Source organism: Delphinus delphis, chromosome 2, assembly GCF_949987515.2.
Source record: "Delphinus delphis chromosome 2, mDelDel1.2, whole genome shotgun sequence".
Lineage (NCBI taxonomy): Eukaryota > Metazoa > Chordata > Mammalia > Artiodactyla > Delphinidae > Delphinus > Delphinus delphis.
Window position 1 is genome coordinate 156,326,831 of NC_082684.1, and position 72,089 is coordinate 156,398,919.

Genomic DNA, 72,089 nt, shown 5'->3' on the forward strand with positions numbered 1-72,089 from the left:
AATATTTAATATTTGCACAGGAGGAAGCAGAGTATCAAAGAGGTTAATTGATACCCAAAGCTACGCACTTAAAAAGAGGTAGAACTGAAACTGGAATTAAGAGCTTTAAGACACTGAGCATGCCTGGCTATCCAAGCCAACTTGGGCTCAACTATGCAGCCACAGGCACTATTGCTTGTGATGACAAATTTCCCCCTTTTGTCTTAATCAGAAAGCTTCCGAGCTGCATTCTGGCTGCTAAGTGAGTCACTCAGTGAATATCTGAGGTTTAATGCTTTAACATGGAGCACAGTGTTTTTAAAAGTCATTCCTGAAATAATGACTGCTGTATGCCAGTACAGTCAAGTTACGTGAGCATCTGAAAATCTAAACTCTGCTTAATTAGCCTGTGTTTCCCTAGTGTACAAGGAATGAGAAAGTTCTATTGTCTCTGAGTGAGTCGGCACTTTGAACAGTAGCAGTTGTTGGAATGAGAACATTAAGAATGAGGCACTCTTGGACTCGAAGACAGATGAGCCCATCAGAGCTCTGACTCTTCTATTCATAAATGAGAGAAATTGAAAAAGCTCATGTTGTTTATGTATATGTCTCCAGTAATATACAAATTAATTATTTTAGAAATTTTATCTCTATGGTTTTCCTCAAAAACCTATTCCATAAACATGTGCTGATTTCTTAGAATAGGACTTGAGATGCTACTCAGTGGTTTCAGAAAAGTATAGCTTCCTTTGCTTTGTTTGAGATGGAACAAAAGCAACATGGAGTTATGACGTTTAGAACTGCTCCTTCTGCCACGAATAACTATTAGGGTTAGTTTTTTTTTTTTTTTAGTTGGTAAAATTGATGAGATTTAGGGACCATATTAGGGAAGGAATGATTGCAAGGCATTAAAGTTAAGTGGAGAAACAGGGTTCTGAAATAATTCAATCTGAAATGAAGAGTCCTGCAATAATCCTCTCCCCTGATCCTTACTGAGGAGAGAAACAATTGTCTGTGTTTTTCTCTCTCCTCACCTGCCTCTCAAAATATAGCGGGTTTTCTCATCACAACTGTATTTCACAGGAAGGGTGTGAAGATAAGTGAGTACCATTTGTAAAACACTTTAAAGTCAGAGGTGCTATGCTCGATGATAGCGAGAAAGTAGAAGGAAAATAGGTGACAACTTGCTGAAAAATCTGTCATTGTCCATTTACGGATAACTTCAGGGTGGCTCGTGATAAAGTCTTCACCCAAAGGTAGCACAGATTTATTTGCACTAAGTAGCATGCTGAGTATAGCATAAAGCACACACCTTTTATATCCGTCTTTCAAAATGGCAACAGTTACAGAGGCGCATAAACCAGACTACATGCTGTGCTGACACACCTAAAACAACTGAGAAAAAATTACGCAAGGCAAAGTAAACTTCCTGCAATAAACACACACACACACACACACACACACACAACTAAAAACAAAACCATGAATATACCGATTATACTTTTCAACAAGTACTGCAAATTCAATATATCCCAAACTGGCTTTTGCTCTTTTTCTGAGGTTCATATCTTGAATAAAGGCTTCATTATCCACTCAGCATTCCAAGTTAGGATGGAGGACTAGGACATGACTGATAACTTTTTCTCACTGTCAGATTACCAGTCTTCATAAAAGACAACTGCCAGGGTCTTTTACAATTTCTTAACTGCAACTCTGGAATACTTCCTACCTGGCATCTTTGCCTTCAAACTTATCTCACCCCCCAACTGTATATCAAATTCCATCATCCTAATATTGTCATCAAATTCCATTTCCCCATGCATGTGTGCACGTACACACATACACACCATTGCTGATATTGCCACTCCTGCAGAAACCACTCTGTTGATGCTTTTCACCAGTATGTTCAAACCCAGGAATCCTAGCACTGCAACCCAACTTACTTGATCTTGTCATTTACCTCTCAAGCTTACCCCATACCCCTCTCCAAGTGCAGGCCAATTCCTGTGATAACAGAAATCTGCATTTCCCGAATACATCATCTTTTACTGGCATTATTATCTTTTCTTGTAGTTTTACAGGACTAGGATGAGTTTCCCCCTTTTGTTATGCATCTTTCTCTGTTATTTTGCTTATTGCCTTGTATTGCAGTTATTTATATACTTATTTATTGCTTACTTACTTATATATTTATTTGCCTGTCTTGCCACTCTGAACTCTTTAAGGGAAGGGTAGTTTATCTCATTTCTGTACCCCCAGAGTCTGTTATAGGACCTAACATATAATTCATTCTCAATAAACAGTTAAGAAAGGAAGGAAAGGAGGAAAGAATTTTAAGGAAAGGAATGGGGGAAATGAAGGGAGTGCGTGAAGGAAGACGTGAAGGAAGGATGGGAGATGTGTTTCTTTCCTGGCAATACAACTTGAAATTCAAAATACATTTTCACTAAGAAATACTAATATTATGGTAGCTTAACATGAAATTAGACCACAACGTTTAGTTCACAAAATTTTAAATGTAGTTCACAAAATATTTCTTATTTTAAAATAGTATTACTTACCAATGATATTTCAGTTATAATGTTTACATCAGTAACCATGTGAGAAACATCCTGAAAATTTTGATTTATAAAAGCATTATATACTCCATCAACCCTCTAAGCAAATATGTTCTGAGAATGAAACACCTGATTGACTAAAGGATATTTTGGAACATACCTCATTTGTGATTTGCATTCAGTAATGTAACCCACAAAAGCAGCTTTTCCTCATAAAAAAGAAACCATTCAACTATACAAGGTCCAAGATCTAGGTTCATCATGGGTTTGAAACTTAAGATAGGTAAGATGCTATAGGGAGTCTTGAGAAAAATTATGAGGATACTATATACAGAGATGTTTCATTTTCACTAGGGAAAATATTTCCTATTTATTACAACATTTACTCATACGTTTTGTTGTTAGACTTGAAAATAAACTTACCTAACATGATATAGTGATAAACCAATCACTTAGAGCTATCCTCTAAGGCTTTATGGGTTTATAAGATAGAATAAACTTCTCAACTCCAGAGCAGGTAAAACATAAAGGACAACATATGTGTATTGTTTGGATGACATTTAGTTTCCCTTATCACTGGTGATATTGGTGCCCTGATAGTAAATTATATCTAAAATATATAGAATATGGAATTAAAGAACCTTAATGTTGATGTTTATTCCCATTATCTGAACCTGATTTTCAGTAGCTAAGTCCTTTTTGGGTCCTGGAATAGCTTAACTTAGATAGTAATCTAGCATGCAAAATCTAGGATTTTTAAAAATTAATATTATTATATCTCTCACAATAGGAGATAGTGCTTGCAGCTCTCCCAGCTAGCTCCATAATTAATTCTGGATAAAGATTATATAAAAAAGAGAAAAAGTCCTCCCATGTGATAGGTCCCAGTTGTCCAGGTTTAGCTCCCTGCCATCACTTTTACTTCCAAGACATTGGGAACCTAGCTAGCTCACCACCACAATCTTTACATTTGCACAGAAGAAATATATAATGGGAGGAATCCTCAAATGTTTCTCCTGTGAAGGCTCAACATATGGTAACTATGGTCTCTTTCCCATGTCCATTATAAAAAGAGTAGGAAGTATAAAAATTATATACAAAATTTGCATACCAGTGTCAGAAAAAATGTAAGGAAAATAATCTTAAGACAATGGGTATCAAGTTCTGTGGTATATCACTTGGGAATCCTGGTGATTCACAGAGAATATTCCTTGATATTCCTTTGTCCAATTGTGATGGTCAAAGGAGCAGTGCAGTGGCCATGGCCTGAAAAGGCCTGCATGACCAGAGGCTTATTCCACCAGGCAACACATATAGACCAGCAAAGGTGGTAGCTGGGGGTGAGGAGAATTTAAGATAGTAGAGTGAGAAAAGAGATAAGTGTCAGGTTGTAAGCTCCAAGTGGTGAGGGCTATAGTTCATCTAACTCTTCCGTAAGTTGCCTAGGAAGGGAGACCAACCACAATGCTGGAGGAGCTGCTCTCAGATTGAGTGAACATACAGAGCAAATAGAATCAAATGCTGTAAGAGGTGAACTACAGTAGATGCTGTGGAGCCTCCAAGAGACCACCCATCTTTGGGACTGAGGCTCTCCTTCCACCAGCTACCAGGACTGTTGCCTGCTGACCTCTGTCAGCCTCCTTCCTCCCCAGGAACTCTCCTCTCACAGGCTCCACACCTTCTCTGAAAGCAGCCCACAGCTCAGGACTGGTTAATGTGGGGGCCCATAGTCCCAAGGCCCCCACCTCAATCAGAGACATCTCTAAAGGTATATCCCAGCTCAGGTGTCACCAGTGGGATGGTCTGAGGACCCTGCTGTGACTCCATGATGGGTATACTTCTCTCTCTGCCCATTCGATGTCATTACCCAACAAGCCTCTTGCAGACAAGTCTTCAACTAAGAGCCTATTTTATGGGGAACCTGACCTACAAAGGGACTAGCACATGCATGATGATGGAGGAAATACTATTCATATTCTTATTACTGACCAAAATAGGAAGGAAATATTAATGAACCTTTGACTACAAATTTTTGCCTTTTACAATGTGGTTCAACCTTCTCATCCTGCAGAAGAAAAACAAAAAACAAAAAACTGAGACCCAGAAATGAAAAATAAATTTTTAACTTCACCAAGTAAATTAGAGAAAAACTAACACCAAAAATCAGGGTTTTCTTTTTTGTTTTTCTGGGGTTTTTTGACATTTGATAAATTCTCTCAATACTGTTTCTCTGGAGTGAGCTTCTCCAATCTGACTCTGCATCAGAATCATAGACCAGAGTTTTTTAGTTTGGTTGTTGTTGTTGTTTTAAATAAAGATTTCCAGATCCACCCCAAACACACTGAGTCAGAATCTGTTATAGAAGCTTCCTGCAGAATCTATATTTTTAAAAGTTGAGCATTAAAATAATTCTGATGATCAGGTAAGTTTGGGAAATGTGATCTAGAGTCTATATCTAGGGAGTTGTATTTGTGTTCTAGGGATTCCTCAGCAAAGTACCACAAACTGAGTGACTTCAACAGCAGAAATGTATTGTCTCACACTTCTGGAAACTGGAGGTTTGAGATCAAGATGTCGGTAGGGTTGCTTCCTCCTGAGGGTTGTGAGGAAGAAGCTCTTCCATACCTTTGCTCTAGCTTCTGGGGGTTTGCAAGTATTCTCCCTAAATGTGTACCTGTGTCCAAATCTTCCTTTTTTATAAGCACGCCAATCATACTGGATTGGGGGCCCATCCTACTCCACTATGACCTCATCTAAACTAATCACAGCTGCAAATACCCTATTCCCAAACAAGGGCATATCTGGGTTTATATGAATTTGGGGAGACACAATTCAACCCATTACAGGAGTCTATAGCTATACAGGAGTACTATCCCTGTATGATTTGATCCAAAAAAAAAAAAAAAAAAGTAGGTAAGCTAAGGAAGAGCACCTTGGTGGAGGAAAGGATTTCCTGTTGTATATCTGGTCTCTGACTTCAAGGTCAGGAACATCAGTATAAGGTTATGAGTGGGAGAGCTATGATCCACCTTAGATAGATGACTTAATTCCACTATTTCACATCTTAGAGGGAACTCTTCACTCACTCTCATTACTACATCCATCCATCATTATTGCCACTTTATCTGAGAGGACCTCATCACTAATTCTGTTAAATCAGACCCCTAAAAGCAAAGATTTGGTCACTTTGATCATTAATATCCTGCTGACTACATGAACATTGTTTGATTTCCAATATTATTATTATTTTTTCTTTCAGCTTTCCACAACTAATTATTGATTGTCCAGTGGATAAAAATGAGCTATACTAATTAGTAGAGGAATATGATATAATAGCTACTCCTAATCTAATTTCAGTGATTTTAGTAACTAAACCAAAAGTTTAGGACCAATACATATTCATTCAGTTACAAAACTGATATGTGATTATTAAGGTCGCACACCATTGCTTTAAATAGCTCTTGGATTTTTTTTTTCTCCTAGTTTTCTAGACTTTTATTCTGAATGTCACCTAAGATATAAATTTTCATTGCCTCCTAGACATGACCTAATAAAGGAGGATGGTATCATTTTAGGAAGATGATTGATACACTGACATTTTCCAAGAGTGATGTTCTATAGAGATTTAAGACCTAAATAAACAAATCCTTACATGTAGTAGTATGTCTATAAGATTACTTTTTTCCAAAGAATTCCCAAAGAGTTAATCTTAATTAGTGGCATACTAGAAAGCTCAACACCATCGAAGACTTTTCTAAGATTTCTGTGGAAGGAAATTGTTGACTTATTTCATCAATCCTTGTAGGCAAGGAACCAAATTGTGTTTAAGTGTCCATCGACAGATGAATGGATAAAGAAGATGTGGCACATATATACAATGGAATACTACTCAGCCATAAAAAGAAACAAAATTGAGTTATTTGTAGTGAGGTGGATGGACCTAGAGACTGTCATACAGAGTGAAGTAAGTCAGAAAGAGAAAAACAAATACCGTATGCTAACACATATATATGGAATCTAAAAAAAAAATGGTTATGAAGAACCTAGGGGCAGGACGGGAATAAAGACGCAGACCTACCAGAGAATGGACTTGAGGACACGGGGACAGGGAAGGGTAAGCTGGGATGAAGTGAGAGAGTGGCATGGACATATATACACTACCAAATGTAAAATAGATAGCTAGTGGGAAGCAGCTGCATAGCACAGGGAGATCAGCTCGGTGCTTTGTGACCACCTAGAGGGGTGGGATAGGGAGGGTGGGAGGGAGATGCAAGAGCGAGGAGATATGGGGATATATGTACATGTATAGCTGATTCACTTTGTTATAAAGCAGAAACTAACACACCATTGTAAAGCAATTATACTCCAATAAAGATGTAAACAACAACAACAAAAAACAACAGGTTAAACTAAAGGAGAATTTTTTTAAAAACAAGTTTTGTTTGGTCTATTAATAGTCACTTCTGTACAGAAATTTTGCAGTCTTGTGCAGACAGAAGTCAGATTGACAAAGACTTCTTAAGAAATAACATTTTCAGCATTTTATTTCAACATTGTGATAAATCCCATTGTTGATGAAAGAAATAATGCCTTTTGGGACTTGTCTGTTTGGTCCTTAACTTGAATAGTTCAGGATGCCTGTACACTGTCAGTGCTAAAAGCTTGTTCTGTCATCTGATTCTGCAGAATTAGTTCACAGTGTGAGGAGAAAGTAGCTAAGTCTGACTAATTTCTTCTCAGAGCCAGAGATTACTCACTTCCTGGACCTCTTTTTAAGTGGAATTGCAAGGGTAGAGAGCTCTTTTTAAGTGGAATTGGAAGGGTAGAGAGAAAGACAACATTCAAAAGCCAATATTATAGCCATTAAGGTTCTAATTTTTATCACCATCCCCATCCTTAACACAATCCTACTTTTTCTATAGAACCCTCAGGGTAGGGAATCATGAGAAAAATAAGGTAATGAAACCACAGAATATTTTTCTATCATTCTCTACTTAGCAATACCACTTGCTTTGTGTGTGTATCAGAGCACATAACTTTGACATCATCATTCAGGTTTCGGGGGTATAGTGACAGTTTTTGTCATTGCATTGTATGCTCTTTGGGCTTCTGGTTCACATTTACAAATTTCTTCAGGGGTGTGAACCCCCTGGGGTGTCAGAGGAACTGATATTCCTGTTTATAGAATCTGTTGGCTTTTAAATGTTTTCACCTGATGCTTTGAAATCCTTCTAGAAGCCTTCCTTATCCTTTTAGCAAATCTGGCCACAGTTATTTGGTGCGGATTCAGGCAAGCTAGGCAAGAAACTGCAGTAGAAGACCATGAACTATTTACTCTTAGCAAATGCAGATATGGGAAAGAGCTAAGCAGTATTAAGGGAAAACTTCCAAAATCAAAGGATTGTATAAGCCTTTAAGCCCTAATCTGGTAGCCAGTGATATTGTGTGTGTAGAAGCTGACAGAGCAACTCTTTCTGCAGGAAATGTCACAGCTTCCTTTAAATTTATTCCAGTAATTATCTAACCATATTTTCCAAGCCAAGGATAGCCCTCAGATCCACAGAAATCTTGCTGCTTCACCAAGTTCATCTCCTCAGAGCTCTAAAAGCGTGCGATAGCAAACTCCGCTCTTTTGGCTAGCACACATTTGATTTGGCATTTAATCAGTAGCAGTAGAAGCTTCATGGGTCTGGTGTGGGGATCCCCCATCACCTAGAGAAGTGTACATTTCTATCAAAAAATAAGGACAAGAATGGAAAATAAATATCTTTAAATGAGGTTGTCACAAGCATTGCTGAAATGGAAGTTAAGGCCATCCTAAAAGGCACCAAATATAGAAACTGGATCAGAGGGGAAGGGGGCTTGTGGGGAGGGGATCAGTAAACAAAAAAAGTGAACAGACAGGAGGACCTACTCCAAATTTCCAGAACCTTCCCAGACTAGGTAGAAGTATTCTATTCCTTTGACAAATATGAGATGGATAAACTAATTAAAATGAAGTAAATAAAATGATATACAGTAAGATAAATGCTATACTTAAAAAATATGCAAAAGAACATTCTGTATAAATGCAAGTAACATAAATTTTTATTCTGTACTTCATAGATGTATATTTATCCTTAATTTATTTCTTGCATTGACTCTTTTTTCAGTTTATTCTATGGATCTAATGTACTCTCCATGCCCAGTGAGTTTTGAGCATCTAATTGGCATTCCTTGTTGATAAGTTGAACTGAGGATATAGTTTGGGAACAAAAACACAGCTTGTATCTTGAGCAACATCTCAGATCCAGTTAGTAAATATACGTTCTTCCAGACCGAGAGAAGAAATCCACAGGAAGCTGGGCTTACGGGTTATTTTGGGCAGGGTAGGGGGCAGTATTGTTTTTTTTCTTTTTTCCCAGCTTTATTGAGATATAACTGACATATAATGCTGTAGAAGTTTTAGGTGTAAAAGGTATTGATTTGGTACACTTATATATTGCAAAATGATCACCAACCTAACCTTAGCTAACACTTCCATTATGTCGGATAATTACCACTTTTTTGTGGTGAGAACAGTTAAGATCTACTTTCTTAGAAACTTCCAAGTATTTAGTAAACTGTTATTAACTGTAAGCATCATGCTGTACATGAGATCTATTAGATCAATTAGAATTATTCCTCTTATAACTGGGAGTTTGTACCCTCTTACCAATATCTCCCAATTCCCCCCAGACGCCCCAACTCAGGCACTTGTAATAGCCATTCTACTCTCTGTTTCTATGAGTTTGGCTTTTTTAGATTCATATATATGTGAGATCATGCACTATTTGTCTTCCCCGTCTGACGCATTTAACATATTAACATTATTAACATAAATGCCCCCAAGGTCCAACCATGTTATTGCAAGTGACAGAGTTTCCTGCTTGTTCATGGCTGAATAACATTCCATAGCATATATATACCACATCTTTTTTATCCATTTATCTGTTGATGGACACTTAGGTTGTTTCCATATCTTGGCTATTGTGAATAGTGCTAAATATCTTGCACCCCTAAATATCATAGGGGTGCAAATATCTTGTTGAGATCCTGTTTTCATTTCCTTTGGATACATTACCAGAAATGGAATTGCTGAATCATATGGTAGTCCTATTGTTAATTTTTTGAAGAATCTCCATAGCGTTTTTCATAGTGGCTGGAATACTTTACATTCCCATCAATATTGCACAAGGGTTCTCTTTTTTCCACATCCTCACCAACACTTGGTATCTCTTGTTTTTTTGATGACAGTCATTCTAACAAGTATGAGGTGATATTTCTTTGTGGTTTTGATTTGCATTTCCCTGACGTTAGTGATGTTGAACACCCTTCCATGTACCTGTTGCCCATTTTTATGTCTTCTTTGGAAAATGTCCATTTCATTTCTCTGCCCATTTTTAAATCAGATTTTTTTTGGCATTGAGTTGTATAAGTACTTTATATATTTTGGATATTAACTCCTACCAGATAGGCGGTTTGCAAATATTTTCTCCCATTTCATAGGCTGCTTTTTCATGTTGTTAATTATTTCTTCTGCTGTGCAAAATTGTTTTAATTTGATATAGCCTCACTTATAATTGTTTTCTTTTGTTGCTTGTTCTTTTGGTGCTATATCCAAAAAATTATTGCCAAGGCCAATGTCAAGAAGCGTTTTCCTATGTTGTCTTCTAGGAGCTTAACAGACTCAGGTCTTTTTTAAGTCTTTAATCCACTTCACATTGATTTTTGTGAGTGGTATAAGACTAAGTTGAAGATAAAAGCACTAAAAAAATCAATAAATATTGAAAAATAATACTGTGGATGGACATACCCTATTAATTATAAAAATGAATTGTTAAAATGCAAAAATTGAAATAATGAGTTATTCATGCAGACATAAACAAGTAACCAGCACAAAAAATGGAGAGCTCTTTGGGACTTCCCTGGTGGCGCAGTGGTTAGGAGTATGCCTGCCAATGCAAGGAACACGGGTTTGAGCCCTGGTCCGGGAAGATCCCACATGCTGCGGAGCAACTAAGCCTGTGTGCCACAACTACTGATCCTGCGCTCTAGGGCCCATGAGCCACAACTGCTGAGCCTGCATGCCACAACTACTGAAGCCTGCACGCCCAGAGCCTGTGTTCCGCAACAAGAGAAGCCACCACAATGAGAAGCCCATGCACCACAACGAAGAATTGCCCCCGCTCACCGCAACTAGAGAAAGCCTGCACACAGCAACGAAGACCCAACACAGCCAGAAATCAATCTATCAATCAATCAATCTTTAAACATTTTTTTTAAAAATGGAGAGCTCATAAACAGGCCTATGAAATGTTCTATTTTTATAATACACATAATATTAAGAATCACTCAGCAATTATAAACAATTCAATAAATGTTTTAGAAATATATATGGAGAGAGAGAGAGAGAGGAAATTTCCTGATGGATTAAAGAACTAGAAGAGTAATAGAATAAACTATAAAGTAGCATTTGATGATCTTCAGAAGCAAGTCATACAGTCCAAATAAAGGGAGAGATTGCCAGACATGACTATATAACGTGACTATATAACTCAAAAACTCATGCATTATACAATATAACATTAAAATGTTCAAAATTAAATAGCACATGTAAGAAATATTTGCAATATATAAAACATAAATGGTTAAGGTCTTTCAAGTTAAAAATCTCCAATATTAATCTCAATTTGATTGGCAAACCATGCCATAAAGATTTTTGAAAAGATTATAAAGGAGAAAGCAATGGTGGCATACAGTGAGTATATATAGGAAAGGATGATTACCCTCACTAATAATCAGTGGAAGATGATCTTTTTCACCATGAGATAGTCAATAACAGAGAAGTGTGTTTCACAAGCAGGAATACGGATATGCATTTTATTTGTTGGTGGTGAGAGAAGTTGTTGAAAGATTTTGGTAGGACTTGGCAGTATCTGTAATTTTATTAAGTGCATTACCTATGACTCACCAAAATGTTGGTGAGTGATATTCAAAAATGTTCACTGAAACATCGAAAATTGTTTGACAACTTAAATGTTCATCAGCAACAGAGAAGTTATATACCTCATGCTGCACCCATACCACAGCCATTAGAAAGGATGATGTAGCCCCGCCTACACTGTAGGGCCACATACACTGCAGTGCTGATAAAGAAAGAGCTGCAGGATCTATTAAAGGATGAGAAGGCAAAGGCTGGAAAGCGGTTTAATCAGCCTGCGTTATATACATACACATATACATGCATAGGCAGGGGAACAGGAAGACAGACACTAAATGATCGACAGTGCTTAACTCAGAGGTGGTAAGAGGAGTAAGAGTATAAGGGGAGAATATTCCTGAATTATGTAGTACTTGTGTGAATTGTTATAAAATGGGATCTAAAATTATCAATTGTATTTGGCAAACTGATCATTGGATTTGAGTTTGGGACACAGAAGCTTAATTGTAGTAGATTGAAGGATGACTAGGAAGCAAGTCACTGGAGAAAATGAATGGAAACATTCTTTCCAGAAGTTTATCTGTAAAGGGAATGATGAGCAAAACAGGACAGCAACTAGTAGATAATATGACTTTTGAAGCAAAGAATTACAGGTTTGATGTGTGTTTGTTTAGACTGTGTTTTAAAGTTGAAAATGTAAGTACTCAATAAGTACTATTACATGCTCTAGTTTAAACAAAGCAAAAGCTCTTTTTAATTATTAAAAAGAGTGAAAACAGAGCATAAAAAACTGAACAGCAGAAGATTTAGAAGGAGGGTGAGATATTTCTTATCCTGCTATACCCTACCCCCGGAACGACAGAATCATGCACAAAGTAACCCTGTTTAAAGCCTGACTTTTAAATGTCTCATTTTTCTGAAAAGCATTATCAATCTTTGCTTTTAACTCTGATGCTAGCTTAAATATCTCTATCTCAACTTCCTTTTCTCTGAGATTAAGCATTTTAAAAGCAGTGAATTCTCCATTAAAAAGTGGGAAGAATGGCACTGAATAAAGGATACAGTTTTCCTTTACTGCAGGAACAGTTCCCTGAGCCTTTTAGATGCGGAGGCTGAATGTTGTACTGTGTTTATAAAATTCTCCCTAGATCCCTGACTAGCCTCCTCTCCGTTCACAGATGTTTCTGGCTATTTGATGTGAGCTTTGAGAAGGAGAAAGATCATTTATAGAATAATTCGATTACTTCAAATTAAACTTACTTGGAAGAAGAGCAATTTAGTTCAGGCTGAAGTGTTTTTTTGTTGTTTTCTTCTTTTGTTTTGGTTTGTTCTTGTTGCTTGGAGATATAATCTTTACTTTTGAAGAATATCAACCAAAAGATAAGCCCACATTTGCAAATAAATGAATAAAATTAGAATCTGATGCTAAACATAGAGAGATGTCAATAAGCAAAGGGTTTACATTTTGAGTTGTGGATTTAATATGACTAGTGTGGGCATGGGTTTTCCCATCTAGTATGCGTTATGTATGACTTGGATAGTTGTTACGGGCATGCATTGTTCAGAGGCAATAACTGGTAACAGTGCAATGGACTGAGGATGATGACTTACAAGCTCTGACTTTCTATGTATTGAGTTTTCTTTTTGCCACATGAAGCTGCTCAGATATTAATCACAGATTTACAGATGAGGCACTATGCAGAATAGTGTGGCTGCATTTTTCCTCTTATTCTCTGCAGCATGTTTTACTAATCCATACAGGTTCAGCTTTTGCGATTTGCAGGCTGGGAAAGTCAGAGCTCCACTCTCAGAAGTGAAGATAGAAATGCTGATTTCTCGTCTCCCATTGGGAGAAGCCCTCTGGCCTCCAGGCAGTTCTTTAAAAATAGCTTCTGTCTGCCTCACACCATTATTATCACAGATACAATCCCCATCCTGACTTCCCGGGAATTAAATCAGTCTTCTGTGTTCAAAAGCAATTCATCTGTGCACGAGCTACTTTTATATAAGTCACTGTGGTCTATGTCCACTTGAGTTGTTGGTGGTTCCATGAAGACTTTACTCTGGGTTCCTACCTAATATATAGTATGGAAAAGGCGGGTAATCTAGAGTATCTTTGTCCCCGCACTATCTTATCTTTGCATCCCAGGCACATTGCCAGCTAACATAAAAGCCAGAAGAAAGGTGATTTCATTCACCTGTGAAATGTAAATATTTCATGGGGTCTTTGTATCAGTTGCTATGTTTAACAAGACCCATTATTTAACCAAGATGAGCAACATTTGAAAATGTGGGCTTTCTAGTAACAAGGAAGAAACCGTTAAATGAAAGTGGACATGTGTATAAAAGAAGCCCACACATTTTCTGAGATGCATAATATGGTAAATAAAATATTTATCACTTCTTCATATTATATTGTTTCTATGAACCTATAATTGTAAATTCTCCCCCAAAGCAGTATTGACTCTAGAATATAAATAGGAAATGAAGTTCACTTTTTTTTTTTTTTTTTTTTTTTGTGGTACACGGGCCTCTCACCGTTGTGGCCTCTCCCGCTGCGGAGCGCAGGCTCAACGGCCATGGCTCACCGGCCCAGCCGCTCCACAGTATATGGGATCTTCCCGGACTGGGGCACGAACCCGTGTCCCCTGCATCAGCAGGCGGACTCTCAACCACTGCGCCACCAGGGAAGCCCCAGAAGTTCACTTTTCTTTTTAACAAATTTATATAATAAAGCTGAAAATAAATTAAGATTATGTATAAAGACATAATCTATGATCTGACTGTTATAACTATGATTTCCTGGGTCACAATGCTTATTAGCTAATAAAATTACATCAGAAAGGTAACAAAAAAGAACTGTTTATATTTTTCCCCGATTTAAACAAACTATCAAGAGAACAAACTTTAGAGAACATTCAAGCAGCAAGGTTACATTATCTGTGTGCCCTGTGACTAACAGAATGACTTGGTTACAGGGACTTTTGTCTCTTATTATAACTAGCTAGATGTTTTCTAAGCTAGTAGTTTCACCCACCCCTATGGCTAAATGTCATTGCCAGTGGGGAGACACACCAATGTCATTAAGGAAAGTAAACGATGTCAGTGGAAGTCTTGAGTTGCTTTAGATTCCTGGAGTGCTATAGATCCTGATGGCACCATTACTTAAAACTTTCTTAGACTGTGTAGCACTCATGGCCATGATGAGAACTTCTACCACTGCCATTCACCAATTTATTTACTCATGATGTTATCTTAAATTGAGTGTCTGCAAGCCATGTCTGAGCTGTGTGAAAGTGAAGGAAAAGGACATTGCAAAAGGAAAGAGTAAGTAACAGTAGCATGCAGCAGACAAAAGAGAATCAGGTCATAAGGCACCAGTTATGTGCAGGGAAGAAGACATCTTTTCACTTCACCACACTGCCTCTCTGAGAACTTCAATAGCTCAGGATGGCATTCAAGCAAGAGGACCAGAATTCTAGATGTGCTCTTACTGCCTCAGTCTACCTTGGGCTTTAATGTTTCATTTTTGTGCTTTTATTTATTCCACTTTGATGATTATGTTTTGAGTTTGATTCTTCCTTCTTTGTTGTTGATTAATGTCTCAAATATATATTTTTTAATTCCTATGTTGTGCCACATGCTAAGCTCAAGAGTGAGACACAATCTTGCATCCAAGGAGTTTACAGTTTAGTAGGGGAGGCAGACATGAATCAAATACCTAGAAAAATGTATCATTACAAACATAGTGCTATAAAACACAGCACCATAAGTGCTATAAAAGAAAGTCACAATTAAACAAGATTATGTATCAGTGGTAAGCAGTTCTCGTAAAGCAAGCCACTTTTAGCTTGGGAGAGGAAGGAGGTACAAGAAGTGACTAGGAAATGAAGGCAGTGTAGGTCAGGGGAATGTCCTTTGCTGAGGGCCTGGGCTGGGAGGTGGTACCCTCCATTTAGGGAATAGAAAGGTCAGTGAAGCTAGAAGCCTCCTGGGAAAGGACAGGGCAGGAGATACAGCTAAAACATAAGGCAGGAGGTCAAGTTGGCCTTTTTTCTAGGAGTGATGAGGAGGCTAAGTATGAATGTATTTGTTATTCCTTAACTTTACCCTCTACCCCCATGAGTGGAAAGTCTATCACTTCCTCGATTTTACTCATCCTCTGCACCTGAACTTAATAAAGCCATTTCTACTTTCTTTCAGATTTTTAGTAAGTTTCAAGTCAATTTGCCTTTAGGTATATCACCCTTTTCTTATGGCTTACCAGCACTTTTGTTTTACTCATTTTTGCTACCACTTTTATTTTTTTTTAGTAGTTTAATCCTTAATCCCTTTTTAAAGTTTAATCTCATTAGTGTCACATTAATTTCTCCACGTATCACTCATGCTTTACAGTATTTGTTTGTGGCTTTTATAATCAGAATATATTCTTTTTAAATTATTGTTCTCTTTTTAAACACACTATTCCAGAGATCTAAACCATGAAATAAAACTTTTTTTCTTCACAACTCTGAAAAAATCTGGTTCCTTAGAAGCTTGGGCATCTTCTTTAGTAATATTATAATTCATCTGGAATTTCTCTTATTTCTTTTTTGAAAATGAATCAGATAAATATTTGGTTAGAACAATTATCTTTAAAATAAGCTCATTTGCAAAGAGCAGTCTGGAAGTCTCTTCCCAATTTTCAGAGAAGATTTAACTTAATAAATTAGAAATTTTCTTTGGTCACAGATTTCTGTCTGAATTTCTTTTATTCTTTTGGGCCTGTTCCTGCTCATTTGTTAGCAAGCAAGATACATACGTAAAACACAAAATATGGCTCTTCTTCCCAAGAATTTTTTTTTTTTTTTTTTAGTTGTCTTATAAGCATCCTTGTCTGTTTTTTGGTATCAGAGTAAGGCTGGTCTTATAGAAAGAGTCTTAGGAAGAAATTTCTCCTCAATGTTTTAGAAGTGTTTATGTAGACTTGCTACTATTTCCTCCTTGAATGTCTGGTAGAATTAAACATTGTAGCCATGTGTATCTGGAGTTTTCTTTGTGGAAGGTATTTAACTATGAATTCATATTATTTAATAGATACAGACCACACAGGTTGTCTCTTCCTAAGTGAGCTTTGGTACTTTGTGTCTTTCAAGCAATCTGACCATGTCATGTAAGTTGTTTGAACTTAGTGGCACAAAGTTGGACATAATATTTACTTATCTTTTCAATATTTGTAAAATCTGTAGTGCTGTCACTTGGGACTTCATGTCTTTTCTTTTTTCTTGATTAGTCTTACTGAAGCCTGGTCAATTACACTGACCTCAAAGAACCAGCTTCTGGTTTCACTGATTTCTCCTTTCAATTTTATTTATGCTTTTATGAATATTATTTCCCTTCCTCTATTTTTTAATTTGCTCCTCTTTCTTTCTAGTTTCTTAACTAGAAACTAGAATCTTGAATCATTAATTCAAGTCTATTCTTTTCTAATATGAGCAGTTTAGTGCTACAAATTTACTGCTTAACTGCAGTCCACACATTTTGATAAGTTGTACTTTATTTGATTCAGTTTGATCAACTTCCCTTTTTCCCAATTTCCCTCATTTCCCTTTTGATTTCTTCTGTCACCTAGGAATTATTTAGAAATATGGTACTTAGTTTCAAATATTTGAAGATTTTCCAGATACTTCTGTTAATGATTTTCAATTTAATTCTATTATAAGAGAAACTACTTTGTAAGATTTAAATTATTTTGAATTTGTTGTCATGTTATATGTCACAGAATATGTCTATTAAAAACATCTGGGTATACTTGGAAAAAACATATATTGTGCTGTTTTAAGAAGAGTGTTCAAAATGTTATTTAGGTCAAGTTGGCTGATAGTGTTGTTCAAATGTTCTATTTACCTACTGATTTTCTGTCTACTTGTTCTATTAATTCCTGAAGGAGAGATGTTGAAATCATCAACCACAATTGTAGATTTGTCTAGTTCTTCTTGCACTTCAAATAGTTTTTACTTTCTGTGTTCTGAGGCTTTGTTATTTGAGGTATATGTGTTCAGAACATGATCATCTCTGAAATTTACTTCATCTGATATCGATATACTGACTCCAAATTTCTTGTGATTATATGGTATATCCTTCTACATCTGTTCACTCCTAGAGAAAAGGCCAACTTGACCTCCTGCCTTATGTTTCTGTTCATAATAAAAGTAGGTTTCTTATAGCAGCAAATAATTGAATCTCAATTTTTATCCATCTGAAAATCTGTTGTAACCAAACGTCTACACTATTTACAAGCAATAAGGCTGCATTTAAACCTATCATCTTGCTCTTTGTTTTCTATTTGTCCCATCTGTTCTTTGTTTTCTTTCCCTTTTTTCCTTCTACTTTTGAACTGAGTATTTGTCATGATTCCATTTCATTTTCTTTCTTGACTTAATAGATAAAACATGTTGTTGCCTATTTTTAGTGGCTACTTTTGGAGTTACGGTATACATTTTTATCACAATTTGAGTAATATTACACCACTTCACACAAAAGAACCTTGCAAAAGCACATGTCCTTGTTCCCCTCCTGAGCTTTGTGATATTATCATAAAATTTACTTCTACATATTTTATAAGCCACATAGTATACTGTTATGTGTATTAAAAACTCAATAATTTTAAAGGAACTTTTAAGACAATATATATTTTTTTCATATTTACCCACATAGTTACCATTTCTTGTGCAATTCCCTTTTTGTGTAGATTTCCATCTGGTGTCAATTTCCTTCCACTCACAGGAATTCCTTTAACATTTCTTTTGATGCGGGTTTGCTGGTGCTAACTTCTTTTAGATTTTGTATGTCTGAAAAAAGATTCCTCTTTTGCCTTTGTTATTGAAGGATATTTTTGTTGAGTATAGAATATTAAGCTGGCAGGTTTTTTTTTTTTTCTTTCAGTTCTTTAAAAGATGTAGCTTCTGTGTCTCTGGTCATTTTTATGTTTTTCCCTCTGTGTATTATGTTTATTTTCTCTCTGGCTGCCTTTGAAACTTTCACTTTATCAACTGTGTCATGAGATGAATGTTTGTGTCTCCCCATAATCCATTATGTTGAATCCTTAACCCTCCAGTGTGATGACACTTGGAGGTGTCGCCTTTGTGAGGTGACTAGGTTTAGACGAAATCATGAGGTTGAGGCTCCCATAATGGGATTAGTGTCCTTAAAGAAGAAAAAGAGAGATCAGCGCTCTCACTCTCTCCACCATCTGAGGACACAGTGAGCCAGCAGCCTTCTGCGGGCCAGAAAGAGGGCCTCCCAAGAAGGCTCCTTGAACTTGGACTTCCAGACTCCAAAACTGGGAGGAATGTCTCTTGTTTAAACAACTTAGTCTGTGGTAGTTTATTACAGTACCCTGAGCAGACTAAGACAACTTGCTGTAAGCAACTGGATATGATGGTTCTTGGTCAGATTTCTTTATGCTCCTTGTGCCTCTGGTTCATTGAGCTTCTTGGAAATGTGGGTTTATAAGTTTACATCAAATTTAGAAAATTATTGGCCATTATTTATTCAAATGTTTTTTCCTATCCCTTCTCTTTTCTCTTTCAAAGACAGCAGTTACATGTTTAATCTTATTCTATTACTGAAGCAATTCACTTCTGACTTCTCTAAGTGATTCCCCTCGAATTAAAACATTTTCCATGCTGATTTATGGGAATGTGAACTATTCCTGGCCCTATGTGGACCCCAGTAATGATTCTCTTTTTCTGATGGTTCTTTTCTTGGCCTCCAAAAGTGTCTTCATATGTTTGAGTAGATTAGCACTCAGCTGAAGTCTGGAAGGGTAAGCTCTTCAGATCTCTGGAGCACTCTATTTCTCTCTCTCTCTTTCTCTCCCTCTCTCTCTCTCTGCATCTCTCTCCTCTCTGTTATTCTACCCTATAACTCTAGCTCCCTATGCCTCTCCAGACTGTCCACTTTATTTGCTCAATCCAGGCAACTGTCAGGCTCTGCATATAGCCTAGGACCTCTCTCTGGGCAGAAAATTAGGGCAATCATTGGTCTCAAAGGCTCACCTTGTTTATTTCCCCTTTAGAGATCACAGTGCGTAAACAATGTGTAGTTTAATCAGGAATAAATTGAAAGGCAGATGCAATTATTTGTATAATGTTTCTCAAAAAGAATTATGAGTTCCAGGTGCTTCATCCTTCAAATAATCTTGAGAACTATTGGGACATATTATCACCCTGAATGGCTGCACATTCTGAACTATTCCATACTCTTCTAAGTGATGCTTTATTTAAGTTTTACTCTGTCTGAAGCAAGGTTAACATATATAATTTAATTCAGCAAATGTATATTGAACAACTATTTAGCTGCTAAGTGCTAGCAGTACAGAGTTTAATAAATCCAGTCCATATTACTGAAGAGCTGATATTCAAGAAGTAGAGACAGTTACAGAAGCAGATAATTTCAGTGCAACATATTTTCTCCTATTAGGTAAACAAACAGTGTTATAGGACCACAGAAGTGAAGCTGTATCTAACTTATATTCTAAGTGATAAGCAGAAACGTCTGATTCTGAAGAGGATGCACAGTACTCGAGACTAAACATCTTGATGAGAATACAGGATTACCTAAAACATTACACCATAAAACACCATGGTATTACGACAGGTAGGTAGTGTCAGAGTGTACAGGTCAAGTTAAGAGGTAGCATTAGATTTGCTGGGGAGATCAGTAAGGGCTTGGCAATTCTGCTATACTGTAGCAGAAAACACCCTAAAGTTTTAGCATACATGGTTAAGAAATTGACCCTTTGAGAAAAATTCTCAAGTTCATAGTAATTTATAGATTGGAACTAGTTGAACAAAACTGTAGAGTTAAGTTGGTTATCTGGAGTGCACAGAGTAAATGCTATTAATCTTTTTGATTGTGGATAACAAGAAATTGTTTTAATTGAGTCTCATTTTCAACAGGAAGCACTGACTAGCAAAATGGTTATGTAATGAGACATTGGGGACTTTTTTGTTTGTTGGATTTTTTTTTTTTAAGCTAAAGGAGGCGAACGTAGGAAAAAATAAAAATCTGACATATATACAACTACGTAGGCACAGCTTTTATTCTTCAAAGCTTATACAATATCGATATGCAGAAACAGAAAACACTTAAGGACTTCTGAATGGGAATAAAATACAAGCAAATGCTATTGTCCTAATTTTGTCTCAAACCTAAAAAATAAAAGCATATATACTGCCAATTATTGAGTCAAATACAATAAAATATGAGTTAGAAAGGTTAAAATCTGTGATTAATAAAAATTATAAGTAGATAAGTCACATAGAAAACTTCTAGAAAAAATGCAGTATTCTCAAGGACATAAAGGAAATATACAAAACTAGTAAAAATAATTTTAATGAGAAGCTCATAGTCATTAGATTGGTGACCAGAAATATGCACTATTATTATTCCTGGCCTTTTATTTGTACAGATTTTTGCGACATCAAGTCTTGGTTTGTAAATACAAGATATATTTGAAAAAGCAAATCTATCTCACTAAGAGTGATGCATAACAAATCAACACAAGTATATGTTTTGCTTTACATATACTTGATATAATCAGATATAAAAACATCAATTGTTTTCTCTGAATACATCTGTACCAAAAAAATTGTGGAAAATACAATAGATGTATTCAAAATAGTAAAGGAGCTTAATCTTTTTGAAAAACAAGAAATCTATATTTTAGAGAAGTATAACAATACATTAATGTCACGTGAGAAAATTAATTTATTATGGAAAATCATCAGAAGGAAGCAGATAACAGTTTTATTCAAATGACTAGGAAGTCTGACAGAACCAGAACAAAATAAAGACCTTAGGAAGATTAGGGAAGAATATCCTGGGACTCAAGTTTATAAAGATAGTCTAGGGAGCTAAGGCTGGGGCCATTTGCATGCTTCAGGTTGAAGGTTGATTTTCTTACTTTTTTACTTTTTTTGCTTTATTGGCATGAATGTGGCTCCTATTCTCATTGGTTTATGCAGAGATGATTTGTATCAGTCCAAAAAATTGTTCAGAATGGATGATGGGCTTCAGGAAAGAGATAACACTGCACACTCCAACTTTATCCTGATAACATTTTATAAATTATCTTTTCATATTCTGCATTATCAATATTCACTATTTAAAGTAATTATGAAGTAACGTCTGTCAAAAAGTAAAAACTAACACTCTAAATGATGATTAATGCTGATCAGTTTTCCTTTATTGAGTTCGTAGGAGGGAAACATGTCATTACTCATGAGTAATGGTGCTTTTATTTATGTCTCTACTTGTTACTGATCTGGAAGAAAATATTAAAAAGGTATAGTGAGCTATACTTTATCCTAAAATCCTTAACTAAAGAATCTGATTATGTACTCCCCTTTGATAGCACACAAAATAGAATATTTTAGAAAATAAATTGGGAGATCAAGAACTGAGCAACTCCAGCAAGAGTTCAACCTTTGATGAGTAGTTATTTGAAATGGAAGCAGATGATAGGAGATACATGTTACTGAAGTATTTATGACTATCCTAAACATGAGGACTTCCTGTACATAGAAAATCAATACCAGCAGTGCCTAAGATAAGCCTATATCTAAGTAAACAGGCACATGAGGAACCAGAATTCTGTTCTACATAGTACATGGCTGCAGCCCAGGGAACTTGAAAGATGTGAAAGATTCCTTTACTTTGAGCAGCCGTCATGTTTCTCTCCAAATTAAAAATGCCTGAGGTGCACATGACCTATGTCATGTAACATCTTACAAAACGCATAAAGGAAAACAGCCTGCGGTATAGGAAAACTACCAGTTTCTTTGTAATTGGTTGTTGCGTTCAGCCACTGGTAATTTCTTGCACTGCTTTTTTCAAAATGTTCTTCCATTTATGGAATTCAGTGTTCCTACAAAGCTGAGCCACAGTCATGCATTAATGCTTGATCTGTTCTCTACAGTACACCAACAGGGTCTCTGCTCTGGGACCAGAACATCCCTATGGTGTATAATAACAGAGCAGGCCATTCATGTGTGGAACTGAGGGAGACTGACGAAGGCAAATACAATTGGGTTTAAAATGAAAATGCTCACGTTGTGCTTTTGAGGATTTAATTGCTGCTAAGATGATGCTATCAACTGTATTTTTAGGTACTATCCTCTAGCATGGCACAAGATATATGAGTTTTAATATCAGTAATACCTTGAAGTAATGACCATCTCCTTTGCCCTCGCCCAAGGTGTTCACGGAATTCTAAAGCACATTTTTGCAGTTAGCCTCACAGTGACCCTACAAGAGAGAGAGCTATGGGCACCCAGAAAAAGGCCATAAAACACAGGGAGATGCAGGTTATGAAGAGCTGGTATTATTTTTCTTTACTTTCAGAAGCTTCAAGAGTGAAATTTGGCTCAGTAAGATGGACAGTTACTATCATAAAATTTGTTAGGATTGGAACACAAGCATATCCATGGATTAAATCTTTATTAAAATATCTTCCTTTGATAAATGAACAAAAATAATTTTAAATGCCAAATGAGTATGCTTAGAGCATTGTGGAAGATAACACAGAAATGTTTCAACTTTTCTTCTCCTCTCAAAAAGAGAGATAAAATGAAAAAAATGAATTTCAAAATGTACTTTTGGAAATTCAACTGATTAGGATGATTTTTCCTCCACACTCTCCTTCACGGTCACACTAGACTGAGGCTAACATGTGGCCATTTACTTTCAGATAGTGCCAGCATTACATGCAGAATCATCTGTAAACCAGGCCCATATTATTTCTTCCTCAGTCACTTGATCATGGAAAATTCCCTGGGGGGTATAAGGTGCAGACTGAGAGGAGGGAACGTAGCACAAGAAGGGGCTCTGAGCATCTGAGCCACTTGCTAATGAAACTTAGTTATCCTTTCAGTACCTGACTGCGTACATACTACTTCCGTTTGATGATGTGGTGCTGATGTACATAATCAAATTGACAATGATGGGTTAGATTGCTCATAATATGTCCTTTGTATGATTTGCCTAAGTTCTCTTTTTTCCCTGCCAGATCTCTCATCTTGTTGATTTTGAGCTCTCTTTAATTAGAAGTCGTGAAGACTATGGAATCTAATTTATTTTGTGTTAACAGAGAGCAAATATGAAGGCATGTCAATCCTTTCCCCTCTGCCCCCAAACACACAAAACCCTCCAATGTAAAACTCAAGGAAGACCTTACTGTGGAGTGCTACCAAACCAAGTAAAATTTCAAACTCTTCCCAGAAGGATAATTTGATTTTTTTTTGGTAACCATAATTCAGTTTTAATCTGGAGGTAAACACTTTGGTTACATGCTGAGGGATGGAGACAAAGGGTTGATGAGGTTGAACTGTCCTGCCATTCATTTAGAGTATACTGATTAATAACACTGATTTCCAGCACACTCCTCTTTCCTCATGTTTGCTTTTTATACCTGAGATCTCCAGATTCATAGCCTCTCCACGGTTCCACCTCTTAGGAGAATGCCTCAAGCTTTTCCTGTGTCTGTTCTGAGTTGTGGTTTCATTTCTATGGTGTCTATCTCTTTGCATTTTTCGTCACTACAATCTAATGTGCCTCTGTTTTCCAGAAATTTTTCAGGATAGCTGTTTCTTCTTTCTTATCCATCTTTTAACTATATCCTCATATAGACACTGTCTCTGCCATGCTGGTGGGGTTGGTTACAATGACAAAGGAATGCAGACACAGTGAGCTCTCAGTCACCCTTCTTAAACCAGATGTGTACCGTCCTTTTTGTAACATGGAGCTGAAAAGCAACGTAAAGTCTTCTTATGCCACTTGTAAATTATGTATTCAGAGTTATCTTGACATGTCAGAACTGAAGTACTTGAACGAGTTACTAGGTCAAGAATCCTCAAGTCCCTTCACACATAACAGAAGTATGTGAAATCCAGGATGAGGCCTTTGTTGCTCCTTCAAACATATTTTAATTCCTCATCTTTTCTGATACCTCCCTTTTTAGATTCATGCACTATATTGAAATACTAAATTATTTTCCTTTACAGATGAATGTAGTTTATAAATATGTATATATTTCATTTCCACATTCCTGTCAAATGTAATCTGCTTATTTTCAAGCCTGATGCTATGAATCCACTTGCTCTGGCAGAAACTGTCACCCACACCTATACCATCTACAACTTATGAAATTTCATATATCCCTTTAAACTCACGTATTTTCCATCCTTTGAGAAAACTCTGAGAAACTGGAGATGTATAACCAAGCATAAGAAATTATATACACTTTTAGACTTGAGAGGAAAGAAAATGTCAGTTTTGACTACAGAGTCAGTGATAAGTATTAAGAATGTACTTGACTCATAGTTCATTTATGCCATGGGAGCTAAGTAAAAATCCAATCGTCTGTGCGAAACTTGAACATTTATTCATAGTTATTGTTTTAAAGAAAATTGGACATTTTTATGCCATTATTGCCTGGATTCCCTCCCATCCTTCCAACCCAACTTCCTCATTTATTCTACATTCCCAGATAACTATCAAAGTTTTCTTTTAAGCATCAATATAAACATTGACCGGGCTTCCCTGGTGGTGCCAGTGGTTGAGAATCTGCCTGCTAATGCAGGGGACACGGGTTCGAGCCCTGGTCTGGGAGGATCCCACATGCCGCGGAGCAACTAGGCCCGTGAGCCACAGCTACTGAGCCTGCGCGTCTGGAGCCTGTGCTCCGCAACAAGAGAGGCCGTGATAGTGAGAGGCCTACACACTGTGATGAAGAGTGGCCCCCGCTTGCCACAACTAGAGATAGCTCTCTCACAGAAACGAAGACGCAACACAGCAAAAATAAATAAATTAATTAATAAACTCCTACCCCCAACATCTTCTTAAAAAAAAAAAAAAATGACCAAAAATTTTCAGACAGCTCTACCAAGCTGTGATTCTGTGACACCATCACACCACACCCCTAAGTTCATTTTAATTCTAAACATTGTTTCTTGCTGCAGTATTTACACTCAGTCATTAAAGCAGAAGGCATCCTTCTTTATGCGTGACATGACTTTGCAGAAATGTGAAGAACTGCTACCCTTTCATGTGGGGATTGCAGGACCGTGCATTCTTTATATCTTCACTGAGTCATTGGATATGAGATTGTAAAAGAACAAACAAGTTATGTTGCCAGGCAGTTAGTTAGTCTATCAGAATAAATAACGATCACAATTTTAACCTTTCCTCAGATGCCACCTTTTGCCCGAATGGTGCATGACTTAAGCACTGGCCTGGGTGCAGGGTAAAGAAGGACTAACCTCTGAATCATTCTTTCTCCTTCACTGGGTTACAGTCTACATTAACATCTCAGAACAATTCTTGCCTCTGTTTTCACAATCCCTTCCCTGAGTCCCTTTGTTTAGGTATAACAAAGTAGGAAATTTGATAATTGGTCTTAAAACAGGAATATTGTGAAGTCAAAATTTAACAATCATATTTCTATCTTTAGTTCAGAACCTACTAGTGTCAGTCTCAGGAGTGAACAGAGGAAACTGAGTCAAGGTTAGGGAGTGATAAGAAATTTTCCTTTTGCTCAATATGTATTTTCCTTTTATCTGGAAATTCTATGTCTTTAACTTTAAATAATAAAATAATTATAACTATGTGAAAATATTTATATACCAAGATGTTTACTACAGAGTTCTGTACAATAAAGTATTTAATAATTATATGTGAGACATAGAATATATATATGATATTGAAAAGTGTACCTATTCACAAGAAAAAAATTCTTTTCCACAATATTAATTACTAAAGTAGAACAAAAAGCAGATTGTACACATTATGATCCCATTTATTATAAAATTATACACATACATGCACATCCACACATAAACATGCACACATGCACATATAGGAACAAGCATATATATATATGTGTATAACCAGCAAGGATATGCTACAAATCATTAGGTTGGTTACCATTGCATGGATTAAACCACGGGGTGATTATTCTTTCCTTTTTCATATCTGCAATTAAACTACTACTGATAATAATCTTTTTAAAATTTCATCTTTTGATATTTTATGTAGATTCTAATGACATACAAAACCTAACGTGCTTAGTGTCGTGATGTCTTTCTGATGGTACAACATTTTATAAGTTTATCTTTTATTCAGAATATGGCATAAAATATATTTGCTCTACTTGAGAAAATGTGTAGTAGTCACCAAGGTTGTTCATAAATATTCTATGCCCATGGTAGGTTTACAGTACCCTGCTCATTTGTAGTTGGGTGTGGATATATAATTTGCTTTGGCCGATGGAACAGGACTTCTAAAGTGCAGAAATAAGGCAATCTTTTTAGATTTATAGCTTTTCTTTCCCTTGCTAGGGAAACTTATAACGTTTCAAATAGTAGAGTTTCCATCAGCCTGAGTTTTTTAAAAAGTGGTAGCAAAGAGCCCGCTGCTGATTTTCAAAATTTAAACCTGTACTTTTAGAAGCTGCTAATAAATTTGGGGATTGATTATAAGAGCTCATACTGTCTAACACATCATGTCTTACAGAATCTATCCTGGAGACTAATATGCTAAGGAGACCAATATGTTAAGCAATGTATTTAAGAATAAGGAAGACTTTAAAAATCTACAAAATTCTATAAGAAATATAATAATAGCAGTAGATAATATTAGTATACTTACAATATTCAGGCATCATACTAAACCATTTATTTATATGTAGTAACTCATTTTATCTATACCACAATTCTTATAATCTCAATTTTGTCTTTGAGGAAATTTAGACACCCAGATATTAAGGAATTTGACCAGGGTATATACCTAGTAAGTATAAGTCAAGTATAAGAACAAATAAAAATATAAAATGTGATAAAATTAACAGGAACAAATGAAACAATTTAGTTAATACCAACTGTGCAATGTGCTTAAATAGATGTTTTCTATACTATCTAATTTAATCCCAACACATTTCTGAAGTAGGGGTAATAATCACACTTTTCAATGAAGAAACTAAGGTATAGAGAAGTCAACTAACTTGCCAAGATCCTACAACTGATCAAGGGTAGGTCAAAGAAAGATTAAAGTTCAAGTCCTTCTCTAAAGCCCATGTACTTTGCACAATACTACGCTAAGTTTTGAACAAACACTTAACGTTACATTACCTTTGGTAGGAAGAAAAATAGGCTTTATAACAAACATGATGGTATCAATAAGAATGGAAGGGATATTTTTCTAACGATCTGCACCTAAAATCAGTTCACCTAAATTCACTGAACACAGTGTAATATTTAGGTGCTAACATTTGTTCAGTCATTAGGGACAGAAAATAAGACAATATATCAACCATTTAAAATAGCAATTTTATATTGCTTTAATATTTTCTTTTTATCACCAATTATTACAAAACTTGTATCCACTCATATTCAGCTTTGCCAAAGTCATGATATAGTTAATTAATTGTTACTAGTAGTATCCTTCTTTCTAGAACTGGGAATGTAATATTTTGGGTATCCTATTATCAAGATTTATTTCTGTGCAGAAAAGATCATTCTGTTTTATTTTATTTAAAAATTACTATATAATTTATTTAAGTTGTACATGCAAAAACTTCTTTAAAGTTTTTATTTCTGGCTACAAATCTTGCTGTTATATTTACACATTAGCAAATTCCAACACTTTTAAGAGGCCATTGATTAAATTTGCTCCCATTTAGAAGCTTAATTAATTATATGCCATTAACAATTAAATCTCATTTATAAATTTAATATATTCACTTTCATTTTAAAGTACTTCAATAGTCTGAGTGATAAAAGTACCCAAGTACTTAGGTCATTCTTTTAGTTCTATGAAATTAAACTTATAAGTATGGAGAACCAGTGATTAAATGTTCAACCATGTATTTCAACTTAATAAGATTTTCACTTAAATTCACAAATCCAGATCAATTATTTTCTAGCAACTTTAAATTGGAATCACAAGGCTCCCCTTAACTCTAGCAAGCTGAAGTGTCTTAAATAATACAAGTAAATAAAATATCAAATAAGCACTTAGTTTTACATTTAAATATGCATTAACAACATGGATTTAGTTCTAAATATTGCTATACTGAATTATAACTCTTCCTGAGGTCCAGGGATCTAAATCTCCAGGAGGGCAATTTCTTCCCACTTAATAGGGGTTACTTAATAAGCAGAATTTTTATGAGCACTAGGACTGAGGTGGCTTCCTTTAACTTAGTAGGGCAAATTAAGCCACTGTTGCAGTCTACTGCAGGAACTTCATAACTCACGAAAAAGGTTACTCTTGAGGATTCTGAAACACATAGTCCAGGTCCCTGGTCTGGTCACATACATTCACAAACTATTCAGGCTATTACTGTATTTCATCTTGTTGGAACTTCCTTGGCAATCAAAATATTTATTTAATGATATCTGAACTTGGTGTAACCCTGCATCTTTTCCATATTCTTCATGACTGATACGCTAACACATCTCCTACAGATATTAAGTGACACCTCAACAGATTCTGAAAAAACCCCAAAGCTATGTGGATCTCAACTTTAATGGTTTTGTTTCTAGGCAAATTTTCTAGCTCTAGCAATTTAGTACTTAGATACAGTGTCAAGAGAGAGTCTAACGGCTTTCACCTAAGATGTAGGAAGTTGTAAAGACTATCACATCCAAACTAAAAACAAGGATAAGCCAGATAATTTAGACGTTATGGAAAAAACCCAAACGAACTTTTTGGTCAACCCAATATTTGAAGTCAAACGGTGATTAATTAAAGATGTGTATCATAAATCATACAAAGGACAATGAATGGATTTGGGGGGTAACAGAACTCTTCTCCGTCTTGATTGGAGTGATGATTTTACATTTGTAAAATTGATATAATGGTATATACTAAAGAGAGTATATTTTACTGTATGTAAATAATATCTCAATAAACCTAAAAACAGTAAAATTGGGAGGGAGACTCCTGATTCTTACTCTTACAAAAATATTGTGGGGTTCAATATTACTTGAAGGCACAGAACTACCTTGATAAGATTTAAGGTCCTTATCTATGAAAGCTTTCAGAGAATAGAACCTACAACCTGTAATTCTGAGGCCAATATCCCAAGGTCCTTATCAGATAAGCTTAAAATGAAGAGGTAGTTGATGAGGGTGGGGGAGGGCTTGGAGGAGTTGGGGAACCATACAGGACACAGGCCAAATGTGATTTTTAAGCTCAGGAAAAAAAATGTTTATTTACATAACTTTAATAACTTTATGGGCCTGCAGAGGCACGATGATATTATCCTTTTCGTTTTTCCATACTGTTTCTCCCAGCTCAGTTTGAGACACTGCCAGAAGCCTACTCTCAAAGAAGCTTACAGGAATATGGAAAATGTGAAAGGCATGGGGGTGAGTAAAATAAAAGAAGTTAATGAAAAGAGATGGTTCTTAATTGTACTTTGACTTCTCTCACAAGCAACATGTCTTATTGGAGAGCTGCTGTAGGGACTCTGGTGTCTAATTTCCTGACATTTCTGAGAATCAAATCTAACGGGTATGGTTCAATTAACATAGTTTAGTAAGGATGTTGGTTTTTTTGTCTCCTCTGACGTGTAAGAGAGGCCAATCTAATACGAAAGTCAAAGCAGGTCTTTTGTTAAAACAAATATTCTAAGCTGATCTTCCTGTCTAGGGAACAAATCCCAGTACAGATCACTACTCAGACTTCCTTCTGCTTTCTTTGGTCGGGTTTCTGGGCTCGCCTTGGCTAGGGCCTGAGCTGGTCTAAGGGGAGGGATGACTTTTTTTTTTGGACTATTGTTTCCCTAGTACCTAACAGTGTCTGGCACAAAATATACATTGACTGTATTTTCATAAATGAGTGAATGAATAAACAGAAGTATGGCCCAAAGCTCCTCCCAATCAGCGTATGTGAACTTAATATTAGAGATGGGTGCAAAGGATGTGGTCATCTTCACCACATCCCTCATGTTTGACTGTAAGGCTTTGGTGGACTCAGTGAAACACCTGCAGAAGGCAGGTGGCAGTTCTAAATGGTTTACTAGAACTCAGTCCACAATCAGCCCCCTGTGGATGTCTCTAGTTGCTAACAATGACATGGTAACTACCACAAATTGTTTTGAATAACATGCTTATCCCTGCACGAAAGTGTCTACACATTTCTTGAATCTCTCCGAGGGACAGAGGGACGGAGATCTTGGCTTTTGAAATAGCCAGACCTAAATTCCAATCCTTCTGTACCTTTCCAACCCAATCCTCTCTGTTCCTTAGTTTGACTCACCTATAAAATGGACCTGATAAAATCTACAACGTGATTAAAAAGATAAGAGATAAAGGATTTAGAGTACTTAGAATCTAGCTAATTTAGAATTGACACATGCCATATACATCTTAATCTTTCAAGCAGTTAGTTCAGGGTTTGGGCTCCAAATATACCCCTTGAGTGTAAAGAGTAAACCTATGGGTCTCCTTTAATGCTTTGTACTCTGAAGCTGAGAATTGTCATGAACTGATGATTCTATTCGGGTATAGAAAAATATGTAATAACTCTGGCCAACATTCTTTGCTCCCTCTGTAGGCAATCAGCTTGTCACTGTAAGCCTAGGATCTTAAGGGCCATATAATTATTGTATTTCTTTTCAGTCTTTTCAGTGAAAGTAATCTCAAGAGTTTAAAACCTTAATGACTCTTGAGGTGTTTCTTTTGTCATAGTTTTCTCTTTCTTGTCTTCAACACGTAACCAGGAGAAGAAAGGATGAATTCTTAAATGTCCTTTCATTATGTGTTCATCATGCTTATTCTATCTATACCAGTCCCCAACCTTTTTTGGCACCAGGGACCGGTTTCATGGAAGACAATTTTTCCACAGATGTGGGAGAGTGATGATTCAGGCGGTAATGCAAGCGATCGGGAACGATGGGGAGCGGCAGATGAAGTTTCGCTTGCTTGCCCGCTGCTCACCTCCTGCTGTGAAGCCCGGTCCCTAACAGGCCACAGACGGGTACCAGTCTGCAGCCCAAGGGTTGGGGACCCCTGATCTACACAACATATGTATGGGTGACATTTTAATACATATTTTTTCAAAAGCAGCTAAACATAAATAATATTTAATCTGATTTTTTCTTTACTTGTTTGGGATAAGAATCAACTTCTCTAATAAAACTTTGTAATTTGTTTATAATTTAAGAGTAATCCCATAATTTTTGTACTTTTTTTTGATAACATATGATGGAGATAGCAGATAGTATGAAAGATGATGGAAAATGATTTCTGCCGTCCCTTGAACACTTTGCTGTTAGTCTGAGTCAATGAAGTGTATTCCAGCATGTCTTGAGTTGATAGTCCCATCTGGTTTCAAGTCAATTAATTTAAATCCAGATCAGCCTCACAATATAGATGATGATCTAGACAAATTGTCCAACAGAACTTCTTGTGATGATGGAAAGATTCTATATCTGTGCTCTCCAATATGGTACCCCTCAGCCACACATGACTACAGACCACTTGAAATGTGGCTAGTGTAGCTGAGAAACTGATTTTTTAAAATTTCAATTAATTAAAATTTAAACAGTGATGAGTGGCTACTTGTTTCGTATTAGACAGCACAGTACTAGATTAACCTTTATTTCAATATTTATTTTCAATCTCATATGAAACCAAATGAGCATCCCAAGAGATGTCTTCCACTGATCTTTACTATTCACTCAAGTACAGAAAACTGGAGAAAGGAAAACAATTAAGATAACAGGGCAGGGATTTCCCTGGCGGTCCAGTGGTTAAGACCCTGCACTTCCACTGCAGGGGAACGGGTTCGATCCCTGGTTGGGGAACTAAGATCCCGCATGCTGTGTGGCAAAAAAAAAAAAAAAAGATAACAATGCAATTCCTTTGATACTACTGAGAAAAGAAACCCACTGTTAGTAAAACATACATGGAATGAACATTTATTCTTTACCCACTTTGTGTCTGGTACTGTGCAAAAAACTATGGAAACAAACATTAATATAAGGCATAAGCCCTGCCTAAGAACCATACAGACAAGTGAAGAAACAGGCAAATAAACAACTATAATGCAGAGTAATAAGTACAGTAGCAAAACCACATGCTCATGACTATGGGAATGTAGAAATGAAATTAGAAATTAACTTTGCCGAAAATTGGTATAAAAAAAGTATTAGGTGGGAAAAGCTTACAAGAAGAACATTTAGGATAGCATAAAATGCCTATGTTTTAATCCATAGCTGGATATCATGCTCTAAATTTTTCAATGAGCTTTGGCCATTCAACAACTACATGTACACTTTGTGAATGAAGGAAGTTAGTACGATTTGGGGTAAAATTTTTCAATTTAGGTTTATGTATTAGTGTTACTTGTACCCACCAGTAAGAAAATGTTTTATCATAGAAAACAAACTTACCGTTACCAAAGGGAAAAGGAGGAGGGGGAGGGATAAATTAGGAGTTTGGGATTAACATACAAAAATGACTCTACATAAAATAAATAAACAACAAGGTCCTACTGTACAGCACAGGGAACTATGTTCAATATCCTGTAATAAACCATAATTGGAAAGAACGTAAAAAAGAATGTATATATATGTATAACTGAATCACTTTGCTGTACAGCAGAAATTAACACAACATTGTAAACCAACTATCCTTCAATAAAAAAAGAAAATGTCTTAACAAATACACAAGGAATATTTTTAAACAATTTGGAAAGATAAGCATTTAAATACACACAATTTTAACAAACTGAAGAAATCTGCAACCATGCAAATACATGTATATATATTTTACATATTGAGGTACACTATACATACCATAAACTCCTACCATTGCCAGGCTACAATGCAATGTTTCTTAGTAAATGTATAAGATTGAGAAACCATTACCATACCCACATTTAGAACTTTTCAATGAGCACAAACATTTCCCTTGAGCCTCTGTATAGTCCATCCCTACCCCCACTACCCCAAACTAGACAATCACTAATCTGGCCTTTATAAATTTGGAGCATTTGGTCTCTTTTGGGAGCATTTTATATAATGGAACTTTAGAACTGTTTTGGAACTATACCTTCCTACCTTACTAATAACTCTGCTTTAGTTGATTCAGAAAATTTTGAAATTGCTAACATCCTTATGAGGCCATTGGAGAAATGCAGTGACTTGAGGAAAGAATCTTATATTGGGCTCAGAGTTGCTGCATCTTGCCCTTCCTGCTTGGGGGCGGGCAGTAAACTCAACTTTAAAGCTTGTCTTTTATAACTGTGAGTGATAACTAATTGCTGCAGATAGAAGGCTCCTATTCGGTGCCTGCTACCCTGAGTCTCAAAGAAATGCCTATGTATTTGAGATGCAGTCCTCCTCTTCTCTGTTGGAAGACTTAGCAATCGCATGATGCTAGATTAGTAAGTTGAACCAGGAGAAAAAGGTGGGAAACAGTAGTTTCCCAGAGGCTGTGCAGTTTCCTCAGAATGTACTTACTTTATGCTAGAGAACACTTTCTTTGATAGAGTCTTTTTAAAAGCATTGATTACTCACACTCCCATACACGCACACACAGACATAAAAGTCAACTGCCACTTATGTAAGAATAGGGGCTTGAAGTTCACTTGGGATTAATTTTTCTTCTTTTCTTCCCTTCACTGCTAAATAAAAGCATGTGAGATATGTCAAACAAGTGTGTCCTACTGTGAGTTTCTTTGCATTCTTTTTAAAAATCTTTTTGGGAATGAGGAGAAAGTCATGAATAGTGATTTGTGATTTACCTCCATTCTGATTAACGTGGATTTAAGCTGCAGTTTCTGCCATTATGAATTAGATGTCACAGTTCATTAGACTAGAGCCAATTCAGTCCATTCCAAGTTTATATTCATGTTTCCGATATTAAATCCTTTCCTCAGGATTTATTAACTTGGCATCAAGATGCCCCAAGTGTATCTTTTTTCAATTAAAGAAGAAAATATCAGAGCATAACTTTTTCAGTTACATTAATGTTCAAGAGACAGGTGTGAGCTAGAGAAGCAAAATGATCTTAGTCTAATTCTAATGATTTTAGAAATAAGTTGAACTATAAAATATTAATATATAAATAGAAATGTAAGATGTTAAGATGTTATATAAAAATATAATTTGCAGACATAAGCCAGCTTTTGCTTGGGCCTATGAATGTAGGACATGGAGACTAATTTTCTGCCCCCTCCAAACAGTTGCTAATTTTATGGGGCTGTCACATATACCCAAATTAAAATGTAAATATAAGTCCTAAAAATAATTTTAAAATATTTGATAATATGGTTAGATGATTAAAATTGCATATTTTTTCATGTACTTTAAAATTTTTATGGATAGGATGAAAACTTTCAACATTTTAATATGGCTGGCTCATATGAGGTGCTTAATATAGGTTAGTTGAATAAATTAGAAATTGTTAAGGATATAACAAAATTCAGACCTATAATTTGAAGCTATTTCTTAAAATTATGTAATTATTCTTCACATATTACAATTTATTATACTAAATTATCACAATAGATAATACATTACTAACTTAAAATGTGTCTTTCAGACAAAATAGGAATTTGGGTGAATATATAGGAATGTAAAATATTTAATGACCTGGAATAAAAAATAAAAATGAAATCATCTGATTTGGAGACATAATTAGTATATCCATAGAGATACTATTTAGGAAGAACTGATAATTGACTGATTCCTATAACTGTGCTCTTCTTTTAAAGAAAACTCCCCCAAAGAGTTTTTCTATATTTACTTTCTTCAACATTTCATCTCATTTTCTCTCTTAAACTCTTTTCAACCAGACGACTTTCACCTCAAACACTTTTATCTAGCTCACCAAAGCCCTCACTCCTGGTAAATCCAATAGGCAATTCTCAATCCCCACCTTATTCGTATGGTATTTCTTAAAATTGATCACTCCCTTGTACCTGAAACACTTTATTCAGTTGGTTTCTGGACCAACATTCTTCTCTTTCTTCTAGTTTTGTGGTGGTTTCTTTCATAAGAACTTCATGCCGGTTTGTCCATCTATTTCTGATTTTTCCATACCTGCGATACACATCGTGGTCTACCCGATGGCTTCATTCTAAAACCCACCTCTGCCGTATTTTATATCATTATCCAGGTAACTTATCAAGTTCCATTGACTCAAATGTAATCCACGTTAATGTTGTGTATTATTATGGGTTGAATTTTATCCCTGTCAAGTTTATATTTTGAAATATATCATTTCAGGTCAAATTTATATTTGTTTCCTAGGGCTGCCATATGCTGGCTGGCATAGACCACAGAAAGATCTTGTCTTACAATTCTGGAGGCCAGAATGTGACTTTATCTGGAAATAATTTTTGCACCCCCCCCCCCCCAAATCAGTTGCTAATGTTATGGAGATACATATTGTTGTTGTTGTTGTTTGCGGTACGCGGGCCTCTCACTGTTGTGGCCTCTCCTGTTGTGGAGCACAGGCTCCGGATGTGCAGGCTCAGCAGCCATGGCTTACGGACCTAGCCGCTCCGTGGCATGTGGGATCTTCCCGGACCGGGACACGAACCCGTGTCCCCTGCATCGGCAAGCGGACTCTCAACCACTGCGCCACCAGGGAAGCCCGAGATACATATTGTTTTTAAATGAGTTGCTTTAAGTTTGTAGGGTCATTACAGATATACTTAAGTTACAAGGGGATCATACTGGAGTAGGCTGAGCCCTTATTCCAAATACTGGTGTCCTTATAAAAAGAGAAAATTTAGGCACAAACATGAACACAGGGAGAAAACCAGGTGAAGGTGAAAGCAAGGATTCGGGGGTTGTTTCTGTAAGTCAAGGGAGGCCAAAGATTTCCAGCAAACCACCAGAAGCTAGGGGGAGGCATGAAACAGATTCTTTCCCACAACCCTCAGAAGGAACCAATCCTGTCCAAACTTTGATTTTGAACTTCTGTCTTCCAAAACTAGGAGACAATATATTTCTGTTGTTTAAGCCCCTCAGCTGTAGGACAGTTGACCCTTGAACAACACAGGTGTAAGGGGTGCCAACCCTCTCAGTAGAAAATTCACATGCTGCTATCTCTGCCTCAAAAATACAGGAATTGATAAATGACCCACCCAAGGGGTGGAAGCTAAAACAGTTTGAATAGAATCAGGACTCAAACCCCAGTTGTTTTGATTTCACATATCATATTGTGATCTCTTAAGTGAACACAAACTTTTCCCTACACTTAATTTAAATGAAAATATGGGTATTTTATTTATCGAAAAACATTTGTGTATAAGTAGACTCATGCAGTTCAAACCTGTGTTGCTCAAGGGTCAACTGTCCTACATCATGGCTGCCCTAGAAAACAAACATAGATATTTGATCTGAAATTATATACTAAGATTTCATATCTCCAGCTCCATTATTCCCCTGAAATGTATATGCAGTTATCTTCTTAGATTTCTCACTGGCATCTAAAACTGATCTCTTGATTCCTCCATCCCTACCCCAATCTTGACCCTCCCCAGTCATTCACACCTTAGAAAATGATACTCAACAGTTATGGTAAAAAACCTTGGAGTCATGCTTTCCGTCAGTACTCACAGGCAAAGACGTTAGAAGCCTTGCTGGCCGGAACTTCAAAAGACCTGCTCACCTCACCCGTTTCTCACTGTTGCACCGCTGCCATCACCTCAGTGCCACTCAGCACCATGCTCATCCACATGCCATTTCGTCCATCTGTTACCAAAGCAAAAAGCAAGTAAAACACTCTCTTAAATGTCATACTTGTTTCCACTGTTTACCCCCTATGATTAATTTCCCACACAACAATTGGAGTTTTCTTTTAAAAATTAAAATGAGATTTTTTTTTTTCTTTCTCTGTACAAAACCCATAAATGGTTTCCCCTTAAACTCTATGGCACAGATTATAACACACTAAAGCAGTGGTTCTCAACTTGGAGGAGGGGGCAATTTTGATCCCGCCCACCTCCCTCCTAGGGGTATTTCACATCTGGAGACATCTCTGGTTGTCACAAATTGAGGATGGGGTGCTAAGGGCATCTAGTGTGTAGGGGCCAGGGATGTAGCTAAACATCCTACAATGCACAGGACAGCCCAAAATGTCCATTGTGTTGAAATTGGGAAATTCTGAGCTACAGAATCTGACTCTTCTCCTACTCACAGCCTATCACTCTGTCCATGGTCGCCCACACTAGCCATGTTTCATTCACTGAATACTCACATTTTCAAACACGCCAAACATATTGCTGCCATAGTGTTTTGCATTCACTGTTTCTTCTGCTACAAGGCTCTTGTCCTAGATTTCACACAGCTCACCCTCTCACTTCATTCCGTTTTCAGTTAAAAGTCACCTCTCCAGAAAGGCCTTCTGTGATGTCCCATCTAAAACAGCACCTCCCCAATAGTCTATTAATTACCCTCCTTTAGTTTTATGCCTATCATTATCTGATATTTTCTTTTTATTTGAGTGTTTAATTAATTTATCTGCACTATCACCACCACTACTACCCCAGCTAAAATGTAAGTTCCATAATTAATAGCAAGAATTTTAAAATTTTGCCTACCACTCTACCCTTAGCACATAGAACACTCAGAAAAACAAAACAAAAAGCAAATAACAACAACTTTTGTGAAATAAATAAATGAATTTGTTGGTCTGGCTAATATTCCATGGCTAGAATTCAATAGGGAACTGGTGTTTGGAATAGGAGAGCCTTATTTTCAATATGTAAACCCCCACAGAAGTCGAACGGGAGAACCAGAGCTTTGTGTGCAACTGACAAGACCTCCCACCCTCCTTTTCCCTAAAAAACACAGCCTCAGACAACTATACAGCAAGAGGCCATTCGAACTAATCTCAGCACAGTCACTCCAAGAAGCCACAGTCTTTCAGAACGTCTCTCATCACTGTACATTCAAAAACTCTATTCAACCTATGTTGAAAATCTCGGTTTGTTACAGCAGGCAGGTAGCACCTTGCCTCCCTGGGAGCAGGTCCAACCCTTCTGCGGACCTCATCCTCCGAAGCTTCTGATACTCTTCCACTGCACCTTCTGGACTTCATGGCCAGTGACTAGCAAAATGCAACCTGTCCTATCCTCTTTTCTGAAATCCATTCACTTTCTCCAGTACTTTGCTTGTCTAGAGTACTTTCTCACCGTGAATATTTTATTTTTGCAATACCCCTCTTACCTCAGACCTGGAGGGGACTGGATGTCCTCCTTCCTCCATTTTGCCTCTTATCCTGCCTTCCTCCTCCCAATAAATCCAGCTTTGAATTTTATGTCATCTAATATTATACACTGTGCCATCTTGTTGCAATGGTCTTCCAGGCTTTAGGGAATTTCCTCTCCTTTAAAGAACTTAGCTCCTAGTGCACTGTCACTCTCTTGAAAATTATTCCTTTCATAATTCTTTTTTTGTTGAGGTATAGTTGCTGTACAATATTATATAAATTACAGGCATGCAATATAGTGATTCACAATTTTTAAAGGTTATACTCCATTTATAGTTATTATAAAATACTGGTCATATTCCCTGTGATGTACAATATATCCTTGTAGCTTATTTTATACATAGTATTTAGTAGTTCTCACTCTCCTATCCTTATCTTGCCCCTTTCCTCTCCCCACTGGTAACCACTAGTTTGTTCTCTGAGTCTGCTTCTTTTTTGTTATATTCATTAGTTTGTCGTATTTTTTAGATTCCATATAAGTGAAATCATACAGTATTTGTCTTTCTCTAACTTATTTCACTTAGCATAATGCCCTCCAAGTCAATCCATGATGTTGCAAAATTTCATTCTTTTTGTGGCTGAGTGATATTCCATTGTGTGTATATGTATGTATGTATGTATGCATGTATGTATATGTGTGTGTGTGTGTGTGTACACCACATCTTTATCCATTCATCTGTTAATGGATAGTTAGGCTGCTTCCATATCTCGGCTATTGTAAATTACCTTTCATAATTTTTGATACTTTCTTAATATAGATTTTCCTTTCAATAACCAAGTCCTTTAGCTCCTTAACTTACTTTCCCTCAATATAATATCATTCTCTATCCCAGCTAGGGCACTCACTGCTGAGGTCTCATGTAAACCCTATAATTGTGAAAATATGCAATTTTTTTGTAACCTCAATTTCAAGCATTCTACTCTCTGAACATCTAGTTTTGTCTTCACTCCAACTAAATACTTCCAGCAATTGGCAAACAAACTTGGAGTTCATCTTGTTTTTTTTTTAACAATACCTTATAGTTACACTCAGGATCCAACCACTATTCACCACCTTCTACTATAATCCGCTGCTCACTTTTTAAATAGTTTTTATAAATACCACTGAAAATAAAATCATCATTTAATATGAATGGGTAATCCAATTTTTAATATTAATGAGGGAAGAATACTTCCCATGCCATTCTTTTAACAAGAAATAATGGATATGTCCTTTTATATGATGCATATATAAAAGATATAGGAATAGGAACACATAAGGTGAATCTATGGAGTAGGTCCATGAGTCCATAATGAAATAAGTCTTGTTGGATAAACAGAGTATGCTGAGGTCAGTGCCAGAAGCTAAAAGGAGAAATATTTGTTGTGTTCAGAATTTGGGTTAGCTTTGAATGTAAGGGAAAGTGATAGGACTCATTTCTAAAGCAGGGGATCATTTATGAAGTTTACTTTTATTGTGTAACAGGACCTGACAGAGTTGTTGTCAGAGTTTGTTCATTTTATTTTAGTGTACTGAAAAACATTTCTTTATGGTTAACAGAAACCTGCTGACAGTCACAATCCTACATGACAAAGTTTTTCATTAACTAATGGATATAAATGACCACATGATACAAATAATCTTCTGAGAGTTTTGCTGGGGGACAACTAGTTATTTGCAAAAAAAAAAAAAATGCACATTATTGATTTCTCCTGGTCAATAGAGTAAAAGAAATGGTGACCTTTTCTTCATTTAACTGCTGAAAATTATTGGTTGTACACTAAAAGGAACTGACTGGGAGTGTGGCTCTATATTAATCTTACTTATAGTCTCTATTTTAGAGTTTCAAAGCAATCATTAAAGGGTCAAAATATTTGAAAATCACTGGTAATTTTAAAATCAGATGAGATGCTTGGTATACCTTTCATTGCGTCTATAAATTAATACTGGTGATTAATCTATATCTTTGGTCTTCTTTGTGTTGATGGAACATATCACAATGATGAGGTATTAAAATGTAAGAATCTAATTAATACAATGACTTTACCTTCTGTGTCTATGTAATCACTTTTTCTAATTATTTTTAAATGCACAGCTCAACAAATTAGAAATAGAATCCCAGAAACCCCTTTCATACTTCTTCTCAATTACTTAATGTTCCCTGCCATTTAAAGATGACCACCATGTGAATCACTTCTTAAATCTGCTTTATAGTCTTCACCATGTCAACTTTCAGGCCAAAATACTATACCCTAGTTTTGCATGTTTAAAACAGAAATTGAATTACACAGAATGTAATCTATAATACAGCTTGATATTACATTTATGGAAATCATTGTTCCATTCCTTTTAATCACCGTGTACTATTCTGGTATATGATTATAACATAATTTAATTGTCTTTTTTACTGATGATACACATTTGGATTTGTGGCAACCAAGAGTGGCTAGATTATGACAAGGTGACAAAATTCCCCAAATCTCAATGGTCTAAATCAAGGATTATTTCTCACTCATGCTTCATGTCCACTACAGATTGACTGGTGACTCACAACCTGAATTGTCATCCTTATTCCAAGATACAGTCTAACAGAGCAGCTACTATCTAGACTGCTGCCTAATGCAGTGGTGGAGACGTACGGGGTGGAAATTGGCAAAGCTCATACTAGCTCTTAAAGCTTCTGCACGGAGATGACACAGTCACTTCTAATGTCATTTCACTGACCAAAAAATGTTACATAGTCTTGTGTAACTTCCAAGGGCAAGGAAAATGAAATCTTCCAGAGAAGAGTTGAATTGGATATTGGAGAAGAGTAATACAGTCTATGAGATGCTGTCCTTGACTTCTGCAAATACTTGTTTTATTCAACCTCACATAATCAGAACACACTAACACTCACCTTAATGGAGATAATCCAAAGGTTGCAAACAGTCCCTACTTTGAACTCAAAGGTCAGGATCTCTATATAATGTCAGCTAATTCCTATGTCAGGCCTGGATGTGGTTCTGCTTGACACAGAGAACTAAAAAGAAGTGTGTCCATTGAATAGCAGCAAAATTCACTTTTTTTTTCAAGTGCACATGGAAAATACTCCAGGATAGATCATATGATAGGTCACAAAGTAAGTCTTAACATATTTAAGAAGACAAATCATATCAAGTATTTCTTCCAACCACCATGGTATAAACTAGAAATGAATAACAGGAGGAAAATTGGAAAATTCACAAATATGTGGAAATTAAACAACACACTCCTGAACAACCAACAGGTCAAAGAAGAAATCAAAAGGGAAATTAAAAAAAAGTCTTGAAACAAATGAAAAATGAAAACACAACATACAGAAACCTATGTGATGCAGCAAGAGCAGTTCTAAGAGGGAAGTGGACAGCAAAAAATGCCTACATTATAAAAAGAAAGGTCTCAAACAAACAACCTAACTTTGCACCTCAGGGAACTAACTAAGAACAAACTAAGCCCTAAGTTAGTATATGGAGGAAAAATAACAAAGATCAGAGCAGAAATAAACAAAATGGAGACCAGAAAACAATAGAAAAGATTAAAAAAACAAAAGCTAAGAGCCATTTTTTGGCAAAGAAATGAAGTTGACAAACATTTATAGCTATACTGAAGGAAAAAAAGACACAAATAAAACGAAAAATGAAAATGAGACATTATACCTGGTACCACAGAAATACAAAGGATCATAAGAGATTACTATGAACAATTTAATGCCAGTAAATAGGAAAAACTAGAAAAGAGGAATTCCTAGAAACATAATAAACCTAGCAAGACTGTCACATGAAGAAATAGAAAATCTGAACAGATAAGTAATGAAAAAGGAGACTGAACCATTAAAAAAAAAAATCTCCCAAGAAACAAAAGTCCAGGACCAGAGGGTTTCCCTGGTGAATTCTACCAAACATTTAAAGAAAGATTAATGCCAACCCTTCCCAAACTAGACACCTGGTTTACAGCATACACACACACAAAAATATCAATGGAGGGGAACACCCTCAAGCTTATTTTATGAGGTCAGCATTACCCTGATACCAAAGCTAGGTAAAAACACTACTAGAGAATAAAACTACAGACGAATATCTTTGATGGATGTAGATGCAAAAATTATCAACAAAATCTTAGCAAACTGAATTCAACAGCACATTAAAAGAATAATACACCATATCAAGTGGGATTTAACCCTGGGATGCAAGGATAGCTCAATATACAAGTCAATGAGTGTGATAAACCATATTAATAGAAAAGAAAAAAAATCATATGATTATCTCAGTATGTGCAGAGGTATTGTTAAATAAGAATCATTTAACAAAATACAACATCCTTTGTAGAGGAGAAGAAAGAGGAAGAGGGAGAAGGAAAGAGAGGGGAAGGAGGGGAGGGGAGGGGAGGGGGAAGAGGAGGAGGAAGAGGAGGAGGACTAACTCCATTTACCACCACCCTGTTCCTCACATTCTGACTTTATACTTTTGAAGTCCTATATTTTAAATACCAAAATAAATTAGTAGTATTTTCATTCATATTAAGATATATGCACATATTTACCATTTTTGTTGCTCTCTGTTCTTTCCTGCATTTCCTGAAATGCCATGTAGGTCCATTTATTCTATACTTAGAAACTCTTTTGCACTACCTTTACTGCATGTCTATTGGCTACGAGTTCTCTAATTTTTGTCTTAAAATGTCTATTTCACCTTCATTCTTACAGAAATCAGTACTGAGAATTGTAAGTAATTTGTTTTATGTTTATTATTATGCCTTTCATTACCTCTGCACAAAAGTCAACTGTTAACACAAATTGTTACTCATTTGAAAGTAATACATCTTTTTCTGGCTGCTTTTAAGGTATTTTCCTTGGCTTAATTTTGGGAAATTTTACAATGATATGCTTAGTTGAAAAGTTTGATCTTCCTTCTTCCCCTTCTCTCTCCATCCTTCTACCCTTCTTTCCTTCCTTCCTTTTGTAAACTTCCTGATGATTATAGGAGATCTTAAATTCATAACATAGTGTCTTCTATCAGTTTTGGAAAGTTGATAGTCTTTATCTTGGTAAATATTATTTTTATCCCATTTTTTCCTCATCTTTTTCTAGTTATTTTTAAAGTTTTTACTTTTCCTCTGAAAAAATCTGTCATGTCTTTTATCCTTTTGACCATTATAAGGATAACAATTTTAACTCTAAGACTATAATTTCATTATCTAGAACTCAGAAAGATCTATTTCTATTTTGTATTGTTTTTGCTATTTTTTTCGTATTGTTTTCTTGGATGCCTGGTTACATTATATAAAAAAAAAAGTGTCACATATTATAGAACTGTACTTAGCAATAACTTGAAAACTAGGATGATTTTTATCCTACCCCAGAGAGTAAATAAATTGGGAACCTTCAGGTAGTTGGGAGCTAAAGAAATATAGGTAACTTCCTATAATGAAATGAAATGAAATGAAATGAAAATGAATGATCCACAGCAAAGCTAAACCTACTCCAATGTGTTACATTTTAAAATGTAAATTGTAATCAGTGATGCAGGTTCTTAAAACCTCCTGAGAGAGTTAGTGGTAGAGATTATCTGATAATTCACCCTCATCCCCAACAGAAGTAGGATTAATGACTACAAATCCTAGTTCTTCACTCTGGTTCTAGTTTCTGTTGCTCTTAAAAACATGGTTCTTTAAACAAAACATAACAAAGCAAAAAAACATTCACTGTGGGAGTCCAGCAGGGATGCCTCTACAAGATTGCATCCTCCCTGCCAGAAAGATATTTGCTGTTTCATTGGTTCCATGTGAGGTTCATTTAACACTGTGTAGCAAATCTCTTTATATCCAGAAAAAAGACATGCACAGCCTTAGGCATGTTCTTTCAATAGAAAGGTTTATAATAGTTTAGGATTTGCAAGTTAATGGAGTAAAACTTCTCCCCCAATACCCTTAGCTGAGAACCAAGTCTACATCGAAATGGTTTTCTTAAGGGGTTCTTCATATGTTAACAAGCTTCATTACTTCTGAAATTTGATTTTGGAAACTCAGAGAAGGAAACAAAAGACCACAAGCTACACTTAGGACTCCACTACTCAGAAAAATAAGGAGCAATGTCTGACTGAGGAATGTACTTGTGACCAAAGACCAATTCATTCATGAGTGTCTATTTCAGAGAATTATAAGCACTTCAGGACCCAGGAGAGCAACAGTCATTTCTATTTTGTCCCTTTGGTGTCTTCAGCAGCTGGCACATAGCAGATTCTCAACAAATTTCAGTGACTGGCAGAAATGCCTTATTACTGTCTTCTATCCATCAGGCAGAAGAGTAGTCTTCCCAACTCAGGCAGAAGGGTGTCCATCTGATTTTTAAAGGCCTCCAGGAAAGGCACGTCATCGCCACCCTCAGAACGCTTTTTCATATCTCCCGGAGTCCAACTGGGCCCCTGAATGCAGTCTGTTCACCAGCTGCTACTGCTTCCCACTGATCTGGCCAGAAATACACTGGCTATTTTCCATTTCAGCAAGCTCACTCCTTAATCACTTCTACAACAGCAAAGGAGATGTTAGAAATATCCTAAGCTCTGTTGCAATATTTAAATGTATCTAATCCGGAAGCATTGAAAAGGTTAAAAAAACAAACTATCCATAAAATGACCCTTAAATAAATTGCACCTGATGTATTTGGACAAATCTTTTCACAATGAATATAAGGAGATGAAAACAAGATTCTCATTTAATTTCTACCAGGACATCAGGTTTCACACTAGGATGAGCTTATTTCTGGCTTCAGATTTACTTACCATGATTATGTTCCTCAACATTTTCTTTATTCTATTAAGGCAAAAGAAGTTTGTGGCTTGCATTTTAGGATTGAATATAGTTATTAAGTTGATCTAGGTTCCTAAAACTATGGTTTTGCTGTGGAAAATATGAGATCCTCTGTCTATGAAATTCTGAAAGACAACTCCAGGGATTTTCAGATAAATGAATAATGCATATCACATCTCAAAGGGAGAAGGAGTGTTAAAACTCTGGGTTACAGATTTTCACATTTGTGAAATTTTAGTTTTTACTGCTAATGTAACTTCTTTTTTTTTTTTTTTAACCCAAAAGGTGGTGAGAGATGAGAAAGTTTTACTGAGGAACAATATGATTCATTTTAAGAACATCTTTTTCAGCTTATTTTCCTTTTATTGCTATATAGGCTCTATGAGCATAGGGTCTTTATTTTGTTCACTGATGTATCTAAAACTCCTAGGACAATGCTGGGCACACAGGCAGCACTTAATGTATATAGAATTCTGATTGTGTTTGTCCATTTATTTCTCAAAAAAAGTGGTTAATTGATACAGAAGATGGTAACCAGCCTCAGGAAGCTAGGTTATTTCCCTAAAATAAGGATCTGAGGCATATATCTAAGTTTAGTTCCATATAGATCACAAACCTTAAAATGTTCTTAAACGTCATTCTACCAGTAGCATAAGGACTTTTTGCATGTGGGGATGCTGCTAAGCCCCATCGAGCATTGTGCTTTCAAAGGCAATGGGCCTTTGAATCGGTGGTTCATCCATCAATGAATGCCCTCTTGTCTTAGATAATAAACTCTTAATGGGAAAACATTATGTCCTTATAACTGGTATGTTGAGTGCATAACCTGTGGAATATGATGAACAAAATTTTATTACCTACTTCTCCCACTACTCCTTTTACATAGACTGTGGCAACAACTTCTTTTGTCTTGGAATGCACAAGTGGCCAAAATCCTTAGTTTTTCTGTTTACTATTAAATAGATATCATATGGTAATTTTGTGTCACAAAATATAACTTGATCTACTAAGTAGAATAAGATCAATCAAGGCATTAACAAACACTTCAATCTTCATTCAAAGTTAAGACTTCTTCCTCTCCTTTCCTAGTACCACCTTTCAATCCAGACAAGAGAGACCCCTGCCCTGTATCCCATGCTTTACTTTTCACAAAAAATGCTAACTAAAACATTTATTAAAGAAAACACGAGTGCCTCTGTCGCTTGGAGTCTGGCACTCAGGGCTGGCAAAGCAGGATCCGTAACCCTCAACACCCACTCTTCTGATTAGTATCATCCAGGCCACAGTGAAACTCTTACTCAAATCTCTTGTCCCATGTTCTTCAAACAAAAGAACACTGTCTCTGAACGCCAAGAAGATTTAAGGGCTGTGCCATTGCTGATGTCAAAGACAGACAGTGGGTGGGACTGCTGGAATGTTTAAGCAGTAGAAATGCTTGAATAAATAAACCAATCATATAGATTAGGATCATCCTGCTAAAGGCATTTCATAGACAAGGGCTCCCCTACTAGCAAATACTACTAGTATTAGTTTGTTGACCACAAGTCTGTTATTATCATGTTTACTGGAGATTTTATTTGGGTGACCTGCCTTCTCTACCTCTCAGCTCACCCCAGCTCTGAAAATGGGAGAGAAATAAATTGGTTAACCACCTAACCCTTTCCTTAGCAGTAAGAGGAAAAAAAATCAATTTGTCAAATCCTTCTCAAGAAATCATTAGCACAACAGAGTTTTATATAATGAGGTCTTACTTTCTCATAGTGCTAAATGTGCATTTTCTTGCCTTTGTGTTCCAATTGATGGTCCTGGAAGTATTCATGAATTAAAGTGGCGTTTGCAATGGTTAGTTATATATGGTGACTGAGAAATATTCTGCAATTATAAATAGTTTAGAATAATATAAAATAGAAAGATGGATATATATAGATACAGGAATTAATTATAAATATAGATGCATTATCTTTCACAGTATTATACATACCTAGATATTACTTTCAGAGAAAACTGATAATTTATATGCTATATTACATTATTTAAAATATTTTAATATTACATTAAATTACATTAAATTATATCATAATAATTTATTACATTAGATCTATCTCAATACTTGACCTTGGCATGTATTATAATTTCATTCTTATATAAATACTGCTTTAATAAGTTTATTGCCTTAAGTTGCTACAATCAGCCAGGTCAGGTTGCCCTGAATGGAAGTAATAATTCAAAAATAAAATCTATCTACAATAGCTCAAGACAGGTTGTCTAACTTGGCATTATTATCAATAGATAACTGTGTGTGAAAAACATTAAATATGATAAAATAGTGATTTTACTGAAATAATGCAATAAAAATACATTATATGGAAAAATGTGTACTTTGTAGATCATTATTTTTTAATTACTCACCCTAACATTGCCAGCCTAGCATCTGCACACCCAGTCACAACACTGGCAGTCAATTATATGGCCTTTGATACTTGCCAACTCCCAGGAAAATAAAATCATGAATTTAAAACAAATTTGTTTTATACTGTCATTATAAGGGGTTTGTCAGTGTAAGACAAGAGAACATATTTTGCCTCACAGTTGACTTGGTCTATAACTTTGAATACTTTGACCTGGAGCATATGGGCCTGCATCTGTACTCTTGCCTTGGTTCCACAAATGTTGGGGGTGTCCTCCCTCTCCAGGTGGAGGTGGTACTTGGTGGCTGCCTACCTTTGAGAAGGGGCATCTTGGGCTTTGGCTCCTTTTCTGAGACAGCCCCCTCACCAATGACAGAAATGCTCTATCAGCCTGTGTTTGGGGTCCAGGCAGGAAGAGAATGAGAGAAGGTGGTTTTTACTTGACCTAGTGGCTTCCTGTTCTCAGGGCCTGACGTATTTTTCTCTCCTGGGATGCTCTGACCTCTAATTCTCACACAGGAGCCAGACGGGCTAGTCTGCACTCACACTTTCCAGAGATTCCTCCACACAGGGTCCTGCTGTTGAAATCCCTTTACTTTACAGACAGGGTTCTTAAGTGGCCTCTGCCTACACTATGGTCTGTTCTTTGCTCTGACTTATTCTGGAATGCAGGCTGATTCAAAGCAGCAGAACTTGCTCATGTTGTCATCACAACACCTATTTCTTGCCCTCACACCGCAGGGAATGGTGGCTCTGAGCAAGAGATCTTGCTGAAGCCTATTCTTTCCCAGTTTGGGAGCTCAGCTCATTCCTTCCCTGTGAGAGAAAAGGGAATATTGCATGTAAGGCTGCTTTCTCTTAAAAAAAAAAGTCTGCACAAGCACTTTTCAAAACAGCCAAGACATTGAAGCAACTTAAACGTCCATCGACAGATGAATGGATAAAAAAGATGTGGTATATATATATATATATATATATACACATATATATACATACATATACACACAATGGAATATTACTCAGCCATAAAAACGCATGAAATAATGCCATTTGCTGCAACATGGCTTGACCTAAAGATTATCATACTAAGTGAAGTCAGACAGAGGAAGACAAATGTCATATGATATCACTTATTTGTGGAATCTAAAATATGATACAAATGAACTTATTTACAAAACAGAAATAGACTCACAGACATAGAAAACAAACTTATGCTTACCAGGAGGAAAAGGAGGGGAGGGATAAATTAGGAGTTTGGGATTAACAGATACACACTACTATATATAAAATAGATAAACAACAAGGTCCTACTGTATAGCCCAGGGAACTGTATTCAATATCTTGTAATAATCTATTATAGAAAAGAATATGAAAAGGAATATGAAAATATATATGTAAACTGAATCACTTTGCTGTACACCAGAATCTAACACAACATTGTAAATCAGCTATACTTCAATGAAAAAATTTGCACAAATTTTCCCCCCTTTCCACACTCCACATCGTCCCTTCTACATCTTTCATCTGGCTGAAGGGTCTATGCTACACTCGTTCTGGTAGCTGATATTTATCGTATTAATGATAACATATTCTTGAGACACAACTGGATTTTAAAATCCTCGAACATCTGTTAAAGTGAATTGTTATATTCACTTGCTATCTTCTTTATTATTCTAATGCTAATGTAAAATATATAGAATCATAAAATAATAATGACAGAAAAATCCTTTGAAAATAGTTTTCTTAGCTACCAGTGTATATCAGCAGAACCCAGGACACTTTATAAAAATAAGTATGACTGGCCCCCACCACTAAAGACTCTGACCCTAAAGCTGAGGCTTCCTACTCACTTGTTTTCTGAAAGCTGCACAGCTGATTTTGATGCCATCCCAGTTTAGAATGGACAATCTAGTTTCATTTCACTTTACAGGTGAACAAACAGAAACTCAGACAGAGAGACTGAACTGATTCAGTAAGGAGACAAGTTGGGCCTAGAAGCAGATCGCAACTCCTCATCCCATCCATGTTCTTTCCACTTTACCAAATGGTAATTAGCTATTATCTCTTTTTTTTTTTTTTTTTTTTTTGCGGTACGCGGGCCTCTCACTGCCGTGGCCTCTCCCGTTGCGGAGCACAGGCTCCGGACGCGCAGGCTCAGCGGCCATGGCTCACGGGCCCAGCCGCTCCGCAGCATGTGGGATCTTCCCGGACCAGGGCAGGAACCCGTGTCCCCTGCATCAGCAGGCGGACTCTCAACCTCTGCGCCACCAGGGAAGCCCCTATCTAAGTCTTTTTGATGGTACTTTTTCTGTTCAGTGTAATCATTCCCCATCAGGAAGGGATTCCACAAGTAGGAAAACACTCCCCAAAGAGTTTTAGAGGAAATCATGGGAGCAGGATAGAATTTTACTGCATTGTTTGAAGACAGAAAACCAGGCCTGTCCCGAAAAAACACAGGTAATTCTTCCAGTCTACAAGGAAGTCATTTAGTACTTTGGGCTGTCAGCATTTGCAGTATCACCAGGTGAGGAATGCTTCTAGCTCATGGCTCACAAAACAAATTAACTTGTTACATTCTACTAGTAAAGTAGTACCTTAATGCTGCTCTGGAGAATTTGACTTGGCAATTAGGTTGCATCATCTTTTTTTTTTTTTTTTGCCTCATAATAGTAACATTACAGGTGAAGGCAAAGTTTTCAGGCTGATGAATTTGTACATTCCTCCTTTATTGCAAGGACTTAAAATGCAATCACTAACATCCTTCAAATAAATAGATCCTTAAAGTTGAAGTATGTTCTTTCTCTTCCTATGGCATTCCCTCAGTAAACTCATCAGTTTTTTTCAGAGAATTATCAGAACTATTCTTAATGTCTTACAGGGCAACCCAAATATTTGAGACCAGTACTAGAAGGACCAACAGCTGTTAGACAGCCTAAAATCATAGAGATGAGTCTAGATTGTTTGGTAAAGTTTGTTTTTTAAAGAAAGCTGACAGATTCTTTCATTAATGGTCTTAATAAAATTTATGAAATTTCACATTAGTTTATGCTTAAATATTAAAATTAACTTTTAGATTTTAGGAAATGAAAAACAATTAAGATTAGTCATCCCAGATATCTTTGGCCTTCATGAATTAACGTTTATTCAATCTGGTTAGGTAGGCACCTCTTCAATCATAGAACTGCCATATTTGAGAGAACTCTAGGGTCCATCTCTTCAACCTCCTTCCCAGTACTATAACTGATACGTGTGTTCCTCAAAGAATCCTGATGTTCTGCAAAAGCATGCTTTAAAATAGTATTAGGGGAAACTGGGTTAGAGGCAGACTGCTTGAACACTAAGAAAGGCCAAGTTTGCGGAGTTATGGAAACAAGGGGAAAATGTACAAAGCACTGTGCAGTGATCTATTCAAGGGCCAAGCACAAAACCAAAGGTAGCAGAGGGGGAAATGGAGAGGAAACGGACAACTTCAACATTGTATTCTCCTGTGCTGTATGTGTTCACTGTCTCAGTTTACTTTACTTTGTTAACAGCAGAAACCATTCATTCTTAGAACAATCATAAATGAACTAATGTAACTTTCATGTTACAACGACACCATTCCCCTCAACATAAGGGTGAATTTTGCATTTACCACCCTATTTTGCTTTACAGAAATGTGTTATTCTGAAAGAGATTGCATAGACTCTTCTGTTAATGCATTAAAAGTACTATTTGGCCTCTGTTTAAACATGTCATACCTTTTTTAGTCAGCTCTTACCAATGAAGATCAGCTCTAGTTATTGGAATATTCTTTCTTTTTTGAGCCAAAGTGATCCCCATCTAAACGCTGGTTTGAAATACATCCTCTGTATTACCATAAACTGCTTTTCCTTAGAGGAGGACTTTCAGTTATTTGAGTAGAGCTTGTTTCTCACATGTATTAACTTTTCCATGTGTTTGTAAGTGTGTGTAGTTTTTGAATGTGTTTAGTAGCTTTAGGTTGGGTATAAAGCAGCATTAAATGAAATTACTACCTATCCTGTTGTAATTTATACAAATCTGCAATTAGTATAACTTCTTTCGTATAAATCTAGGCTAAAATTTGTGCCATACATCTCTCTTGAACAATGGAAAAAAACATCCAGAAACTGTTGCTCAGGGCTTCTAACAGGAATTCTAAACGATTAAGGTATGTTATATACCACACTCCTTACCTGGGTACCCACCCCTTTCATGTTACTTTCCTGAGATGTTGCCTCCTCTTTGTTCCCAGACCTTCACTATACAGGAAACCTCTTGCTTCCTAAATTCCTGACTTCTGTCCAAAGCTATCAGCATTTAGTTCTTTCCACTTTCCTACATACGTCTAATCTTTCCTTCTTCAAAAACACCCACTTTCTTAGTTTCAACTAATGGAAATTGTCTGAGTCATTTATTTATTCAACAGATACTTATTAAGCACCTACTATGTCCCAGACACTGTTCAAGAGTAAACAGAAGGTTTGTAGTACAGCTGAGTCCCCCAGAAGAAAGTGCTTTGCTATTTCTGTTTAAATTTTAAAGTTTTGAGGGACTGATAGCCTACATATCTATGAATAATATGCCTACATGTACTCTTTGAATCAGTTAGTGATTACACTTGAATGCTAAGAACGAAACTCCAAAATAACAGTAGCTTGAACAAATTAGGAGTGTGTATGTACTGTTACAGACTGAATTGTGCCGCCCCCCAACCCCTTCCAAATGTACTATTGATCCTAACTCTCACTATCTCAGAATGTGACCATATTTGCAGACAGGGCCTTTAAAGAGGTGATTAAGTTAAATGAGGCTGTTAGGATAGGCCCTAATCCAATGTGACCTGTGTCCTTATTAGAAGAGATTAGGAAACACAGAGAGACACCAGGAATGCATGCAGACAGAGCAAAGACCCCATGAAGAGGTAGCAAGAAGATGGTCATCTGCAAGCCAAGGAGACAGGCTTTGGGAGGAGAAAAATCTGCTGATACCATGACCTTCGTCATCCATCCTCCAAAACCATGAGAAAATAAATGTCTGTTGTTTAAGCCACCCACTCTGTGGTATTTTTATGGTAGCTATTTTAGTTTTTTTAGGCTACCAATATAAAAATACTAGAGACTGAGTGATTTAAGTAACAGACATTCATTTCTCACAGTTCTGGAGAGTGGAATTCTATAGATCAAGGTGCTGACCAATTTGGTTCCTGGTGAGGACCCTCTACCTGGTTTGATGAACATCTTGTTGTCATATCCTCATGTGGCAGAGAGAGAGAGAGAGAGAGAAGTAAATCAAGTTCTCTGCAAGCTCTCTCATGTCTCTTCTTATAAGGGCACTAATCTCACCATAAGGGTACCACCCTCATGATCTAACCCCCTAACACCGTCACATTGGGAGTTAGGATTCAACATATGAATTTTTGTGGGACACGAACATTCAGTCCTTAGTAGCAGTTCTAGAAAACTCATACAAACACACACACACACTCTCCCCCACCTCCCCAACTTGAAGTCTAGAAGCTGACAGGGTAGTTTGGGGCTGGTATGTTTGTTCTGAAACCAAACTCTTTCTGCTTTCCTGCTCCACCATCCACTACTGGCTCCACTTTCTTACTCAAGGTTGCCTCAAGGTGGCTATCGGAACTGCAGCCAGCAAGCCACATCCCAGGCAGGAAAAAAAGAAGAAAGCTTAATAACTTGAAAGTTATTATAAAGCCTTCCTACCAATCTTTTTCTAGTTTGAAAGATAATTCTTCCTCTCATGTGCATCTACTCTGTTCAAGTTACAGTATGAAACAATTTGGAAAGAGAAACAGTTTAGTATATTGTATCTAGACACCCAATAAATGTGAAATAATTATAATATTTAGTCCCATAACTTTAAAAATTATGGAATGTAGGTACACATTACAAGAAACAGGTATAAGGGAAGTGTTTTCCTTTTCTTTCTTCTTTTAAAAAATAAATTTATTTATTTATTTTTGGCTGTGTTGGGTCTTCGGTGCTGCACACAGGCTTTCTCTAGTTGTGGCGAGTGGGGGCTACTCTTCGTTGTGGTGTGCGGGCTTCTCATTGTGGTGGCTTCTCTTGTTGCAGAGCATGGGCTCTAGGTGCACGGGCTTCAGTAGTTGTGGCATTTGGGCTCAGTAGTTGTGGCTCACGGGCTCAGTTGCTCTGTGGCATGTGGGACCTTCCTGGCAGGGCTCGAACCTGTGTCCCCTTCATTGGCAGGCGGATTCTTAACCACTGCGCCACCAGGGAAGTCCAGGGGCAGTGCTTTCAATTTTAGAAATAAAGCCACTTGGCACTTCCTTCAAAATTGATGCTGCTAATACTCAAGACCTTTTGCAAGACTCTTTAAATAGATGTCTCTTCCTTTTTCAGACCTAACCAAAGCCCTTGCAGTGCCCGTAGTTCAATTTTTCTCCTTATCCTCTATGGATCCTCAGATCCTTCACCAGGCCATTTTTTACCAGGACATCCAAGAGCTATTCTGGTACAAATATTTCAAAAAAGCTTGGGCTATTTCTAATCTTATTCATGAATTACAAAAGTCTAGTTGGCCAATGTTACTATGCTAGTCTCTTAGCAATACAGTTGCCTCCTATCATAATATCTGAAATGTTCCCTAAGGATAATAGTGAAATGAATGGATAAAGAGAAAAAAAAATCAAATATTTCCTGCAAAGAGATAGAAAATAGTACGTGTCTAATTTACTATGCACCACATGGGGAAGACTATTAAAACATATATTCCCTTAGCTTTCAGAAAATTGGTTTAAATATTCCATATCACAATAGAATTGCAAAATAACTTTAAAAAATAAATATCTTACTAAAAGTATTATACCATGTCTCAGTATTTTCTCCAAATGGCACTATATATTATTTAAATTATAAGACAAACTCTTAGAAATACTAATTTTTTATTTCCAAGTAGTTTTAAACCACAGTGACAGAGATTGTCTGAGATTTTTTACTATTTAATGCTTATCATTCTGAAAGATATATTTCTTCCCTCTCTGTCTCTCTTTAAAGATTGAAAGAGGACAGTAGAAAGGAATGGTTTGAAACTTGCCCGGAGGGCATAAAACTAATGATCCAATATCTATTTAATTCTTCGTGATTTCTGTGTATATGATATTTCTTCATGAAAAATAATAACATTACTAACAGTTTTGTTTCTTGCCTCTTTTTATCTATGAAATGTGAAATGTGTTTGGTCTTTTTTGCTGCTAAAAAAAGAACTTAATGTTTCTAATATTTTAGATTATCATTCAAATATAAGACAAATTAAATTATTCACTAAATTTGAATATAAACTTCAAGATACTGGCCAACAGGATAGCATGCATTATGCATGTGGATGTTCGTATATATAAACTTCATGACAGTTCAGATAATGAAAACAATAAAACTAGTAATGATGCAATATAATTTGTACTCAAATGTTTGCTTGAAACATGAAAAAAACTGGACTATCTTTGAAACTGCATCTCCTTTATTAACTCCTAGACACATTCTTAACTTCTTTATCTAATAGGACATTAATACTTCTCCCAGAAGACAAATAAACAGATGTGGCTTAACAGCCATGGTAGGATTTCTAGAATGATGGTACATCATTCTTATTTCTTATTTCATCATTCTTATTTCTTATTGAGTAGACATCAGGTTTTTACATCCACATTATTCTCATAGCATCTCTAGAAAACTGACCATCTATGATAATTTCACCACTAAAAATATATGTATATTGGGCTTTCCTGGCGGTTCAGTGGTTAAGACTCCACACTTCCAATGCAGGGGGCGCAGGTTCGATCCTTGGCTGGGGAACTAAGATCCCACATGCTGTGCAGTGCAGCCGAAAAAAAAAAATTGTATATTAACAATATACTTATCGAAAATAAACTACTCATTGAAAATATTACTTATTAGAATCTCAAAGAGAAAAATTGCTTTTCACATTAGAAAATGCATGCACAAATATAAATTAAACAAGGTCCACTTGGTACATGATAGGGAACATCAATAACTGTTTCCTTGCCTCAGATGTACAGATTTCCATCTGTGAGGTATGTCTTCTTTCACATTAGATGTATTCATAAGTTCATATATTCTTTTATTTAACAAATACCTGGTGTAAACCTATTGCTTTTCAGCCATGGTGCTTGGTGCCGGGAACGCAATGATTAGCAGTGCTGCGATTTCATGGTGCTTACAATCTATTGCATGAGATAAGATAGGAATCCAGTAATCAGAGATCGTATGTAGTATGTGAGTTATGTGACATGATGGAAGAAAATCTGATGCTTTGAGATTATACAATAAAAGAAACTAATCTAGACTAGGGATCAATCAAGAAAAGAAAAAAATCGATCTGAGCTCTGAAGTATGAGTGATTGTTAAATAGAAAAAGAGATCATATTTCAGATAGAAGTGGAACAAGAGTAAAGAGATTAGCTGAGGAGAGAACATAGTGAATTTGAGAAAAGTCAGAAAGAAATCCATCATAGCTGGGCACAGAGAACCATGGGAAGAAAGGAGGCAGATTAAGGGAAGGTTGCAGAGCTCTGTAACCATTAGGAGGATTTTGTTCCATTCCTCAAGCAAAGAGAAGCCATTGAACAGTTTAAGTCAGATTTGGGCTTCAAAAATATCAGGAAATAGTAAGCAAACTTTTGTTGCAGTCCAGTGAGAAATGATGATAGCTTTAGATATGGAGGTAGCTGGGAAGATGGCAAAAAGGGATAAATTTGAAAAGAGTAGAAGGAAACATTGGAAGGGCTTGTTGATGGATTATATGTAAGGATGTGATGAGGGAAAGGGAGAAGGTTAAGAGTGAATCCTACATCCATGCTTGCACAACTGAATGAGTGACGATGCCATTCCCTAAGATAAGAGCGCTGAAAGAGGGCCAGGCTTTTGAGGACAGATCATGCATTAGAAAGACTGGGATTGAAGGACTTTAAGTATCGTACCAGTTAAAGTCCGTTCAGGAGACAGAAATCATACCAGTAGTTTTAACAGAGAGAATTTACTAGAAAGAAGGTTAAACTAGGTATAAAATTATTAACTAATGAAAGCATAAAGAGAAAAAATTAAGATGTCACAGATGTGTAAACTTCAGGAACAACTATCATCCTTCTAGCTGAGAGAATAGAGGGAACACCAAGAAAAATGTAGGATCGTAGAGGAGAGTCTTGGCAAATCTGAAAGTCAGATCTTTGAGGAGGCACCTCAACTGGCCTGGAGTGAGTGTCTTGGAAAAGATGGGGCCCCCGTGGGTCCAGGACACACAGCTCTGAGAAGCAGGCACTGGCAGGTGGTTCTGGTATCTCTGAGTTAAAGCTTTCTGCAAGTGATGGAAAATATGCAAACTGGATTCAGTTGCTGTTTCAGGAAAGAACTGCTGCTGCAGGAGTGAAGAAGCCACAGCACTGAGAGAAACCTCAAGCAAGAAATAAGTCACCCATCAGAAGGAAGCGCGTGTGCACACATACACACAGACACCAAGAAAGATAAAAAGACTGAACTTCTTCCAGCCTTCAGTCTTCCCCTTATCCCCCTATTAGCAGAGGCTAAGAGGAATGCAGTTGCCCAGGAAGAAATGTAGTTTTCAGGCTCCTAATCGTAACATCACAAAGTAGAGCAAGAAAGAGTTTAGAGCTGAGAGGCAATAACATAATACTTGACAGAACAGCCAAGTGAAAATGACAATCAGGCCAGTGGATATATGATACTGGGACTCAAGTGATGTATGATGTGTACAGGAGAGAGTCTTCAGCACATTGAAATGATGATGACTGCCTGGAGGGAGAAAAGAATGATGGGGGCAGGGTCTTGAGGAAATGGATATCTGAACAGCTGAGGAAGACAGTCCAGTGAAAACCGGGAAAGAGAAACCATAGTGTTCAGAGAAAATAAGGCAGAAGAATTGGTATTAAAGTTTAAAATGATGGAAATGACATTTAAAAATATAGAGAGTGCTCAACATTTTAAAATGCTGCTGAAAAATCAAGTTACATGATGAGTGAAAAACAAAACAACCACCTTGAGGTGTTTTTTTGTTTTGTTTAAACCTCCACTGGGCAGGGAGGAACTGGCCTGAGGATGTGCGTGAGTGCCTGGGGTTTTCTGGTTTATGTATTTGTGAGTGGGTGTGTATATGTATGTGTTTGCACGTCTTTCATGTCTTTTTTTAAATTCCTCGTACTGCATGAAGTGCACTAATCTAACTCTCTTGCTCGTTCTGGAGAACAGTGCTCAGCCTGGGAAGCCCAGGGTACCTTAGGACCAGCCATTCACTAAACTCTTTAGGATACCTTGGGTTTCTGGAGTAAGGGCCGTTCCCCCCCCCGCCCCCCTTAGGCTCAACTTGCACAGGGAAGGCCATTTCATTCAATGGAACACTCACCCCAGTCTAGCTGTGGGACCGGCCACACCACCATGCTTCAGGGCATCAGTCCCTAGTTCTGGAAGGTTGGTGCGTGCCAGTGAAATGTAGGCGCCCTGTGCACTGTAAAGACCAGATTCGGAAGCCTTTCTCTAGGGTATCCCTGTCAGCCCTACATCTGCGTGTCCCCAGGCAGTGTCAGAGGTGCGGTGCCCCACTCCTTCAGCTATCCGAGGCCCTAGGCTTCTGAGGGGTCATGTCTGTGATTTGTGTGGACACAGAGGCAAGTGGTCTTTGAAGGGCACTATACTCACGTCTGCAGAAAGAGGAGGAGGATGGCTGCAGACCGTACGGGTGAAGACGGCAAAAGAAGATAGTACCTGGTGACATCAGGCCAGCTCCCACTCAGGCCCTCTGCAGGCACGACACACCTTACTTTCTAATATCAGAATAGAATGGCGCATTGGGGTTGGCTGGGGCCTTGCCCCTTGGCAGACAAGCGATTGCGCAGCAGAAGCCGGACAACCGCGGCCTTCCGGGATCCTGGTGGGACGCAGTGCGGGGGCGGCACATGCGCACTTCACTCCCCCACTCCGGCTGGGGGCACAGCGTTTGGGCGAGAGAGACTCTCCAGCACCTGTAGGAGCTCTGGGGCAAGGAGCCTCAACCCTGTGACTCTGATTAGGGCTACGAGGAGTCCATGAGCTCCGGGAACTGCAGGACCGGTGGTGTGAGCAAAACCCCTGAGAACGAGCCTGGAAGGAGGAGCCTTTGCACCAGGGCGCCTGTTTCTCGGTCCCAGGACTCCCGTACTAGGGCCTGCCATCTCCTGAGATCCCGCGAGATCTGGCTTCCGGGGAAGTGTAGTCTCGGCCGTGGTGCCTGAGGTGATTCTGCCTTTCTCTGAGGGCTCCCTGGTGCTCTGCGCATCCCAGCCCATCTTCTCCCAGCCCGTCACTGGCAACGTTATAAAGCTGTTTTGGTGGTGACGTGAGCAAAAACTGACCGAAGTGGATAGAGAGCTGAGTAGAGTTGAGAAAGCGGGAAGATACTACACTTGTACTAACTCCAGCCTCCGTGAACAAAGTCTGAGAGGTAAGTGGTAGAAATATGGAATCAAGAGAGGTTTCTTGGTCTGATTTTAAAAAGGTGCTAAACTTGACTAAATTAATCCATTCCATGAAATTATCCAAATGAGAGGAAGTTACATATAGAAAAGAAAGAAGAGATAATTGGTGGTGAAAGGCACCTGAGAAGGCAGGTTACCCTAGACATGTAAGACACATTAGGAAGGAGAGATTTTTAAAAATACCTATGGTGATCTGTTATTATTAAACAGTTGTTTTAAAATCAGTTTAGAGAAGAAAGATGAAATATGTATCAATACTGTATTTTGCAATCACGTAATTACCTTTACCTGTGCTCTGTGTTTTTTCACCTGGATAAAAATTACCACCTGAGGTCACTTGCTTTCAGCCTAAGAACTGCCTTCAGAATTTTTTTAAAGGGATATCTGCTAGCATCATTATTCTTTCAGTTTGGTTTATCTGGGAATGTCTTTATTTTGCCTTTTTTTTTTTTTTTTTTTCCGGTATGTGGGCCTCTCACTGTTGTGGCCTCTCCCGTTGCGGAGCACAGGTTCCGGACGTGCAGGCTCAGCGGCCATGGCTCACGGGCCTAACCGCTCCGCGGCATGTGGGATCTTCCCGGACCGGGGCACAAACCTGTGTCCCCTGCATCGGCAGGCGGACTCTCAACCACTGCGCCACTAGGGAAGCCCTATTTTGCCTTTATTTTTGAAAGATAGCTTTGATGGATATAGGAGTCTTAGTTGACAGCTGTTTTCTCTGAGCACATTTCTTCTTTCTTTTAACATCTTTATTGGAGTATAATTGCTTTACAATGTTGTGTTAGTTTATGCTGTATAACAAAGTGAATCAGCTATATGCATACGTATATCCCCATATCCCCTCCCTCTTGCATCTCCCTCCTACCCTCCCTATCCCACCCCTCTAGGTGGACACAAAGCACGAGCTGATCCACCTGTGCAATGCAGCTGCTTCCCACTAGCTATCTATTTTACGTTTGGTAGTTTATGTATGTCAATGTTATTTTCTTACTTCATTCCGGCTTACCCTTCCCCTTCCCTGTGTCCTCAAGTCCGTTTTCTACATCTGTGTCTTTATTCCTGTTCTGACCCTAGGTTCATGAGAACCATTTTTATTTTTAGATTCCATATATATGTGTTAGCATATGGTATTTGTTTTTCTCTTTCTGACTTACTTCACTCTGTATGACAGTCTCTAGGTCCATCCACCTCACGACAAATAACTCAATTTTGTTTCTTTTTGGAGTAATATTGGAGTAATATTCCATTGTATATATGTGCCACATCTTCTTTATCCATTCATCTGTTGATGGACACTTAAGTTGCTTCCATGTCCTGGCTATTGTAAATAGTGCTGCAGTGAACATTGTGATACATGACTCCTTTTGAGTTATGGTTTTCCTAGGGTATATTCCCAGTAGTGGTTTTGCTGGGTCATATGGTAGTTCTATTTTTAGTTTAAATATGCTTTTCAGCTGCCTTCTAGGCTGTATGGTGTTTGATGAGAGAAGTCAGCTGTTGAAATCAAATATTTTGAACCTTATTAAAAGACTCCACACCAACTTTCATGTTAATTTTTAAATTGATGCTGAAAATACAAAGCACTGTTTTTCTTTTTACATTTTATACAAACTGGAAGGCAAGCTACAGATTGAGCAAAAGAGTATTAATTGTTTAAAAACTATATGTTTACTAAAACTTCTCCCGTCAACCAGAAGATACAAATTCCTCTTTCTAGACCCTTCGCAAGTCATGATTTTCCTTGAGAAACAAACATAAAAAAGATCCTCACAAAATTGAAAATACTGTATAAAATTGCTGAGAACTGGGCTTCCCTGATGGCGCAGTAGTTGAGAGTCTGCCTGCCGATGCAAGGGACACGGGTTCATGCCCCGGTCTGGGAAGATCCCACATGCCGTGGAGCGGCTGGGCCCGTGAGCCATGGCTGCTGAGCCTGTGCGTCTGGAGCCTGTGCTCCGCAACAGGAGAGGCCACAACAGTGAGAGGCCCGTGTATCGCAGAAAAAAATAAAAAATTGCTGAGAACAGTTCAGCAATATGGATCCATAAACATATGTCAGTACCGTATTTCCTAAAATTTGTTTCCTTGAAGATTAGTCCTGTAAGAAGCACATGGAGAAAATTTCTGGTCAAATAAATTTGGGAAATTCTACTTTCTGAATTTCTTTGAAGTGTTTCTATATTAAAGGTTTTTCAAAGTGTTACACTAATAATTCTATTTAACTTTGTCTATCCTAAAAATTTTTAAATGTATTTGGGCAAAGGACCTTTTATACATGGGTGTATTAACATCCTGTGAGCTAGTGTTCTGTAGACCACACTTCGGAAACTGTGACCTGAAGGAATGGTCAGTTAACAAGCTATAGATTGGATAGCCTACCACCCACATCATCTGAAAAATAAGAGTCTTTCACTGTGCCTGATATCATGAATTTTTCTTCTAGGTTATATGCAAATTTTTATTTACATCACTCCTCAACTTAAAATGCAAATATGCTCAAAAATTTAAAAATATTATTTGTTCTTTTAATGTGAGTGGCAGATATTAGACTTCTTGTCATCCACTCTCCTTTTTCTCCACACTCCTCATTTGCCTTCATGATTCCTGAGTAAAACAGGATAAATGAAGGCAATTCCATTTAGAAATAGAACTATTGTCTTCTGTGTATTTACCTTGTCCTGTGTAATTTTGTATTCCACAGGCAGTGATTATTCTTTCATGTAAAAGATTCTCCCTCTTCCTTGCAAATAAAGGCAGTAGATTTTACTTACACAAAGTCACAGGATCATCCTTCCCCTAACATCCTATAGTCCCAATGATCAATGACAATTCTTTACCATCTTATTTGGTCCACTAAAGCTTTTCATAGTGGTTTGTTCTATCTGTTTCTTTATGTTTAAGTTGTTGTCTTCTAAAGTCATCAATTAATAATAAAACTAATAACAAAAAAGTGATATTTTCACCTTTATCTCAAATTGAAACATGCCATAGAGATGCATGAAATTTGCAGTATTTCAAATACAGTGTTGCCTTTTTATTAGCAAAATGGAGTTACACAGCTAACTGGCTGTTACACTGAGTGCGATACAGTTTTGGCCCACACCTCTTCTCCTGCTGGCAGTGCAGGAGTTCTACTTTTTCACCCCTTTTCAATATGTTTTATTATTTAAGCCAAGAGAATGGTCACTCAGTGGATATCCTTGGCAACTCCAAGACACAGAGGCTGGGCTCTCACATTTATCTTTTTCCCAACAGGCGCAATATGGAAATAAGTGCCCAATTTCTTGGCTTGGAGCCAGTTAAGCTTTTTACTAGGCCTACTTGGCTAGATTTTGTGACAGCCACAAATTTACCTTTGTGCTAGTTACATGTTAAATGGCTGATTATCGCTTCTGATTATTTTTGATGATGGGCTGCTTGCAGAGTGATTTTAATTTAAATGATTTATTTCATTGACTAATCCCAGCTCTACATCGATTTTATACTCTAGACTACAATTTATGGCACTTATGCCTCTAAATTTCTGCCACCGTTAAGAAGTAATAAATATAAATTAGAGAACTAAAATTAGAAAATTTTATGTGTAACATAAAACAGATATTTGTAATTAATTTATTCAAAGTTCATTGTATCTAAACTTTCATATTATTTTTGGTATAAAGACATGGTCTTTGACATTAAAGATCATCCAGGCCAATTAAAAAAAAAAAAGAAGGGAGATGCAGGAGCAAATTATTACTGAAATATCAAATTGTCATAACTGATCCTAGTATTAGAATAAATACCTAAATAAAACCTGAAATAAACACTCAAGGAAAAAGCAACTAATTTGGAGGTTTTATCATTTGGACTGTGAAAAAAGTATAACAGCTAGAGAAAATGGTGAAGATAGATTCACTGGGAGGAGGAAGTGCAGTGGGGGAATTTGAGATATTTTTATGATAGGCGACCCAGGTTTGAAAAGGGCTTGTATGGCATCCTGAGGAATTTGGACTTATGATGATCTTGTAAACAGTGGAAGCCACTGACAATTGTGGCAAGACAGTTCATGTATGTGTTTTAAAAGACAACTTTGGGAGTATGGGAGACAGCTTGGTTTCACGTGGATACAAGCCAGAGACGCTCCGTTGAGAAATAATCTCAGCAGTACAAGATAAAACTAATAAGGATTTCAGTTAAGACAACAGTAGTGGAAGGGTGATAATTAGCAGGGTTTCCAAAAATATTTAAGGAGAAAAACTGTATTACTGGGGAGAGCACACTGAATGCATCTCATGACAGCTTTTCCCTCCCAACTCCGTGCTAGAACAACATGAGGAATAAAATAAACATAATGTTAGACCCAGACATAAATCAGAGAATTTCTGAGGCCTTGAATTATCTAGAGGAGAGAATAGGAAACATGTTTGGTTTTTTTTTTTTTTTTTGGTCTAGGAAGCCTGTTAGCAGGGAGGCTGCTTGAGAAGGCTGACACCAGTGTTCTCAGAGCAAGGATGCACTGACAGTCCCCTGAAAGAAGTCTGTCTTCACCCCACACTCTTTACCCCATATACCCCAGGAAACCCTGAGATTGGGAGCCAAAACTGGAGGGGAGATTTCAATTTTGATAACATCTTTCAGCTGGCTTACTAAAACAAATCTGAAAGTAATATTAACCTTGGTGGCTTTAGTGTGGTCCCAAAAGCCACCAGCAGCTTCACCTCCTAAATAATTATTATATCAAAATGAAAAGAAAAATGAAACTATAACTCATTCAAAAGTTAACTAAAAACATAAACCATATTAAAATACATGGTAAAGGGCTTCCCTGGTGGTGCAGTGGTTGAGAGTCCGCTTGCCGATGCAGGGGACGCGGGTTCGTGCCCCGGTCCGGGGAAGATCCCACATGCCGCGGAGCGGCTGGGCCCGTGAGCCATGGCCGCTGAGCCTGCGCATCTGGAGCCTGTGCTCCGCAACGGGAGAGGCCACAACAGTGAGAGGGCCGCATACGGCAAAAAAAAAAAAAAAAAAAAAAAAATTGTAAAGAAGTAAAGCTGTGTTAAAAGGAACTTTAGAGATATACATTATTTTATTGTTAAAAATAAAGACTGACAATGATTTAAATATATAAAAGAACAATGTTATTATGTAAAGGTAAATAAAAGAAGACAGGGAAAATTAGTAAAGTATTATCAGATGACATAAAGGAGGATAAGGAAAAAGCAGTAAAAGACTTAAAGAAAGCAAATTTTAGCTTTTTGAAAATACAATATGAAAACACTTAGAGAACCTAATAAAGCCAAAATAAGAAACCAAAATAAACAGGTTGAGGAACATAAATTGATATATAATCACAGATACAGAAAGTGTTAAAAATACCATAAAATTGTAAAAGTATAATAAATATTATATGCAGCTTGATGGTGGTAAGTTTGAAAATCTAGAGGAAATGCAATTTTTTCTGGTAAAATATAATTAACAAAATTGACCCAAGAAGAGTGAGAAAATCTAACAAATCAATTATAGTAGAAATTGGAAAGATTAATAAAAATCTAATAAAAATAGTATGGTCACTCAGATTTGCAAGCCGATTTTAATTTTAACAAATATATCTATGTGTTTTAAACTGTTCAAAGACACAGAAATTATGATGGCTTTCCAACTCATTTTTTTACATTTGAAATATAGTTGATTTACAATGTTCTGTTAATTTCTACTGTACAGCAAAGTGATTCAGTTATACATATATATATATATATTCTTTTTTTAATATTCTTTTCCATTATGGTTTATCATAGGATACTGAATATAGTTTTTTGTGCTATACAGTAGGACCTTGTTGTTTATCTATTCCTTATATAATAGCTTACATCCGCTAACCCCAACCTCCCACTCCATCCCCTCTCCCAACCCCCTCCCCCTTGGCAACCACCAGTTTGTTCTCTATGTCCGTAATTCTGTTTCTGTCTTGTAGATATGTTCATTTGTGTCATATTTTAGATTCCACATATAAGTGATAGCATATGGTATTTGTCTTTCTCTTTCTGACTTACTTCACTTAGTATGATAATCTCTAGTTGCATCCATGTTGCTGCAGTTGGCATTATTTCATCCTTTTTTATGGCTGAGTAATATTCCATTGTATGTATGTGCCACATCTTCTTTATCCATTCATCTGTCAATGGACATTTAGGTTGTTTCCATGTCTTGGCTATTGTAAATGGTGCTGCTATGAAAGTAGGGGTGCATGTATCTTTTTGCATTAGAGTTTTGTCTGGATATATGCCTGTAATAGGGAAGAACTTTTTGTATTCTGTTACAAGTTAATCACTAAAGGGATATTGCCTATAAGCTTAAATTATACATAATGGCCCATCTTTGGGAACCCTGCCTCCCAGGTAATGAGCATTAAGCTAAAATACCTTTGTTTAGCTCACAAGAAACATCCTGACCAAGCCCACCTGTAAATGACTGCAGGGAGGAAGAAATTAACACCTCCCCTCAGGAGGCTGATAGGAACCAGAAAGTGTTTGACTTTACTTCCTCCCCTTTTAGTATAAAATGAGCCTGAATTCTAACTCAGGCTAGATGGTTCTCTGGGGCATGAGCCCACCATCTTCTCGGTTTGCTGGCTTTCCAGATAAAGTCGTTATTCCTTGCCCCAACAACTCATCCCTCAGGCCTGTCATGTGGCAAGCATTACGAGCTTAGACTCAGTAACATGCGCAGGAGTGGGATTGAGTTATCATATGGGAATTCTATTTTTAGTTTTCTGAGGATCCTCCATAATGTTTTGCATAGTGGCTGCACCAATTTACATTCCCACCAACAGTGTAGGAGGGTCCCTTTTTCTCCTCCTTCTCTCCAGCATTTGTTATTTGTACACTTTTTGATGATGACCATTCTGACTGGTGTGAGGTGGTACCTCATTGTAGTTTTGATTTGCATTTCTCTAATAATTAGTGATGTTGAGCATCTTTTCATGTGTCTATTGGCCATTTGTATTTTTTCTTGGAGAAATGTCTATTTAGGTCTTCTGCCCATTTTCAATTGGGTTGTTTGTTTTTTTGTTGTTAAGTTGTGTGAGCTGTTTGTATATTTTGGAAATTAAGCCCTTGTTGGTCATATCATTTGCAGATATTTTCCCCCATTCTGTAGGTTGTCTTTTTGGGTTTTTTTATGGTTTCCTTTGCTGTGCAAAAGCTTGTAGGTTTGATTAGGTCTCATTTGTTTATTTTTGTTTTTATTTCTATTGCCTTGTGAGACTGACCTAAGAAAACATTGGTATGATTTATGTCAGAGTATGTTTTGCCTATGATCTCTTCTAGGAGTTCTATAGTGTCATGTCTTATGTTTAAGTCTTTAAGCCATTTTGAGTTTATTTTTGTGTATGGTGAGAGGGTGTGTTCTAACTGCATCAATTTACATGCGACTGTCTAGCTTTCCCAACACTACTTGCTGAAGAGACTGTCTTTTATCCATTGTATATTTTTGCCTCCTTTGTGGAAAACTAATTGACCATTAAGTGTGTGGGTTTATTTCTGGGTTCTCTATTCTATTCCATTGATACATATGTCTGTTTCTGTGCCAATACCACAATATTTTGATTACTGTAGTTTTGTATTGTCTGAAGTTTGGGAGGGTTATGCCTCCTGCTTTGTTCCTTTTTCTACAGGATTGCTTTGTCAATTCTAGGTCTTTCATGGTTCCATATAAATTTTAGGATTATTTGTTCTAATTCTCTGAAAAATGTCATGGATTTCCCAACTCACTTTTAAACCCATACATCTCTAAATTCTAGCCGAGTTAAAGATACACAAAAATATTTAATTTCATTTGTAAATATAAAGATAAAACTTGAAAATAAAATTAGAACAAGTCAAGTTCAATAAATACAGCAGTATACCATGATCAAGTAGAATATTATAGAAATGGAAGATGTTTCAACATTAAGGAACATAGATTTTTTTTAGGTTTGTTAATGTATTAAAATTTATTAAATTATTACATTCAGAAGTTAAAACATACAAGTTCAAAATACTTAGATATATCCTAAAACTCAGCTATCATTCTTAATATGTTTTTCAAGTAAATTAGGAAGAGATGCCTAATTATAAGGATATGTTCCAAAAATGTCTGAAATACCATATAAAATTGCAAATACTCCACTATTTCTGTTCAAATTTAATGAGAAAGAAGCCTACATATGATTATAGACACAGAAAACTCAAGATACATAATTAAAAACTAAGTCACTTTTTAGAATTAGTAAGACTTTGATAAAGCACCTACATATACATAATAAATATGTAAAAGTCTATAGACTTTCTATGTTAACAATAAACACTTTGAAATGGAAATGAGGGGATAAAATGAGACCTTAGCTCAATAACATCAAAACCAAAAAAACAAAAAAATCATAATAAAAAAAGAGAAAGGTATGGGATGTAATATGAAGATAATCATCAAACTTTATTGAAGAGTAAAATAGGGCTGAGTGATTAGAGAGAAATATCTTTCTGGAAAGAACTAGTATCACTAAAAATCCTAACCATACACAAATTAATTTCAGTCAGAATCCTAAATTGTGGTTTAACTGAATGCAATGACTTTAAAGTCCACATGGAAGAATATGACTAAGAATTTCACAGAATAATTTGGAAAAATGAATGATAGTAAATGGAGATTCTCCTTGAGAGATTATTAAATGTATTGACTTCCATCAGATTTTGTAGTTGCAGCCACAATAGCCACCTCTGGCAAATATAAGTGGGAAAATAATTCATTAATGATACTGGGGTAGCACATACACTCTTAGACAAGAGAATAGGTTTGGAGGCTATGCAACCAGGATCATCTCCCAAAACCATATAAATAGAGGTCCCATTGAATAAACCACTGCTACTGTAACAGGAACACACACCACAGCCAAGAGAGAAATAGGGGAACGGGAATTTGAGCCAAGAGAGAAATAGGGGAACAGAAATTTGAGTCCAGAACCTGCTGAGACCCGGAATGGGATACCAAAAGTCTATATAATAAGAACAAAAATGATCCAGAAATAGACACACCCTCAAGAAATATTGAAGCCTTTGAATCATTTTAGTCCCTAAATTGAATGAAGTTGATACAGGATAGCCAATGTCCTCAAATGCCTGCCGGTGTTATAAATATATATTTCTGTATCTTCCTAGGACCCAACATATTTTTTTCAGTTCCTTGTGTGTTATATCTAATACCCAATCAAAACTAATACTGTACATGAAAAGACAATATGGCTGAAATCCAAGAGAAACTAACAATAAGAACAGTTCCACAAGGGGATAATACTTTGAAATAACTATGTGATACATATTAAGGAAATTGAGGCACAAAATTAAACTTTTGGCAGGGAACTGAAAACTAGGAAAAAAATAACAATGTAAATTTTGAAACATGTGTGAAATCTAAAAAGATGAATATGTTCTGGGGGTCTACAGTACAGCATGGAGATTATGGTTAATAATGTATTACATACTTAAAGTTGTTTAAAGTGTTGATCTTAAATGTTCTCACCACAAAAAGAAATGGTAATTATATGATGTGATGGGGGTATTAGCTATGAGTTAGGTATGTGTTAGCTAACTGTTAGTTACTATGGTAGTAATCATTTTGCAATATATATAAGTGTATCAAACCAACATATTGTACACCTTAAACATAGTGGTATATGTCAATTATATCACAATAAAGCTGGAAAAATACGATAACCAAAATCAACAATTTGATTGGATTTAGTAGCATTTAGAAACAACTGAATAGAAAATTAATGAAGGAAAAGCAAGTCAGAATAAAATATCTAAAAACAAGTCACAGGGAAAGTTAGGGATTGAAAACAAAGATATAGGGGCAGAGAATATTTAGCAACTGTGTACTTGGAATTCCCAGGGAAGAGGGAGAATGAGGCAAAAGCAGTTCATAAAGTAGTAAGGTTTTTGTTTTCTCCAAAATGACAAAAGATATCAATTCAAAGATTCAAGAAATGCCTATGAATAGCAAATAGGATTTTAAAAATTCTATAGATGCTACTTGAACCACTGAAAATGAGATAAAGGGACAATCTTAGCACAGCCAGAAATATGAAGACATGTTACCTTCAAAGAGCAACATAAAACATTGATGACTAACATTTCAAACTACAAAGCAGAAGTCAAAAGGCAACAGAACAGTAACCCTGAAGGAAAATAACTGCCCAACAAGAATTATATGTAATTTTAATATACCCAAAAATAAATTAAAATAAATATTTAGCCAAACCAAAACCAAATTTTCCACCAGCCAACATATATTAAGGGAAATATAGAAGAGTGTTTTTCTAAGAGAAAGAAATGATTCCAGACAGAAGTTTGAAGATTTAAGAAGAAATAAAGAACAACCCCACTACTGGGCATATACCCTGAGAAAACCATAATTTAAAAAGAGACATGTACCCCAATGTTCACTGCAGCACCATTTACAATAGCCAGGACATGGAAGCAACCTAAATGTCCATCGAAAGATGAATGGATAAAGAAGATGTGGCACATATATACAATGGAATATTACTCAGCCATAAAAGAGAATGAAATTCAGTTATTTGTAATGAGGTGGATCAACTTAGAGTCTGTCACACAGAGTGAAGTAAGTCAGAAAGAGAAAAACAAATACCATATGCTAACACAAATATATGGGATATTAAAAAAAATGGTACTGATGAACCTAGTGGCAGGGCAGGAATAAAGACGCAGACGTAGAGAATGGACTTGAGGACATGGGGGAAAGGGGAAGCTGGGACGAACTGAGAGAGTAGCACTGACATATATACACTGCCAAATGTAAAATGGATGGCTAGTGGGAAGCTGCTGCATAGCACAGGGAGATCAGCTTGATGCTCTGTGACGACTTATAGGAGTGGGAGGGAGGCTCAAGAGGGAGGGGATATGGGGGTATATGTATACATATAGCTGATTCACTTCATTGTACGGCAGAAACTAACACAACATTGTAAAGCAATTATACTCCAATAAAAATATGAAAAGAAAAAGAAATAAAGAGCAGCAATAACAAAATGGATATGTAGGTTCATCTAAGTAAATATTGACTATGTAAAGCAATAATAGTAATGTTTTTGGAATATACAATAATATGGAATTAAAATAGAAAAACATTAATAGCACATAATTTGTTAGGGTTGGAATGTGTAGTTATTGTGTTCTATTTGTTCATTACTTGATAAGAGACAAAATAACTAGTTTATATCAGACTTTGATGAGTCAATGATGAATGATTATTCCTTTAGTGTAACCACTAAAAGAAAAGTAAAATATAAACCTACCAACCTAATAGGAAAAAAATTGAATATTAAAAAATACTCAGTTGATTAATAGGAAGGAAAGAAAGAAGAGAGAAAAGAACATAGAATAGATATGACAAATACAAATCAAATAGTGAGATGACAGATTTAAACCCAAATGTATCAGTAATTACATTAGTTCCAGGTGAAATATTGTCCTAAAATACAAGGTAAAGATTGTCAGCCTGGGTAAAACAATCAAAATATATCATGTGTTTCTTGGAAGAAAGGCATCTAAAACTAAAAACTCAGAAATAATGTGCAAGTGTAGCAAATTATACCTCGTAAACATTAACCAAGGACATTGATTTAACTATATTAATGCCAGGTGAAGAAGAGTCAAGGCAAAAAAATCATTACTTGAGATAAAGATGGACATTTCATAAATATGAAAATTTTATTTTGCCAACAAGATATAAAAATTTCATCTTTTTATGTGCCTAAAAATATAGTATAAAACTCATAAAGATTAATAACTAAGAGAAACAGACTAACTTACAATAATAATGAGAGGTTTTAGCACAACTCTCCATACAAACAACAAACAGACAAAATAAATCAGTACTGAAATAGAAGCTTTAAACAACACAATAAGCTTTATCTATTGGAAATATATAAACAACTTAATCCAGCAACCATAATATATACATTATATTCAAAGGCACATAATCATTTTTAGTTCATTGACCATATGCTGAGTCACAAAGCAAATCTGAACAAAATTTTGAATGACTTACAACATTCATAGTATGTTTTTAACCATAGCATAGTTAAGCTAGAATTTAAACAGAAAAATATAGCTTTTAAAAACCTACATACATTTGGAAATTAAAAAACAAAATTAAATTTCTAAGTTCCCATGGTTCAAGGAAGAAATAAAATAAAAGTAATAAAAATTTCTAAATAAATGATATAACTGATATAAAAAGCTCTTGAATGCAACTAAAGGTTTCCTGTGAGGAAAATTTATAGCTTTAAATGTACACATTAGGAAAAAAGGAATGCTGAACTTTAATTATCCAAAAATGTAGTTAAGAAGGTAGAGATAGGGCTTCCCTGGTGGCGCAGTGGTTGAGAGTCCACCTGCCGATGCAGGGGACACGTGTTCGTGTCCCTGTCCGGGAGGATCCCACATGCCGCGGAGCAGCTGGGCCCGTGAGCCATGGCCACTGGGCCTGCGCGTCCCGAGCCTGTGCTCCGCAGCGGGAGGGGCCACAGCAGTGAG